This window comes from Amblyraja radiata, chromosome 31 (assembly GCF_010909765.2).
Source record: "Amblyraja radiata isolate CabotCenter1 chromosome 31, sAmbRad1.1.pri, whole genome shotgun sequence".
Classification (NCBI taxonomy): Eukaryota; Metazoa; Chordata; class Chondrichthyes; order Rajiformes; family Rajidae; genus Amblyraja; species Amblyraja radiata.
The window spans coordinates 7,343,534-7,415,622 of NC_045986.1; the positions used below are offsets into that span (position 1 = coordinate 7,343,534).

The following is a 72,089-nucleotide window of genomic DNA, read 5'->3' on the forward strand; positions in this document are numbered from 1 at the left end:
ATCTGCCCCCTTGTTTTTGCCGCCAAAGTGGATAACCTCACATTTATATATATTATACTGCAGCTGCCACGCATCTGCCCACTCACTCAAACTGTCCAGGTCACCCTGCAACCTCCTAACATCCTCTTCACAGTTCACACTGCCACCCAGCTTTGTATCATCCGCAAACTTGCTAGTGTTGCTCCTAATTCCCTCGTCCAAATCATTAATTTATATGGTAAACAGTTGCGGCCCCAACACTGAGCATTGCGGCACTCCACTCGCCACTGCCTGCCAGTCTGAAAAGGGCCCGTTCACTCCTACTCTTTGCTTCCGGTCTCCCAACCAATGTTCTATCCATGTCAAAACCGTACCTCTAATTTTAGTCACCGGTCTCCCGTGCGTGACCTTATCAAAGACTTTCTGAAAGTCTAGATACACTACATGCACTGGCACCCCTTCATCCATTTTACTTGTCACATCCTCAAAAAATTCCAGAAGATTCGTCAAGCATGATTTCCCTTTCATAAATCCATGTTGACTTGGACTATTCCTTTTACTGCTATCCAAATGCCCCATTATTACCTCTTTAATAATTGACTCCAGCATCTTTCCCACCACCGAAGTCTGGCTAACTCGTCTGTAATTCCCCGTTTTCACTCTCGCTCCTTTCTTGAGATTAGCTATACTCCAATCCACAGGAACTGATCCTGAATCTATTGAAATTGGAAAATGATCACCAATGCGTCCACTATTTCTAGAGCCACCTCCCTGAAGCCCATGGGATTTATCATCCTTCAGTCCCATTAGCCTACCCAATACTATTTCTCGCCTAATGAAAATGTCTTTCAGTTCCTCTACCCCCTTAGATCCTCAGTCCTCCAGTACATCCAGGAGATTGTTTGTCTTCCTTAGTGAAGACAGATCCGAAGTACCTATTCAACTCTTCTGCCATTTCCTTGTTGCCGATAATAATTTCACCCGTGTCTGCCTTCAAGGGACCCACATTTGAATTTGCTACTCTTTTTCCCTTAACTTATCCATAGAAGCTGTTACTGTCCTTCTTTATATTCCTGGCCAGAAGCGCACAGTTTCCTTTATCGCCCTCCAACGCTGAGTGCTTTCTTCACTAACAACTGTATTTACGTTTGAGTGTTTATTATGAAGTTCGCATAGGGTTACTGTTGGTAGAAAAATAGTGCAATCATTGCATAGCGTGGGTTTAGATAATTCATTATAGAATTGAAAGGAAAATGAGGATAATTGCTACACAGAAAGAGGCATTGGAAGGGAACTGGACTCCAGTGAGGGAGGACGAGGTAGCACTGAGATGTATACTTGAAGAGCCGTCACCCGCAGGACCACGGACTAGTCAACTAATACGGGGAGAAGGCACGAACGGTGTCCTGATTGTGGATGTTCAGGCATACTCACAGAGAATGGCAGTGCTGGCTCGAAGGGCCGAATGGCATACTTCTGTTCCTATTGTCTAAAGTCTATTGTCTATTGACACGATATATGTGCGCATGTGTATAGATAGGGGCTGACGAGGGATAGTCAACATAGCTTTGTACGTGGGAGAATGCGTCGCCGTAATGTTATTGAGTGTTTGAAGAAGTAACCAAGAAAGTTGTCGAGGGCTCGGACGTAGACAACATTTGGAAGACACTTGGTCAAGTACGTGGATAGGAATTATTGGAAGGGATATGGACCAAACGCTGGCACATGAGACTAGCTTGGATGGGGAAACTTGATCGACATGTACGTTTTGGACTGAGGAGCCTGCTTGGGCAAAAATGGCACAAGGTTATCCGGCCAGGCTGCTTTTTCAGGGAATGTGTATAGGTGACGATTTGGGTCGCGACCCTTCAGACTGACTTCCTTGCTGTATGACTCTAAGTCTATGTCTTGAGATGCCTTCGCTTTTGATACGTTCACGACTTTCAAGAAGGCTCTTGCATCAAAAATAATGATTTTATTCTGAGTCCGTTTAATCGAGAACGCAATGGTACTTATACACACAGCCTAAAACGCAAATAACGTAATCTAAAGGCCAAGGCTGGGAGATACTCATCGGCTTTCGACATTTAAGACGACAGTAGACTCAAAATGCAAGATGAGGTAACTCAACGGGTCAAGCAGCATCTGTGGAGAGAAGGAATGGGTGACGTTTCGGGTCGAGACACTTCTTCAGACTGATGTGAGGGGTGGGGGGGGACAAAGATAGAATGTAGGCGGAGACAGTAGAGGAATTGGGAAGGGGGAGGGGATGGAGAGAGAAAGCAAAGGCTATACATAAATTATAGAAGTCAACGTTTATACCGCTGGGGTGTAAACTGCCGAGGTGCTGTTCCTCCAATTTGCGCTAGGCCTCACTCTGACATTGGAGGAGGCCCAGGACAGAAAAGTCAGATTGGGAAGGAGGGGGAGTTGAGATGCTGAGCAACCAGGAGATCAGATAGGTTACGACGGACTGAGCGGAGGTGTTCAGCGAAACGATCGCCGAGCCTGCACTTGGTCTCGCCGATGTAGAGAAGTTGACACCTTGAACAGCGGATACAGTAGATGAGGTTAGAGGAAGTGCAAGTTAACCTCTGCCGCATCTGGAACGACTGTTTAGGTCATTGGATGGAGTCGAGTGGGGAGGTAAAGGAACAGGCATTACATTTACTGCGGTTGGAGGGGAAAGTAACCGAGGAGGGGTAGGGTTGGGACGAATTGACCAGGGAGCTTCGGAGGGAAATATCTGCGGAAAGCAGAAAGGGTGGAGATGGGAATGTGTGGCCAGTTGTGGGATCCCGTTGGAGGCGGCTAAAATGTCGGATGATTATATGTTTTGTGTGTCTTGGAGATTGGGGGGGGTGGGGGGATTGGACCGGGGGGATAGGATGGTGTCGAAGAATGTAGAAATCAATTAGATGTGACATGAACAAGCAGAAACGATAAGGTTAGAGGCTTTAGAGGGCAGAGATCCGGAAGTGATGAAATCGGTAATGGTGCTTGAGATTAAGGCATGTTGCTCGTCTGTGGGGTCATGGTCCAAGGATAAGCAGGAGCAGGTTGATGTCCCGCCGGCAGTTGGGAAGGAAAATTTCTAAAGAAGGTAGATGGCCATCAGTCGGCGTCCAAGGGGAGGGGGTCCGTTGGAGACGGAAGCAGTGATCATCATTGAGAGATGAGGGTTCCCTCCCATAGAAAAAGACCCGGAGGCGGAGGCGACGGAATAAGAGCTCTACATCATTGCGGACCCGGAACTCGTTGAGGTGGGGGCGGAGGGAAACTGTTTCGACTTTAAGACGATGATGTTCTATTTCTATAGAACACAAGACACAACAAGAAATAACTTAATAACGCTAATTTTTAACATTTAAATTGTTGTTATATTTTTAAGGGTCATTCACATTTTAAACTTTAATATTTTTTTCCACTAGCCATGCCAGCGTGTTCTTCATCACAATGGGAACCTTATAGGCAGGAATGTCTCCGCTGTCGGAGAGCCACTAATATTGCATGGGGGGAGGTTGAGGGGAGATGGACTGAATGCGTGGGGGGGGGGGGGGGGGGGGGTGAAGGGGGGAGGTGAAGGGAGGAAGGGCGACTGAATGAACTGCCACCACACCAGCCGTAAGTGACTGGACTGCCAGCCTATAAGCTGTAAGTAGCTGAAGTGCCAGCCCACGGGCCATGACTTTGTGAACTGCCAGCCCACGAGCCATGACTTTGTGAACTGCCAGCCCACTAGGCATGACTCACTGAACTGCAAGTCCAAAAATCCCGACAGATATAAAGATCTAAAATATCGGTAATTATCGCGTTTACTCGCTGCATTTGATCAAAACTAATGCATTATTGATGTTTTGATGAAATACAGTGAGCATACGCGATAAAATCCCGATATTTTCGATCTTTATATCTGCACGGCCAACAACTTCCGCTGTTATTTTCCCTTCAGCTCTCTCTTGTCATTACCTTCGTTTTTCTTTAACTTCTGGACTCTAAAGTAAGATAGCTGTGCCTCGCGGTCACCCCGACTGGCACAGTTATTGACAGCTCAAAACGGGCCGTTTTCGCGGTTTTTAACAGGTTTGAATGTACGCGTTTCTCGCATCAATAACATGTACTGGAAGTGACGTTTGTACCCCAGTTAAATTTTGCGGTCACGTGGGTGAGGATCTATGATCCAGTGACCTTTCGTGAAATCACCCTATACAGTGGCATTCGTACAGTTACACGGTGAGCAACACATGTCTGAAATTAACTGGATTCAGAGGGAATGGAGAGCTCAGAGCCTGCGAGCCCTCTAGTGGACCGGCAATTGAATAGCAGGATTGCTGAACTCAACCGGTTCCTCATTAGTCTTTTTTCTTTCCCGCGGGTCCCACAAGAGGCCATGATTCGATTTCCCATCGCGGCCCGTATATTGGAGCACCGAATTTTAAGCGAAGTTCATAACAGTTTTTTTTCTAAAGAGTTGATAACTATTCAGTCTGCAGTGAGTGCAGGATGAGAGAGAGACCCGGGAGTCTCTCCGACTCTTTGAAGAGTGCACTGCTTCAGGTGTGCCCGTGTGCAGTCTGCCCCTCAATGATGGATTCCTCCGTAATCTCTCCTGACGTTATTTTACATTACTTTGGCTTAGTTTAGAGATGCAACACCGATCATTTATCTCTCTCTTCAGCGGTGCACCCTGAAAAACCCATAGAAACATAGAAACATAGAAAATAGGTGCAGGAAGAGGCCATTCGGCCCTTCGAGCCAGCACCGCCATCCATTGTGATCATGGCTGATCTGTCCCTATCAATAAACCGTGCCTGCCTTCTCCCCATATCCCTTGACTCCAATAGACCCTAGAGCTCTACCTAACTCTCTCTTAAATCCATCCAGTGACTTGGCCTCCACTACCCTCTGTGGCAGGGAACTCCATAAATTCACAACTCTCTGGGTGAAAAAGGTTTTTCTCACCCCAGTCTTAAATAGTATGATAGTATGAGTTATGGTTGTGGCCGCACCTCATCTGTTCCCGGCTGCTCGCCGTCTCTGCTCACTGCCACTTGCGTTTGTTCTGTCTCTGTCTCTGTTCGTGTCGCTGTGTGTGCATAGTGCACAGTCATTTATTTCCTACGACCGTCGGACACTGCTGGACATTGGTGGAAGAAGCCGGGCGCTACTGGACATTGGTGCCTCGGTGGCGTGCTCTCGAGGCCCCGGGGCGAGGACTTTCCATCGTGACGTGCATCGGAGATTTCCTGAGGGAGCCGTGAATACGTGCTGCAGCTGTCCCCGCAGGCGCAGGCGAACCAGGAGACGGGGAAAACGGGGGAAATTGGCAGGTGTCTCGGTGAGGACGAGAAGGCTCGCCCGCTCTCACTCCTGCTCGATCTCGGCATGCACATCTCCTGCACCATGGCTTAGCGCTTCCTGGTCCCGCTGCGAGGCCGTCGTGCCTCCGGTTGGTTTACCCAGAACCTTCGCCTCCACTCTGGCTGCCGGCTACTCCCGGTGCTGGGCTGTCATTCCTCCGGCTGGCTCCCCGGGGCACCTCACATCCACTCTTCCCAGACATGTCGCGTCAGCTGGCCGTCCCTGACCGAGTTTGCCCGGCGTTCCAGCTGCACTGTACCCGAGAGAGGAGGAACAGGGGGCGCTGGAGTCTGTGTGGACAATCTGCGGTCGGTGGACAACACACCTCTACCAACTCTACCAACTGTTGCAAATCATGTTTTTAATACAAGTATGGCATTATTGAACATTAGACCACTAGTAGGCAAGTCATTTTTAATCAATGATTTTATTATTAAGCACAATCTTGACTTTATCTTTTTAACAGAAACTTGGTTAAGTGTAAAGAATAGTGACACAGTTTTGATTGAATCAGCACCTCCCGGTTTTATTTTTATAAATGAAGCCAGAATACACAGAAAAGGAGGTGGAGTCGCCGTTTTATATAAAGAGACTTTATAAAGCAAGAAAATGTCCTGTGGAAATTTCAACTCCTTCGGATATGTCGCTGCTCAGCTGAGTTCTCCCCAGCGAACAATACGTTTAACTATTTACAGGCCACCAAAATATGATGCACAGTTTTTTGATGAGATTGCCAAATTACTGTCCATTGTATGCATTGATTTCGATTGTGTCTTAGTGGGTGATTTTAATATTCACATAGATAATGCAGAGGATGGAGGTACAAAAGAGCTCCTGAACATTTTGGACAACTTTGGACTTAATCAGCACCGAACAGAGCCAACTCACAATAGGGGGCATATATTGGATCTGATTATTTCCAAGGGTCTCAACATTTTTGATGTTATGGTGACTGATGTTGCTCTTTCCGATCACCACTGTGTATTTTTTTAAACGACCATCTCTGCTAGCAGTATCAGAAAAGAACCAGAGGTGATCGAAAGGCGCTGTATCAATGAAAACACCGGCGCATTGTTTACTCAGGCCTATACACCACCACCAACTCTGCTCTCGGCCTCTGTGGATGGTTTTATCTCCAATGTTATGACTCTTATGGATGCTATTGCACCACTAAAGACCAAAGTTTTATCTGGAAGAAAAAAGTCACCATGGAGAAATGCCACAGCAGACAGATCCCAAAGAACAAAGCGTAGACAGGCCGAACGTAGGTGGCGAAAAACCAAACTACAGGTCCACTACGACATTTACAAAGACAACCTCCGTATCTGTAATCAGGAATTGAAAGGGGCAAGGCAGTCCTTTTTCTCAGAGGTTATCAACAAAAATAATAATTCCCGCACCCTGTTTGCCGTTGTCGATAGACTGACAAACCCCTCAGTTTTGGTACTTCTAGATCTCAGTGCTGCTTTTGATACGGTGGACCACAACATACTGCTTGACAGACTGGAGAAGTGGGTGGGACTCTCTGGTTCTGTGCTGGACTGGTTCAAATCTTACTTGAAAGATCGGGATTATTTTGTTTCCCTTGGTAATTTTATATCAGAACGTACAAAACTCACATGCGGGGTTCCTCAGGCTCCATTCTTGGACCCATTTTGTTCAACATTATATGCTCCCCCTAGCTCAGATCATAGAGCATTTTAACATATCCTACCACACTTGTGCGGATGACACACAACTATATATCGCAGTGTCACCACATGACCATAGTCCCCTACACTGACTGAGCCAGTGTGTCAAACATATCAATGAGTGGATGAACCAGAACTTCCTCCAGCTCAATGCAAATAAGACAGAAATTATTGTCTTTGGTCCCAGAAAAACAAGGCTAGCGGTGAGTGCTCAACTCGACTCAATTGCACTGAAAACCACAGACAAAGCCAGAAACCTTGGTGTAGTTATGGACTCGGATTTGAATTTTAACAGCCATATAAAGACCATTACCAGATCTGCCTATTACCATCTAAAAAATATTGCAAGAATCAAGGGATTTCTGTCCAATGAAGACACTGAAAAACTTGTTCATGCATATATTTTTAGTAGGTTAGATTATTGTAATGGCATCTTTACAGGTCTCAATAAAAAATCAATTAAACAACTGCAGCTTATCCAAAATGCCGCTGCCAGAGTCTTGACCAACACCAAGAAAATGGACCACATTACACCTGTCCTTAAATCTTTGTACTGGCTCCCTGTGTGTAAGAGGATAGATTTTAAAATTCTGTAACTGACCTACAAGGCACTGAATGGTCTAGGTCCAAAATACATCTCTGACCTACTTGTTGTATATGAGGCGCCAAGACTCCCCAGGTCTTCAGGGACAGGTTTACTCTGTGTTCCCAGGGTCAGAACTAAAAAGGCTGAAGCAGCATTCGGTTTTTATGCTCCACACCTGTGGAACAAGCTCCCTGAACACCTGAGGTGTGCACAGACTGTAAGCGCATTTAAATCAGGCCTAAAAACACTGTTGTTTACTATAGCTTTTCCATAACCCGACAAGCAGGTGATCTTAACCGTCTAATTTTAACTCTTTTATGTGCTTTTTAAAATCGTTTTATTGTTTCATTTACGTTGTTTTATTATTCATACATTTGTCATATTGCTTACTTTGCAATTTTTAATTATTGACTATTTTATTTTTTCTTTCCTGTAAAGCACCTTGAATTGCTGTTTGCACGAATGGTGCTATACAAATAAACCTGCCTTGCCTTGCCTTGCCTAAATAACCTCCCCTTTATTCTGTGGCCCCTGGTTCTGGACTCGGCTGACATTGGGAACATTTTTCCTGCATCTAGCTTGTCCAGTCCCTTTATCTATATTACTAAAACTCTGTTCTTGACCAGTTGTGGCTTTCTGTGCTGCGGTTTCCGAGAGTACGCCGCCACCTACGGCCGTCATATTTGGTCACCTCGCTCAGAGCCCCCCTCCGCCGCATGTGTGCCGAGGATTTTTCCCGTCGATGAAAATTGACAGAGATATTAATGTTTTTACAACATTCCCCATTCTCTCTGCTGCCCCTGCTGGAGGGAGGGGGAGGGACTATAAAACCAGGAAGTGGTGTTCCTCAATCAGTCTCTGCAAGTGGTGTGCCTCAATCAGTCTCTGCAAGTGGTGTGCCTCAATCAGAGCGTTGAATGACACTGACAAATGTCTACAGCACTGTGAGCACCCTTAATTTGTTTTGAAAATGAAAATATGGTTAGAGGTAAAAAAGCACTGCCTGCAAATGGTTGTTTGGGTTGAAGTAAAAAGGCACTCTCTCTCCCCCCCTCCCTCACCTCTCCCCCCCTCCCTCTCCTCTCCCCCTCCCTCTCCTCTCCCCCCTCCCTCTCCTCTCCCCCTCCCTCTCCTCTCCTCTCCCCCTCCCTCCCCTCTCCCCCTCTCCCTCTCCTCTACCCCCCTCCCTCTCCTCTCCCCCCCTCTCCTCTCCCCCCTCTCCTCTCAACCCCTCTCCTCTCCCCCTCTCCTCTTCCCCCCCCTCTCCTCTCCCCCCCCCCTCTCCTCTCCCCCCTCTCCTCTACCCCCTCCCCTCCTTTCCCCCGTCTCCTCTCCCCCCCTCTCCTCTCCCCCCCCTCTCCTCTCCCCCCCTCTCCTCTCCCCCCTCTCCTCCCCCCCCTCTCTCCCCCCCCCCTCCCTCTCTCCCCTCTCTCCCCCCCTCTCCCCCCCCCCCTCTCTCTCTCTCCCCTCTCTCTCCTCACCCCCCCCCTCCTCTCCCCCGTCCCCTCTCCCCCCTTTCCTCTCCCCCTCTCCCCTCTCCCCCTCTCCTCTCCCCACCTCTCATCTCCTCCCCCTCTCCTCCTCCCCCCCTCTCCTGCAATCCCCCCTCCTCCCCTCCAATCCCCCCTCTCCTCCAATCCACCCCTCTCCTCCCCCCTCTCCTGCCCCCCCTCCTCTCCCCCCCCCACTCTCTCCTCCCCCCCCCTCTCTCTATCTCCCCCCTCCTCCCCTCCATTAGCGTGAGTGCGGGAGGGGGGGGGGTAGTTAGTGTGTCATGCTGCATGCCGCCTCCCCCCCCCCCACAACCGCACGTTGGGGGAACAGACCCAACGGGTCTGCACTTGGACTAGTAATTTTATATATTTCTATAAGAAACCCCTTCATCCTTCTAAACTCCAATGAATACAAGCCTCATCTTTTCAATCTTTCCTCATATGACAGTCCCGCCATCCCAGGGATCAATCTCGTGAACCTACACTGTGCTGCCTCAATCACAAGGATGTCTTTCCTCAAATTAGGAGTCCAATACTGTACACAATACTCCAGATGTTGTCTCACCAGAGCCCTTTACAACTGCAGAAGAACCTATTTACTCCTATACTGAAATCCTCTTGTTATGAAGGCCAACATTCCATTAGCTTTCTTCACTGCCTGCTGTACCTGTAAGCCAACTTTCAGTGATCGGTGTACAAGGACGCCCAGGTCCTGCTGCACTTCCCCCTTACCTAACCTAACCCCATTGAGATAATAATCTGCCCCCTTGTTTTTGCCGCCAAAGTGGATAACCTCACATTTACCTATATTATACTGCATCTGCCATGCATCTGCCCATTCACTCAACCTGTCCAGGTCACCGTGCAACCTCCTAACATCCTCTTCACAGTTCACACTGCCACCCAGCTTTGTGCCATCCGTAAACTTGCTAGTGTTGCTCCTAATTCCCTCTTCCAAATCATTAATTTATATGGTAAACGGCTGCGACCCCAACACCGGCACTCCACTCGCCACTGCCTGCCAGGCTGAAAGGGACCCGTTCACTCCTACTCTTTGCTTCCGGTCTCCCAGCCAATTTTCTATCCATGTCAACACCCTACCTCCAATTTTACTTCGGAGTCACGTAAGTGACTACGTGAAGAACCCCGCCAGGACGCATGCGTGTATTATCACTTTCACGCTTGCGAAACGACAGGCGGGGTGGAGCGCTCCCCCGCAGCGGTAGGTTTGAAACCGCGACCTGCAGGTAAGTGATTTACTCTGCGGTAGTGTATGTCCCCGCGCTGTTTTTACACAGGGGGGTAGGGGCAGCTGGACAAAATAGTGTCCACAAGTGCTGCGAGTGAAGCTGGCTGGGGAGGACCGCGAAGTTGCGGGAGCCAGCAGCAGCTGAAGGCACAAGCCACGTAAGTGGGATCAGCTGTGCCGACTTTTGGTCACGCGCCGGCCAGAACACCAAGGCCGGTCGGGAGACTATTCAGAATGGGACCGTCGACTATGACAAGTCGAAACGGCAGGACGCGGGTGGAACGACGTTCCCCCGTAGCGACAGTTTAAACCTGGACCTGCAGGTAAGTGAAACTGCGGTCTTTATTCTCCCCATACTGTTTCACAGGTGGGGAACCATGGAGAGCTGTGCAAACAACGGCAGGCGGCACAGGAATCACCCGTAAGGGAACATCTGTGCCCGACTTCGCCCCCGCACCGGCCAGATTAAACACTGCGTCTGGGCGGGAAGGCAAGAAGAAAACCAAAAGAGTCGAGGACTGATGAGTCCGACTTTGGGCGGCCAGCGACCGTGAGCGCTGGAGCCGGTTGGAGCGGCTTATGGAGCCGAGCTCCAACATGACAGGCTCCGAGAGATGGAGTCTAGTCACTGTGGGCACTTTGTAAAACCCACAGCACCACCTCTTGTAGGGCTGCACAGTGCATCTCCCTCGTCAGAGGGGAGTACTGGGGGGTTAATTCTGGGCTGACCCTGAAGAGGGGTTTTGACGAACAAAACTACAAGTGTGCAGGGGGTGCAGGAAGGCAAAATCTACTGGTCATGGTGTCCAAATACATACAGCCAGACCACGATGGACACCACTGCAAAAATACTTGGGACCAGGAAACTGCACATCCTTGAATGTTCCAGCCGTGGAAATACCATCTGGAAACATGTCGGAGCAGGACTTAGGAAAGCCCTGGGGTTCATAAAGGCGACAACATTAAGGACCTCCTACAGCCAAAGAGAGCACCCTCATGCACCCACCAGCAGAACTAGAGAAGCTGGTGAAAACTCAAAGGCCGGGCATACAGGACAGCGGTCTTTTAGACCATAGCCCAGACCGGCCTTTCTGGAAGATGCGCAAACCCCAACCCAAAAACAAACCCAGACACCGGCGCCTCAACCTCCACGAAGACCACACAGAAGAAGCAAACTTCCACTGGTAACAATGGAGGTAGGTGGGTCTGGTCCCTTACAAATTATAGGAAGAGTGGATAATACACACATTGGTGGGAGATTACACTCTTTTGGATACATGGTGTATATTAACTACAGACACTTATATCCTAAGCAGTATCCAGGGATATACCATTGAATTGTGCAAAAGGGGTAATGGGTAAACCCAACACGATTAGCTGGAATACATTGTACTGTATATTCAGTACCAAATGGGAACTGGTAACTGCTAAAGGACTGATTTCCAAAGGCTACTCCATGGCTAGCATCGACCTAAAATATGCTTACTATTCAGTGCCTACACGGACTGATCACAAACGTTATTTTAAAAAATTCAACTGGATGGGACAGCTCTGGCAGTATAGAGCTCTACCAAATACATAATCATTTGATCATACTAATTGTGGGCATAACTTTGGAGTTGGCCTAACTAGCTGTAACAGCCACCATACAATTGGGTGAAAACTGGGGTTATCATCCATCCAGTTAAATCTAAACTAACGCCTACCAACATAATGGATTATTTGGGGTTCACTATTGACAGCTCACATGTCGGTGACTTTACCAAAGGACAAGGCTACAGTCTCAACTGAGGCCTGCAACAACCCCACTGACATCAGTGAACCGTCTATCAGATTGGTAGCAAGTATAATTGGCATATAGTGTCTGCCTTTCCAGCCACACAATTTGGACCTTTGTATTACCAAAAATCTACAAAGGGCAAAATACAAACACTCAAAGTTAATACTGGTCATTTCGACAGACCAATAAGCCACCAATCAAAGCTTATGGAATTAAAATGGTAGAGGGATAACATTCGGCATTGTTCCAACCCTATCGTTATCAGCAAACTGATGCCAGTGCGCTTGGTTGGGGTACTACCAATTTCCATCTCCATCTGTGGAGGTAGATGAAAGGCACAGGAGCCATCATTATCGCAGACACTGGGCATAAACTACCTGGAACTATGGGGTGCGTTCTATGGCCTAAATTCATACTGCTTTGGGATAAATCACCAGCGTTTTAGACTACAGAGTGACAATCTGACTAATACAATTTGGTAATGGTGTATCCAGAGAAATATTGGAATATCAGCTACTTACCTACCAGGTAACCCAAAATTCAGTGACAGACATCAGGTCACACAAATTCAATAAAATAAGACTTAATCACCAGTTACCAAACTGTGTTTCTTGGGAACCAGACCTGGGACAGCAGGGACAGATGCTTTACACTGCATTGAGGGGGCAATTGTTTATCTATGCATTCTCTCCTTTTCTGCATCATCAGTCGGGTATTACGAAAAATACAAGACTCAGCGTCTGTTCATTGGTAGTGCCGATTGGCCTACTTAACCATGGTTCCCTGTGATACTCAACATGGGGTTTAACCATGCATCACCATCCTGAAACAACCAGATTATTGGTTCATCCCGTAACAGGGGAACCCATCCATGTCAAAAACAACAAACCTATCAATTTGTAGAGTCTAAAGAAACCTCTACTGCAACTGGGACTGGCGGACCGAACATTGAACAATATCTCAGCGGGCCACAGCCAGTCCACCAAAAACTATATTTGGTATACATCAGGAAATGGGAGATATATTGTCGCAGAAACAACATCACCTACAGTTTGATGAACATAACGTCTGTTCTCGAATTCCTGGCAGGCATCCATTATGATGAGGGGCTCAGTTATAGTGCCATTAACTGCGCCAGAAGTGCCCTATCAACATATCTATGGCGAGGATCAGAGCGTCATTCTGTTGAGACTCACCCCTGGTAACCAAACTTACGAGGGGAATTTTTAATATCTATCCCCCAAGAACCAGGTACTCTCTAAATGGGATATGAGTATTGCCCTAACGTTGCTAAGGATTTGGTCTCCAGCAACAGCTCTGTCCCTGCAAAGACTGACACACAAAACAGTCATGCTGATGGCTTTGGTCGCGGCACTAAGGGTACAGTCGTACATAAGTTAAGGCTGGACTATGACTTCTTCAACAGGAATATAACGTTTCATATTACGAATTAGTCAAACAGAACAGACAGGGTCCATCAGGCCTCAAAATAGAATTTAGGGATTACCCTACAGACATCGTCTCTGTATAATAAGACAATTATTGTTCTATACGGAGGACACCAAAAACATCTGAGGCTATGAGATGGCACTACTAATCAGCCACAAACAAACGCACAAAAAAGTGTCGGTTCAAACTATTTCCAGATGGCTGAAACAGGTTTTAACAACAGCTGGGGTGGATACTAACATATTCTAATCTTATTCTTTTAGGGCTGCAACTACATCGGCAGCTATGGAGTTGGATGTACCAATGAACCAAATCCTCGAGACAGCAGGATGGATCAGGGGGAAGTGTTCCAAATATTCTACCACAAACCAGTGGAGAGCCAATTTTAAGTTCTGTAATATAATTTCACCCCATAAATAGGGGCTATAATTTGTTGTTAACAATTTATCATAGATTTCAATGTTGGATTCATGTCTAAACATGTTAACACAATTCCTCCCACAGTCAATTAAGGCAGATGTGATGCATGGACTCGTTTCCACGGCATGAAATCACAGAGCTTTGAAATCTTCACGTAGTCACTCACGTGACTCCGAAGTAAAATAGTAAGATTAAACGAGAACTTACCAGTTCGAAGTTTGATCGTTATTTTATGAGGAGTACGTTGAGGGAATACGTGCCCTCCGCTCCCACCCTTGATCATATACTCAACTGGTATTTTCTTCTCTAATCTTACTATGTTCAGTCATTACAGTTATCTGTGATTTCACACCGCTGCTTTGAAGAATGACAGGCATGCGTCCTGGCGGGGTTCTTCACGTATTCCCTCAACGTACTCCTCATAAAATAACGGTCAAACTTCGAACTGGTAAGTTCTCGTTTAATCTTATTATTTTAGTCACCAGTCTCCCGTGCGGGACCTTATCAAAGGCTTTCTGAAAGTCTAGATACACTACATCCACTAGCACCCCTTCATCCATTTTGCTTGTCACGTCCTCAAAAAGTTCCAGAAGATTAGTCAAGCATGATTTCCCTTTCATAAATCCATGTTGACTTGGACTAATCCTTTTACTGCTATCCAAATGCCCCATTATTACCTATTTAATAATTGACTCCAGCATCTTTCCCACCACCGAAGTCAGGCTAACCCGTCTATAATTCCCCGTTTTCTCTCTCGCCAGCCCAAGAATCCATTCGGCCCACAAAGTCCATAGGAGCCCTCTGGAAACCTGTCCCTTCGGCCCGCCACACTCCAGAAAGCACCCCTCCCAATGGCCAGCAATATTGGTATTGGTGGAGAGGTAGAATATTGCGTTGGGGGACCAGCCCTCCCGTGTGAAGTTAGGTCCCACTTAGTCTAGTTAAATATACATTTCGACAGGTACATGAATAAGAAATGTTCAGGGGTATGTGCCAAATGACTATGATATAGTTGGGATCACGGAGACATGGCTCCAGGGTGACCAAGTCTGGGATCTGAACATCCAGGGATATTCAATATTCAGGAGGGATAGACAGAAAGGAAAAGGAGGTGGGGTAGCGTTGCTTGTTAGAGAGGAGATTAACGTATTAGAAATGAGCTTGGAGGATGTGGAATCAATATGGGCAGAGCTGCGAAACACTAAATGGCAGAAAACGCTAGTGGGAGTTGTGTACAGGCCACCTAAGAGTAGTAGTGGATTTGGGGATGGCATCAAACAGGAAATTAGAAATGCGCGTAACAAAGGTAAAACAGTTATAATGGGTGACTTCAATCTACATATAGATTGGGTGAATCAAATTGGCAGGGGTGCTGAGGAAGAGAATTCCTTGGAATGCATGCAGGATAGTTTTCTAAACCAACATGCAGAGGAACCAACGAGAGAGCAAGCTATTCCAGACTGGGTATTGGGGATTGAGGAAGGGGTAGTTAGCAGTCTTGTTGTGCGTGGCCCCTTGGGCAAGAGTGACCATAATATGGTTGAGTTCTTCATTGGGATAGAGAGTGACATAATTAATTCAGAAGCAAGGGTCCTGAACTTAAAGAAAGGTAACTTTGAGGGTATGAGACGTGAATTGGCCATGATAGACTGGCAATTGATTCTTAAAGGGTTGTAGGTGGATATGCAATGGAAGGCATTTAAAGGCTGCATGGATGAACTACAACAATTGTTCATCCCAGTTTGGCAAATTATTAAATCAGGGAACGTAGTGCATCCGTGGAAAAAAAGGGAAATCAGGGATAGTATCAAAACAAAAGATGATGAAGCATACAAATTAGCCAAAAAAAGCAGCCTACGAGAGGATTGGGATAAATTCAGTCCAGCAGAGGAGGACAAAGGGATTAATTAGGAAAGGGAAAATAGCGTATGAATGAAAACTGGCAGGGAACTTAAAAACTGACTGCAAATGTTTTCATAGATATGTGAAGAGAAAAAATTAGTTTAAACAAATGTAGGTCCCTTGCAGTCTGAAACAGGTGAATTGATCATGGGGAACAAGGACATGGCAGACCAATTGAATAACTACTTTGTTTCTGTCTTCACTAAGGAAATCTTAATTAATCTGCCGGAAATAGCAGGGGACCGGGGATCAAATGAGATGGAGGAACTGAGTGAAATCCAGGTTAGCCGGGAAGTGGTGTTCGGTAAATTGAATGGATTAAAGGCCGATAAATCCCCAGCACCAGATAGGCTGCATCTTAAGGAAGTAGCCCCATAAATAGTGGATGCATTAGTGATAATTTTTCAAAACTCTTTATATTCTGGAATAGTTCCTGAGGATTGGAGGGTAGCTAATATAACCCCACTTTTTAAAAAGGGAGGGAGCGAGAAAACGGGGAATTACAGAACAGTTAGTCTAACATCGGTAGTGGGGAAACTGCTAGAGTCTGTTATCAAAGATGGGATAGCAGCACATTTGGAAAGTGGTGAAATCATTGGACAAAGTCAGCATGGATTTATGAAAGGTAAATCATGTCTGACGAATCTTAAGGAATTGTCGATGATGTAACTAGTAGAGTGGATAAGGGAGAACCAGTGAATGTGTTACATCTGGACTTTCGCAAGGCTTTCGACAACGTCCCTCATAAGAGATTAGTATACAAACTTAAAGCACACAGTATTGGGCGTTCAGTATTGATGTGGATCGAGAACTGGCTGGCAGACAGGAAGCAAAGAGTAGGAGTTAACTGGTCCTTTTCAGAATGGCAGGCAGTGACTAGTGTAATACCGCAAGGCTCAGTGCTGGGACCCAGGCTATTTACAATATATATTAATGATTTGGATGAGGGAATTGAATGCAACATCTCCAAGTTTGCGGTTGACACGAAGCTGGGGGGCAATGTTAACTGTGAAGAGGATGCCAGGAGGCTGCAAGATGACTTGGATAGGCTGGGTGCGTGGGCAAATGCATGGCAGATGCAGTATAATGTTGATAAATGTGAGGTTATCCACTTTGGTGGCAAAACAGGAAAGTAGGTTATTACCTGAATGGTGGCCGATTAGGAAAAGGGGAGATACAACGCGACCTGGGTGTCATGGTACACCAGTCATTGAAAGTAGACCACACCTGGAGTATTGCGTAAGGGTCTCCTAATCTGAGGAAGGGCAGAGAAGATTCACCAGACTGATTCCTGGGATGTCAGGACTTTCATATGAAGAAAGGCTGGATAGATTCGGCTTGTACTCGCTAGAATTTAGAAGATTGACGGGGAATCTTATAGAAACTTCCAAAATTCTTAAGGGGTTGGACAGGCTATATGGGGGAAGATTGTTCCCGATGTTGGGGAAGTCCAGAACAAGTGGTCACAGTTTAACGATAAAGGGGAAATATTTTAGGACTGAGATGAGAAAAACATTTTTTACATAGAGTGTGGTGAATCTCTGCAATTCTCTGCCACAGAATGCAGTTGACGCCAGTTCATTGGCTATATTTAAGAGGGAGTTAGATGTGGCTCTTGTGGCTAAAGGGATCAGGGGGTATGGAGAGAAAGCAGGTACAGGATACTGAGTTGGATGATCAGCCATGATCATATTGAATGGCGGTGCAGGCTGGAAGGGCCGAATGGCCTACTCATGCATCTATTTTCTATGTTTATATGTTTCTATGTTTCTATATCGGGTGGATGCACCGAGGATGTTCCCAATGATCGGGGAGGCTAGAACTAGGGGACATAGTTGCAGAGTGCGGGGGAGCTCTTTTAAAACTGAGATGAGGAAGAACTTCTTCACCCAGAGGGTGGTTAGTTTGTGGAATTCACTGCCCCAGGGAGCAGTGGAAGCAGAAACGTTAAATATATTTAAGTCTAAAATAGATGGTTTTTTAGCTGCCAAGGGGATAAGGGGCTACGGGGAGAGGGCAGGGATATGGACCTAGGTATGGTTAGTATAGTAAGACCTGAGTGATCTCCTGGACAAGTGTCGATCGCCTGGATTGGGGTCGGAGAGGAATTTCCCGGATTTTTTTCCCGAATTGGACCTGGGTTTTTATCCGGTTTTTTGCCTCCCCCAGGAGATCACGCGGTTCTTGGGGTGGAGATGGGTGATAGCGGTATAAAGGGGAGGGTAGTGTCTTGTGTTCTGTGTCTTGTGTCTACTGTTTGTGGGTAAGTGTGTCTGTTTAGTGTTCAGCCATGAGCGAATGGCGGTGCGGGCTCGACGGACCTGGTGGTCTACTCTCGCACCTACTTTCTATGTTTCTATGTTTATATGCGGGACTGCCGTAGATTGGTTATCTTGGTCGGCTTGGATGAATTAGGCCGAAAGGCCTGTTTCCGTGCTATATGACTCTATAACTCAATAAATAGTATAATATCAAAATCAAGTGCAAGAGGTCCAGGAAATAAAGTGCACAATATAGTTCTCTGCATAGTTGCGCATCATTTCGAGCACAAATGACCCATGTCCGCAATTTGACCTCTCTATTCGCCAAAAATCTGACACCAATTCAGGAGATGACAACGGTTCATTAACTACAACATCGTAATTGTAAATTAAATAACCAGTAATATAACAATTTATCAGCAAAAAAGATGGTCACCGTTCAATAGACAATAGACAATCACGTCCAAATCAATATGTAAGATGTATTGGAAATGCTGCAGTAAACAGAAGATAGCCACAACATTCTGGAGTCACTCTACAGGTTAGACAAAATCTCTGGAGAAAAGGAATAGATTATGTTTCTGGTCGGGAACCTTCTTACATAGAAACATAGAAAATAGGTGCAGGAGTAGGCCGCTCGGCCCTTCAAGCATACACCGCCATTCAATATGATCATGGCTTCAAGCCTACACCACCATTGGCAAAGAAACCGTTTCAGCAACAGGTTGTTGTGCTGGTACAGGCGGGCCAATGCCGATTGACGTGGATGGAAGTACACTTGTACAGTCAGGTAATGCGGAGATGGAGCTGGCTCATTCACAGGCATGATATGTTGCCTATTAAGTCGGTAGGTGCCGCCATCAGCATTGACAAAATATGAGCGTGGCTCAGAGGCAGTTCCAGAAATCACACCGATACGGTCATGACCTTTGACGGTTTGCAAACGAACCACCTGCCCCTCGGTTAATGGTGGCAGCGGTCTGCTTGTTTTGTCATACCACTGTTTTTGAATGTCACGCTTTTGTTGCAGCCTGATCTTCAATTGCAGGCATGGGTTGGGATCCCACTTCTGACACATGTTGGATGGCCATAACTCACACAGAGTGATTAGGATCCAATGACTTTTATTAGCAATTCGACATTGGTAACTTCATCTTAACATACAGCTCAAGACTGGGAGAGAAAGGGGGAAAGGCTTTCTATTAAACATGTGGGCGGAGCCACAGTATGATTCATAACATGAGTGACACTGATCTACCAGGGTGGCATTCGATGTTGGAGAGGGCGGGAGAGGAAGCAACCCCATCACGATTAAACAACGTTGAGATGCGTGCTTGAGATGCGTGCTTGGCCGCTGGGCCAAGGGACAAGTGCTGGAATGTGAATCCTCAGCAAGACTGATAGACAATTTCAGTAACAATGTCAAAGGCCACACGGTACGTTTAACGTACACCATAGTTAAGCAGTATCAATTACAACGGATGGGAATGAGCTGCCTTTTAAGAAGCTCTGCTCAACGCAATTCACAAACGGGTTTCTCATCATGTCAGAGTTTGTGCGGATTCTGACAATGAAACGTTTCCTTTCGTCATTTGATGGTTTGCCATGGATAACATAATTGAGTGGGGCAGGTCCGTGCCGTTATTCCTCCGAACACTCACGATGAGTAGGTATACAATGGCATTCGTACAGTTACACGGCGAGCAACACGTGTCTGAAATTAACTGGATTCAGAGGGAATGGAGAGCTCAGAGCCTGCGAGCCCTCTAGTGGACCGTCAATTGAATAACAGGTTTGCTGAACTCAACCGGTTCCTCATTAGTTTTTTTTCTTTCCCACAAGAGGCCATGATTCGATTTGCCAGCGCGGCGCGTATATTCGAGCACCGAATTTTAAGCGTTCGTAACTGTTTTTCTTCTATAGAGTTGATAACTATTCAGTCTGCAGTGAGTGCAGTATGAGAGAGAGACCCGGGAGTCTCTCTGACTCTTTGAAGAGTGGACTGCTTCAGGTGTGCCCGTGTGCAGTCTGCCCCTCAATGATGGATCCCTCCGTAATCTATCCTCACGTTCTTTTACATTACTTTGGCTTAGATTAGAGATGCAATTTGGGAATAGATCCTATGGCCCATAGAGTCAACACCGACCATTTATCACCCTCTTCAGCGGTGCACCCTGAATAACCCATAGAAACATCGACACATAGAAAATAGGTGCAGGAGGAGGCCATTCGGCCCTTCCCGCCAGCACCGCCATTCATTTTGATCATGGCTGATCGTCCCCTATCAATAACCCGTGCCTGCCTTCTCCCCATATCCCTTGGCTCAACTTGCCCCTAGAGCTCTACCTAACTCTCCCTTAAATCCATCCAGTGATTTGGCATCCACTGCCCTCTGTGGCAGGGAACTCCATAAATTCACAACTCTCTGGGTGAAAAAGTTTTTGCTCACCTCAGTCTTAAATGACCTCCCCTTTATTCTAAAACTGTGGCCCCTGGTTCTGGACTCGCCCAACATTGGGAACATTTTGCCTGCATCTAGCGTGTCCAGCCCTTTTATAATTTTATATATTTCCTTAAGATCCCCCTCGTCCTTTAAACTCCAGTGAATACAAGCCAAGTCTTTTTGATCTTTCCTCATATGACAGTCCCGCCATCCCAGGGATCAAGCTCGTGAACCTACGCTGCACTACGTCAATCACAAGGATGCCCTTCCTCAAATTAGGAGACCAAAACGGTACACAATACTCCAGATGTGGTCTCACCAGAGCCTTATACAACTGCAGAAGAACCTCTTTGCTCCTATACTGAAATCCTCTTGTTATGAAGGCCAACATTCCATTAGCTTTCTTCACTGCCTGCTGTACTTGTAAGCCAACTTTCAGTGTCCGGTGTACAAGGATGCCCAGGACCCACTGCACTCCCCCTTACCTAACCAAACCCCATTGAGATAATTAACTGCCCTCTTGTTTTTGCCACCAAAGTGGATAACCTCACATTTATCTATATAATACTGCATCTGCCACGCATCTGCCCACTCACTCAACCTGTCCAGGTCACCCTGCAACCTCCTAACATCCTCTTCACAGTTCACACTGCCACCCAGCTTTGTGCTATCCGCAAACTTGCTAGTGTTGCTGCTAATTCCCTCTTCCAAATCATTAATTTATATGGTAAACAGTTGCGGGTCCAACACCGAGCCTTGCGGCACTCCACTTCCCACTGCCTACCATTCTGAAAAGGACCCGTTCAATCCTACTCTTTGCTTCCGGTCTGTCAACCAATTTTCTATCCATGTCAACACCCTACCTCCATTACCATGTGCTCTAATTTTAGTTGCCAGTCTCCCGTGCGGGATCTTATCACAGGCTTTATGAAAGTCTAGATACACTACATCCACTGGCACCCCTCATCCATTTTACTTGTCATATCCTCAAAAAAATCCAGAGGATTAGTCAAGCATGATTTACCTTTCATAAATCCATGTTGAGTTGGACTAATCCTTTTACTGCTATCTAAATGCCCCATTATTATATCTTTAATAATTGACTCCAGCATCTTTCCCACCACCGAAGTCAGGCTAACTGGTCTGTAGTTCCCCATTTTCTCTCTCGCTCCTTTCTTGAAAAGTGGGATAATATTAGCTATCCTCCAATCCACAGGAACTGATCCTGAATCTATTGAACATTGGAAAATGATCACCAATGCGTCCACTATTTCTAGAGCCACCTCCATGAGGACCCTGGGATGCAGGCCATCAGGCCCAGGGGATTTATCATCCTTTTGTCCCATTAGCCTATCCATTACTATTTCTCGCCTAATGAAAATCTCATTCAGTTCCTCTACCCCCTGAGAACCTCTGTCCTCCAGCACATCTGGGAGATTGTTTTTTTCTTCCTTTGTGAAGACAGATCCGAGGTACCTATTCAACTCTTCTGCCATTTCCTTGTTGCCCATAATAATTTCACCCGTGTCTGTCTTCAAGGGACCCACATTTGACTTTGCTACTCTTTTTCCCTTAAAATATCTATAGAAGCTTTTACTGTCCTTCTTTATATTCCTAGCCAACTTCCCCTCGTACTTCATCTTTTCAGCCAGTATTGCCAGTTTTGTTTCCTTCTGTTCTGCCTGTAACCCCGTCTGGTTTCAGACAGAACATACAAACGCCTCACAAAAGTACATGAAGTCAGGATGTAAACCAAGCCTCTGGGCTGCGAGGCTGCAGAAATACCACACTGTGTCGCCCTTTTGCAATATAACCATATAACCATATAACCATATACAATTACAGCACGGAAACAGGCCATCTCGGCCCTACAAGTCCGTGCCGAACAACTTTTTTCCCTTAGTCCCACCTGCCTGCACTCATACCATAACCCTCCATTTCCTTCTCATCCATATGCCTATCCAATTTATTTTTAAATGATACCAACGAACCTGCCTCCACCACTTCCACTGTAAACTCATTCCACACCGCTACCACTCCCTGAGTAAAGAAGTTCCCCCTCATGTTACCCCTAAACTTCTGTCCCTTAATTCTGAAGTCATGAAGCCGGTAGGCGGCGCGATCCTCGTCAGCAGCGGCCTCTGCAGTCCGTCTGCGTTTTTATTATTTTATGTCTATGTTTTTATGTAGTTTTTGTTATTTTTTGTTGGGGTATGTGTGTGGGGGGGGTGGGGGTGGTGTGGGAGGAGAGGGTAACTTTTAAATCTCTCCCTGCACGGGAGACCCGACCTTTTCTTTGTCGGGTCTCCGTTGTCGTTGGGGCTGCAACGAGGAGCGGCCTCCAACAGGAAGACCGGGGAGCTGTGGTGCCGACTACTCACCTCACCGTCGCGGAGCTGGCCGAGTCCAGAGCGGGTGGAGCTGTGGTGGACGCTGCTGCGGCCCGACCCCCGGAGATTCGGTGGCTGCAACTGCGGGTTTGGCGGACAGTGACACCGGGAGCCCGCGGGTCCCTGGAGGGAGACCGCTTTTCCGGGCTCCCGCAACGGCGACTTCTCCCGCCCGAGTTGCGGGGTTGAAGAGCTCCTGGAGCGGGGCCTTACACCATCGCCCCGCGCGGCTTGGAATGGTCGCGGGACTACGAGCGCGCGCCGGGGGCTCAAACACCAAGACCCGGTGTGCGACCTTGCATCACCCGGCGTGGCTTTAATGGCCACGGGACAATTCGCCATCGCCCGCCGGGGGCTTTGACTTTGACTCTGACATCGGGTGGGGGGGGGGGGGGGGGGGGGGAGAGTGCAGTGGAAAGAAAAGTTTTTTTGGCCTTCCATCACAGCAATGTGATGGATGTTTATGAACATTATGTTGTGTCTTGGGTCTATTTGTTTGTAATGTATGGCTGCAGAAACGGCATTTCGTTTGGACCTCAAGGGGTCCAAATGACAATAAATTGATTTGTATTGTATTGTATTGTATTGTATGTCCTCTTGTTTGAATCTTCCCTATTCTCAAAGGGAAAAGCTGATCCACATCAACTATGTCTATCCCTCTCATCATTTTAAAGACCTCTATCAAGTCCCCCCTTAACCTTCTGCGCTCCAGAGAATAAAGACCAAACTTATTCAACCTTTCTCTGTAACTTAGTTGTTGAAACCCAGGCAACATTCTAGTAAATCTCCTCTGTACTCTCTCTATTTTGTTGACATCCTTCCTATAATTGGGCGAATAAAATTGTACACCATACTCCAGATTTGGTCTCACCATTGCCTTGTACAATTTTAACATTACATCCCAGCTTCTATACTCAATGCTCTGATTTATAAAGGCAAGCATACCAAAAGCTTTCTTTACCACCCTATCTATATGAGATTCCACCTTCAAGGAACTATGCACGGTTATTCCCAGATCCCCCTGTTCAACTGTATTCTTCAATTCCCTACCATTTACCATGTACGTCCTATTTTGATTTGTCCTGCCAAGGTGTAGCACCTCACATTTATCAGCATTAAACTCCATCTGCCATCTTTCAGCCAATTCTTCCAAATGGCCTAAATCACTCTGTAGACTTTGGAAATCCTCTTCATTATCCACAACACCCCCTATCTTGGTATCATCTGCATACTTACTAATCCAATTTACCACACCTTCATCCAGATCATTGATGTACATGACAAACAATAAAGGACCCAACACCGACCCCTGAGGCACCCCACTAGTCACCAGCCTCCAACCCGACAAACAACCATCCACCATTACCCTCTGGCTTCTCCCATTCAGCCACTGTTGATTCCATCTTGCTTCTCCTGCATTAATACCCAACAGTTGAACCTTCTTAACCAACCTTCCATGAGGAACCTTGTCAAAGGCCTTACTAAAGTCCATATAGACAACATCCACTGCTTTACCCTCGTCAATTTCCCTAGTAACCTCTTCAGAAAATTCAAGAAGATTAGTCAAACATGACCTTCCAGGCACAAATCTATTCTGACTGTTCCTAATCAGACCCTGTTTATCCAGATGCTTATATATATTATCTCTAGGTATCTTTTCCATTAATTTGCCCACCACTGAACTCAAACTAACAGGCCTATAATTGCTAGGTTTACTCTTAGAACCCTTTTAAAACAATGGGACAACATGCGCAGTACGCCAATCCTCGGGGACTATTCCCGTTCCTAATGACATTTGAAATATTTCTGTCATAGCCCCGGCTATTTCTACACTAACTGCCCTCAATGTCCTAGGGAATATCCTGTCAGGACCTGGAGACTTATCCACTTTTATATTTTTCAAAAGTGTCAGTACTTCTTTTACTTTGAAACTCATAGTATCCATAGCTACTCTACTAGTTTCCCTTACCTCACATAATTCAATATCCTTCTCCTTGGTGAATACCAAAGAAAAGAAATTGTTCAATATCTCCCCCATCTCTTTTGGCTCTGCAGATAGCTGTCCACTCTGTCTCTCCAATGGACCAATTTTATCCCTCGTTATCCTTTTGCTATTAATATAGCTGTAGAAACCCTTTGGATTTACTTTTACCTTACTTGCCAAAGCAACCTCATGTGACTGTCTCACATCAATATACGGAATATATCTCAATGGGAAGAGGACAGTTTCCTTAACCGCCCTCCTACGCTGAGTGCTTTCTTCACTAACAACTTTATTTACATTTGAGTGTTTATTATGAAGTTCGCATAGGGGTTACTGTTGGTAGAAAAAGAGTGCAATCATTGCATAGCGTGGGTTTAGATCATTCATTATAGAATTGAAAGGAAAATGAGGATCATTGCAATACAGAAAGAGGCATTGGAAGGGAACTGGACGCCAGTGACGGAGGAAGAGGTAGCACTGAGATGTATACTTGAACAGCCGTCACCCACAGGACCACGGAGTAGTCAACTAATACGCACGAACGGTGTACTGATTGTGGATGTGCAGGCATACTCACAGAGAATGGCAGTGTGGCTCGATGGGCCGAATGGCATACTTCTGTTCCTATTGTCTAAAGTCTATTGTCTATTGACACGATATATGTGCGCATGTGTATAGATAGGGGCTAACGAGGGATAGTCAACATAGCTTTGTACGTTGGAGAACGTGTCGCCGTAATTTTATTGAGTGTTTGAAGAAGTAACCAAGAAATTTGTCGAGGGCTCGGACGTAGACAACATTTGGAAGACACTTGGACAAGTACGTGGATAGGAAATATTTGAAGGGATATGGACCAAATGCTGGTATCTGAGACTTGCTTGGATGGGTAAACTTGATCGACATGTACGTTTTGGACTGAAGAGCCTGCTTGGGCAAAAATGGCACAATGTTTTGGAGTCGGTTATCCGGCCAGACGGCTTTTTCAGGGAATGGGTATAGGTGACGATTTGGGTCGCAACCCTTCAGACTGACTTCCTTGCTGTATGACTCTATGTCTATGTCTTGAGATGCCTTCGCTTTTGATATGTTCACGACTTTCAAGAAGGGTCTTGCATCAAAAATTATGATTTTATTCTGTTACACACAGCCTAAAACGCAAATAACGTCATCTGAAGGCAAAGGCTGGGAGATACTCATCGGCTTTCGACATTTAAGACGACGGTAGACTGAAAATGCAAGATGAGGTAACTCAACGGGTCAAGCAGCATCTGTGGAGAGAAGGAATGAGTGACGTTTCGGGTCGAGACACTTCTTCAGACAGATGTGAGGGGTGGGGCGGGACAAAGATAGAATGTAGGCGGACACAGTAGGGGAATTGGGAAGGGGGAGGCGATGGAGAGAGAATCCAAAGGCTATACTGAAGTTAGAGAAGTCAACTTTCATACCGCTGGGTGTAAACTACCGAGGCGCTGTTCCTCCAATTTGCACTGGGCCTCACTCTGACAATGGAGGAGGCCCGGGACAGAAAAGTCAGTTTGGGAAGGAGGGGGAGTTGAGATGCTGAGCAACCAGGAGATCAGATAGGTTACGACGGACTGAGCGGAGGTGTTCAGCGAAACGATCGTAGAGCCTGCACTTGGTCTCGCCGATGTAGATAAGTCGACACCTTGAACAGCGGATACAGTAGATAAGGATGGAGGAAGTGCAAGTTAACCTCTGCCGCACATGGAACGACTGTTTAGGTCCTTGGATGGAGTCGAGTGGGGAGGTAAAGGAACAGGCATTACATTTCCTGCGGTTGGAAGGGACAGTAACCGAGGAGGGGTGGGGTTGGGACGGATTGACCAGGGAGCTTCAGAGGGAAACATCTGCGGAAAGCAGAAAGGGTGGAGATGGGAAGGTGTGGCCAGTTGTGGGATCCCGTTGGAGGTGGCTAAAATGTCGGATGATTATATGTTTTGTGTGTCTTGGAGATTGGGGGGGGGGGGGGGGGGGGGGGGGGGGGGGGGGGGGGGTTGCGCCGGGGGGATAGGATGGTGTCGAAGAATGTAGAAATCAATTAGATGACATGAACAAGCAGAAACGATAAGCTTAGAGGCTTTAGAGCGCAGAGATCCGGAAGCGATGAAATCGGTAATGGTGCTTGAGATTAAGGCATGTTGCTAGTCTGTGGGGTCATGGTCCAAGGATAAGTAGGAGCAGGTTGATGTCCCGCCGGCAGTTGGAAAGGAAAAGTTCTAAAAAAGGTAGATGGCCATCAGGGTGCGTCCAAGAGGAGGGGGTCCGTTGGAGACGGAAGGGATCATCAATGAGAGATGAGGGTTCACTCCCATAGAAAAAGACCCGGAAGCGGAGGCGACGGAAGAATACATCATTGCCGACCCGGAACTCGTTGAGATGGGGGCGGAGGGAAACTGTTCCGACTTTAAGACGATCATGTTCTATTTCTTAACAAATGTTAATAGGAATATCCATGGATATTTTAACACTGTTCCCAGCTCCTCTCTGAATTTAGTCTGAGTAGCTGCATAATCGCACGTATTAGTGCAGGAACTCAGATAAATGAGCATGTATCCGGCTTCTGTGGCGATGTAGCCAGGCTCGGAGCAATCGTCGGTATAATGCGCGGTTCCTACCAGTCTTGTGGTCAGAAAGCTCACGGCCACCGTCAGCCACAAGAGGATAAAACTGCCCGAAACACTGAAGAGTAGTATGATGGACTTCCTCCGGCCTTCCATCTCCGGATCATTCGGCGCCTGACTTCCGTGCGCCCGCAGTCTGCTACGCACTTTACTGGCCATTATAATACGCCTGACCGTCAAACAGTAAAAAAAAGATACCAGAGAAAAGGGCACAATTACGGTTAATATGCTCTGCAGAAATGAGAACGCGGCGCCCAGGGGTGATGTAATGAACCACGCCCTGGGTTGACAGCCCCAGTGAATACCATTAATTATACGAACATGTTTGTATTCAAATAGATGCGGGACGCTCTGTAAATGCAGAAGCAATGACACTGTTATTATGCCAGCTACAGCGGTCCTCACTGTACAATACACCGCCTTAAACTTGTGACAACATATCGCAACAAACCGGTCGACCGTGAATAAGACTGTGTACCAGACAGCGATATGCAAACTGGTTGACATGAAATATAGAACAATCTTACAGGCGGATGTGTGGGACAGGAAGGACGCAGGGAATTGGTACATCACGATATGGTACCCAATTACACAGAAGATCATCACCAGGAGATGAGCCGTTGCCATTGCGACCATATAGAAGGAGATACATTTGGAAAGCCCGCATTTCCCTCTAAGTAGGACGATCACCGTGAGCAGGTTCGCTGTTGAAAGAGACAAGGGGTGAGTAACGGAATGAATGCAAGGATGATGTAGACGCATGCTCCAGCGCAACCACTTCATTTATAACATGGATAGATAACGGATCTGGTCGAAATCATTTTTCCGCCCTTTCTTGAGTTGGAAGAAGTGTCCCAACCGGAAATATAACCTATCCATGTTCACCAGAAATGTTACCTAACCCACTGATCTTCTCCATCAGCATCCGCAGATACATTTTTTTGTAAATGCTACCCCCCATCATCGATTGTTACTTGAAAGTTTCTTGTCCTCGGCGCTTCATTAGAATAGTCTGGATACTGTAGCATCGGGGACGAAGATGACAATGGAGAAGAGAAACACAAATATGGAGAGTATAAAACAGAGAATGAAAGAGCGAGAGCATATAATAGAAGGAGAAATTGAGGTTGGGAAACGAGTGACATAGGGATATATATAGATAGAGGATTTGTTTAAAGCAAGTTAGATAAACGCAAAAGGACGAGGGATGATCACGGAGGTGCAAAAGATCTTGAGTGGTATAGCTCGGATAGATGCACAGAGCCTCATGCTCCGAGTAGGCGAATCGAGGACTAGATGAGTTAGGTTTAAGGTGACAGGAAAAATTATCTAAAGTGTAACTTTTTCATAGAAAGGATGGTAGGCGTATGGAAAAAGAGGAGGTGGGGGTATGGAAAAAGAGAGATAGATAAGAGGCAGAGGCAGAGACAGAGACAGGTATAGGTAGAGTGAAATCCACAGCAATTCACGAAGGCAACTGGAAATCAAGCGGAAACTCGACCTTTTCTCAAGAATATTTAACGGTATTAGTATAATAATCACAGGGTGCTACCGGTAGGATCTGATGCTTACGAGCAAAATAAAACGCAAACTAAATTTCAAAAGTTGAAGATGGCAACAGTCCGCAAAGTCACCAAGTTTAAATGGGCAGCGACTACCATCCGCGGCAGTGTGTGAAGCGCCAGTGTGTGAAGCTTCGTCCAGCGCGGTCTGTTGGCTTGGAAGCAGAGGTCTCCGGTAAGAAGGCGGCCGTTCCTGGCACCCCAAGCCGCTGAGGGTTCTCCCGACGCCGGAGTACCATCACCCGGCGAGAACGGCCGGGAACATCGGGCCCCGTAACGGCGACCGTGGAGGCCTCAATTGGCCCGACTCTGGGTGGACAAGAGGATGGGGACTGGACTTTCTGACTTTGTGATGTTTTTATGTTTTAATGTTAAACTTCTTGAATGCTATGTTGTATTTTTATTAGTGTGCTGCGAGGACATCAGAATTTCCCCTGAATAAGGGGATTAATAAAGTAAATCTAAATCTAAATCTAAAAGTGATAGCTTCTATGGACAATTTGCTGCAATCTTTGAGCAGCTGGGTATCAGGGTATCAGCATTAATTCGCTCAGAGCTGAGTGTCCACAATCTATGCCTAGCCGAGATGGCCTGTTTCCATGCTGTAATTGTTATATGGTTATATATGGTTATATGGTATGAACATTTACTTCTCCAATTTCAGGTAGCCCTTGCTTTCCCCTTCCTTCCCCTCCCCTTCCAAGCTCTCCCACAGCCCAGTGTCTCAGCTGTCTTCTTCTCGCCCACACCCCAGACATCAGTCCGAAGAAGGGTCTCGACCCTAAACGTCGCGTATTCTTTCGCTCCATAGATGCTGCCTCACCCGCTGAGTTTCTCCAGCTTTTTTGTCTACCTTTACATAAACGTTATTGTCTGTCTTTACACCACAAATAAGTCGGTAGCTATTGTTCAAGCATTACCGGCGATGGGAACACTAACCTGACGATAATCCTATAGTTTCGTTTTGTTTAGAGACACAGCACGGAAACAGGCCCTTCGGCGCACCGGGTCCGCGCCCACCAGCGATCCCCGCATATTAACAATATCCTACACCCACTATGGACACCAAGCTAATAAACCGACAAACCTGTACGCCAGTGTGGGAGTGTCTCTTTTTTTAATCAACAGCAAAGAGCCATCAAGAGGCAGTGAGCAGCAGAACACAAGAGACACAACAATAAATAACTCAATAAAGCTCATCTTTAACATTTAAATTGTTGTTATAGTTTTAAGAGTCGTTCACATTTTAAACTTTAATAAATGTTTTCCACTTGCCATGCCTACGTGTTCTTCATCACAATGGGAACCTAATAGGCAGGAATGTCTGCGCTGTCGGAAAGCCACTAATATTGCATGGGGGGAGGTTGAGGGGAGATTGACTGAATGCGTGGGGGGGTGGGGGTGGCAAAGGGGGGGGGTGAAGGGAGGAAGGGTGACTGAGTGAACTGCCACCACACCAGCCGTGCGTGACTGAAGTGACAGCCCGCCAGCCATGACTTTGTGAACTGCCAGCCCACTAGGCATGGCCCACTGAACTGCAAGTCCAAAAATCCATTCAGTCCACAATGTCCATACTAGCCATGTGAAATACATTCCCTTCAGCGCACAACGCCCATACTAGCACTCCAGAGATTGACGCAAGGGTAGACTTTCTTCCTTCATTGCTGTGATCTGTAAGCAAAAGATGAAAATGTCTAAAATTGATTGTCCACCCTCTCCTCCCTCTTCTTCAGAGCAGATGAGGCCCTATCCAACGCGTCTCTCTCACTCCGGAGTAGTCTAGAAAGGAGAAGACGAGTCGCGCTCATAGACGAGACGCGAGAACGCCAGGGTAGTATATAGTATAGCGCGATGGATAGCTAAGATGCGATAGATGAGGCTCTCTCTATATCTTCTCTCTCTCCCTATCTCTCTTCTAGATCTCTCTCTCTCTCTCTCTCTCTCTCTCTCTCTCTCTCTCTCTCTCTCTCTCTCATAGAGTCTGTCACCTGTTTCCGGCAGAATTTCTGGCAGTTTCTGAGCTGCCAGCCCACCAGGCCTGAGTAACTGAGGTGCCAGCCTGCTAGCCCTGAGTCTGAGCTGCCAGGCCTCAGCGACTGAACTGCCAGCCCAAGAATCCATTCGGCCCACAAAGCCCATATGAGCCCTCTTGAAACCTGTCCCTTCGGCCCACCACACCCATGCTAGCGCCGCAGAAAGCCCCCTCCCATTGGCCAACAATATTGGAATTGGTGGAGAGGTGGAATATTGCGTTGGGGGACCAGCCCTCCTGTGTGAAGCTGGGACCCAACGGGTCCCACTTAGTCTAGTTAATGATACATTTGGACAGGTACATGAATAATAAATGTTCATGGGTATGAGCCAAATGACTATGATATAGTTGGGATCACGGAGACATGGCTCCAGGGTGACCAAGGCTGGGAGCTGAACATCCAGGGATATTCAATATTCAGGAGGGATAGACAGAAAGGAAAAGGAGGTGGGATAGCGTTGCTGGTTAGAGAGGAGCAGAATACGCAATAGAAAGGAAGGACATTAGCTTTGGAGGATGTGGAATCAATATGGGTAGAGCTGCGAAACACTAAGGGACAGAAATGCTAGTGGGAGTTGTGTACAGGCCACCTAACAGTAGTAGTGGAGTTGGGGATGGCATCAAACAGCAAATTAGAAATGCGTGTAACAAAGGTAAAATAGTTATAATCGGTGACTTCAATCTACATATAGTTGGGTGAATCAAATTGGCAGGGGTGCTGACGAAGAGGATTTCTTGGAATGTATGCGGGATAGTTTTTTAAACCAACATGTAGAGGAACGAACGAGAGAGCAAGCTATTCTAGACTGGGTATTGAGTAATGAGGAAGGGGTAGTTAGCAGTCTTGTTGAGCGTGGCGCCTTGGGCGAGAGTGACCATAATATGGTTGAGTTCTTCATTAGGATGGAGAGTGACATAATTAATTCAGAAACAAGGGTTCTGAACTTAAGGAAAGGTAAAATGAGTCATGAATTGGCCAAGATAGACTGGCAATTGATTCTTAAAGGGTTGACGGTGGATATGCAATGGAAGGCATTTAAAGGCTGCATGGATGAACTACAACAATTGTTCATCCCAGTTTGGCAAATTAATAAATCAGGAAAGGTAGGGCATCCGTCGAGAACAAGGGAAATCAGGAATAGTATCAAAACAAAAGATGAAGCATACAAATTAGCCAGAAAAAGCAGCCTACCAGAGGATTGGGAGAAGTCAGAGTCCGGCAGAGGAGGACAATGGGCTTAATTAGGAAACGGAAATAGATTATGAAAGAAAACTGGCAGGGAACATAAAAATTGACTGCAAAAGTGTTTATAGATATGTGAAGAGAAAAAGGTTAGTTAAAACAAATGTAGGTCCCTTGCAGTCAGAAAGAGGTGAATTGATCATGGGGAACAAGGACATGGCAGACCAATTGAATAACTACTTTGGTTCTGTCTTCACTAAGGTAGACTTAATTAATCTGCCGGAAATAGAAGGGGACCGGGGGTCAAATGAGTGAAATCCAGATTAGCCGGGAAGTGGTGTTAGGTAAATTGAATGGATTGAAAGCCGATAAATCCCCAGGGCCAGATAGGCTGCATCCCAGAATACTTTAGGAAGTAGCCCCAGAAATAGTGGATGAATAAGTGATGGTACCAAGGAGAAGGATATTGAATTATGTGAGGTAAGGGAAACAAGTAGACTAGCTATGGATACTATGAGATTCAAAGAAAACGAAGTACTGACACTTTTGAAAAATATAAAAGTGGATAAATCTCCAGGTCCTGACAGGATATTCCCTAGGACATTGAGGGAAGTTAGTGTAGCAATAGCAGGGGCTATGACAGAAATATTTCAAATGTCATTAGAAACGGGAATAGTGCCCGAGGATTGGCGTTGTTGTTCCATTGTTTAAAAAGGGTTCTAAGAGTAAACCTAGCAATTATAGACCAATTGGTTTGACTTCGGTGGTGGGCAAATTAATGGAAAAGATATTTAGAGATAATATATATATATATAAGCACCTGGATAAACAAGGTCTGATTAGGAACAGTTAGCATGGATTTGAGCCTGGAAGGACATGTTTGACTAATCTTCTTGAATTTTTTGAAGAGGGTACTAGGGAAATTGATGAGGGTAAAGCGGTGGATGTTGTCTATATGGACATCAGTAAGGCCTTTGACATTGTTCAACATGGAAGGTTTGTTATGAAGGTTCAATGGTTGGGTATTAATGGTGGAGTAGCAAGATGGACTCAACAGTGGCTGAATGGGAGATGCCAGAGAGTAATGGTGGATGGCTGTTTGTAAGGTTGGAGGCAGGTGGCTAGTGGGGTGCCTCAGGGATCTGTGTTGGGTCCACTGTTGTTTGTCATGTACATCAATGATCTGGATGAAGGTGTGGTAAATTGGATTAATAAGTATGCAGATGATACTAAGATAGGTGGTGTTGTGGATAATGAAGTCGATTTCCAAAGTCTACATAGATATTTTGGCCATTTGGAAGAATGGGCTGAAAGATGGCAGATGGAGTTTAATGCTGATAAGTGTGAGGTGCTACATCTTGGCAGGACAAATCAACATTGTAAATGGTAGCGAATTGAGGAATGCAGTTGAACAGAGGGATGTATGAATAACTGTGCGTGGTTCCCTGAAGGTGGAATCTCATGTAGTTAGGGTGGTAAAGAAAGCTTTTGGTGTGCTAGCCTTTATAAATCAGAGCTTTGAGTATAGAAGTTGGGATGTAATGTTAAAATTGTACAAGGCATTGGTGAGACCAATTCTGGAGTAAAGTGTACAATTTTGGTCGCCCAATTATAGGAAGGATGTCAACAAAATAGAGAGAGTACAGAGGAGATTTACTAGAATGTTGCCTGGGTTTCAGCAACTAAGTTACAGAGAAAGGTTGAATAAGTTAGGTCTTTATTCTTTGGAGGGCAGAAGGTTAAGGGGGGACTTGATAGAGGTCTTTAAAATGATGCGAGGGATAGACAGAGTTGACGTGGATAAGCTTTTCCCATTGAGAGTAGGGAAGTTTCAAACAAGAGGACATGACTTCAGAATTAAGGGACAGAAGTTTAGGGGTAACATAAGGGGGAACTTCTTTACTCAGAGAGCGGTGGGAAAAGCTTTTCCCACTGAGAGTAGGGAAGATTCAAACAAGGGGACATGACTTGAGAATTAAGGGACTGAAGTTTAGGGGTAACATGAGGGGGAACTTCTTTACTCAGAGAGTGGTAGCTGTGTGGAATGAGCTTCCAGTTAAGGTGGTGGAGGCAGGTTCGTTTTTATCATTTAAAAATAAATTGGATAGTTATATGGATGGGAAAGGAATGGAGGGTTATGGTCTGAGCGCAGGTATATGGGACTAGGGGAGATTATGTGTTCGGCACGGACTAGAGGGGTCGAGATGGCCTGTTTCCGTGCTGTAATTGTTATATGGTTATTATATGGTTATATGGTAGCTGTGTGGAATGAGCTTCCAGTGGAAGTGATGGAGGCAGGTTCGATTTTATAATTTAAAAATAAATTGGATGGGTATATGGATGGGAAAGGAATGGAGGGTTATGGTCTCAGTGCAGGTAGATGGGACTAGGGGAAAATAAGTATTCGACACGGACATGTAGGGCCGAGATGGCCTGTTTCCGTGTTGCAATTGTTATTGTTATCTGCTGTAATGGTTATATGGTTATATTCTTGCAGAGAAGGTTCACCAGACTGATTACTGGGATGTCAGGACTTTCATATGAAGAAAGACTGGATAGACTCGGCTTGTACTCGCTAGAATTTAGAAGATTGAGGGGGAATCTTATAGAAACATACAACATTCTTAAGGGGTTGGACAGTCTAGATGCCGGAAGATTGTTCCCGGTGTAGGGGAATTCCAGAACAAGGGGTCACAATTTAACGATAAATGGGAATTTTTTTTGGACTGAGATGAGAAAAACATGTTTTACACAGAGTATGGTGAATCTCTGCAATTCCCTGCCACAGAATGTAGTTGAGGCCAGTTCATTTGCTATATTTAAGAGGCAGTTAGATGTGGCCCTTGTGGCTAAAGGGATCAGGGGGTATGGAGAGAAAGCAGGTACAGGATACTGAGTTGGATGATCAGCCATGATCATATTGAATGGCGGTGCTGGCTCGAAGGGCCGAATGGCCTTCTCCTGCACCTATTTTCTATGTTTCTATGTTTCTAAATGCGGGCAAGTGGGACTGCCGTGGATTGGTTATTTTGGTCGGCTTGGATGAATTAGGCCGAAGGGCCTGTTTCCGTTCTGTACGACTCTATAATTCAATAAATAGTATAACATCAAAACCAAGTGCAAGAGGTCCAGTAAATAAAGTGCACAATATAGTTATCTGCATAGTTGCGCATCATTTCCACACACAAATAGCACATGTCCGCAATTTGACCTCTCTATTCACAAAAAGTCTGATACCAAGTCAGGAAATGACAGCGGTTCATTAACTACAACATCGTAATTGTAAATTAAACAACCAGTAATATTACAATTTGTCGGCAAAAAAGATGGTCACCATTCAATGGACAATAGACAATGACGTCCAAATTAATATGTAAGAATGTACTGGAAATGCTGCTGTAAACAGAAGATAGACACAAAATGCTGGAGTAACTCTACAGGTTAGACAAAATCCCTGGAGAAAAGGAATAGATTATGTTTCTGGTCGGGACACTTCTTAGATAGAAACATAGAAACATATAAAATAGGTGCAGGAATAGGCCACTCGGCCCTTCGAGCCTACACCGCCATTCAATACGATCATGGCTTCGAGCCTACGCCGCCATTGGCAAAGTAACGGTTTCAGCAACAGGTTGTTGTGCTGGTACAGGCAGGCCGATGCCGCTGGACGTGGATGGAAGTACACCTGTACGGTCAGGTAATACGGAGGTGGAGCCGGCTCATTCACAGGCAGGATATGTTGCCTATTACGTCTGTAGGTGCCGCCATCAGCATTGACGAAATATGAGCGTGGCTCAGAGCAGTTCCAGAAATCACACCGATACGGTCATGACCTTTGACGGTTTACAAACGAAACACCTGCCCCTCGGTTAATGGTGGCAGCGGTCTGCATGTTTTGTCATACCACTGTTTTTAAATGTCACGAATATCACTCCTGCACCTACTTCATAAAGAAATGTGTGGAGGACTGCATCCCTACAAAAACCTTCCGAGTGTTTCCCAATCAGAAACCTTGGATGAACTTTGAGATCCGCACTCTCCTGAAGTCCAGACACAGGGCATTCACCTCCAATGATACAGTGGCCTACATGAAGACCAGATACGACCTTGGTAAGGCCATCAAAAAGGCCAAATGGGACTTCTGCTCCAAACTGGAGGACGAGACAGATTTTCGGCATCTGTGGCAGGGCCTGAATGCAATCACCTCCTACAAGGCAAAACCGGGAGGCAGCTCGAATGTCGGTGTAACATCACTCCCTGACGAGCTCAATGCGTTTTACGCACGCTTTGACAGGGAGAATACTGATGTGCCTTCCCGATCCCCCATTCATATAACATATAACATATAACAATTACAGCACGGAAACAGGCCATCTCGACCCCTCTAGTCCGTGCCGAACACATAGTCTCCCCTAGTCCCATATACCTGCGCTCAGACCATAACCCTCCATTCCTTTCCCATCCATATAACTATCCAATTTATTTTTAAATGATAAAAACGAACCTGCCTCCACCACCTTCACTGGAAGCTCATTCCACACAGCTACCACTCTCTGCGTAAAGAAGTTCCCCCTCATGTTACCCCTAAACTTCAGTCCCTTAATTCTCAAGTCATGTCCCCTTGTTTGAATCTTCCCTACTCTCAGTGGGAAAAGCTTTTCCACGTCAACTCTGTCTATCCCTCTCATCATTTTAAAAACCTCTATCAAGTCCCCCCTTAACCTTCTGCGCTCCAAAGAATAAAGCCCTAACTTGTTCAACCTTTCTCTGTAACTTAGTTGCTGAAACCCAGGCAACATTCTAGTAAATCTCCTCTGTACTCTCTCTATTTTGTTGACATCCTTCCTAAAATTAGGCGACCAAAATTGTACACCATACTCCAGAATTGGCCTCACCAATGCCTTGTACAATTTTAACATTACATCCCAACTTCTATACTCAATGCTCTGATTTATAAAGGCCAGCACACCAAAAGCTTTCTTTACCACCCTATCTACATGAGATTCCACTTTCATGGAACTGTGCACAGTTATTCCCAGATCCCTCTGTTCACCTACATTCTTCAATTCCCTACCATTTACCATGTACGTCCTATTTTGATTTGTCCTGCCAAGATGTAGCACCTCACACTTATCAGCATTAAACTCCATCTGCCATCTTTCAGCCCACTCTTCCAACTGGCATAAATCTCTCTGTAGACTTTGAAACTCTTCTTCATTACCCGCAACCCCACCTATCTTAGTATCATCTGCATACTTACTAATCCAATTTACCACACCATCGTCCAGATCATTGATGTACATGACAAACAACAGTGGACCCAACACAGATCCCTGTGGCACCCCACTCGTCACTGGCCTCCAACCTGACAAACAACCATCCACCATTACTCTCTGGCATCTCCCATTCAGCCACTGTTGAATCCATCTTGCTACTCCACCATTAATACCCAACCATTGAACCTTCTTAACTAACCTTCCATGAGGAACCTTGTCAAAGGCCTTACTGAAGTCCATATACACAACATCCACTGCTTTACCCTCATCAATTTCCCGAGTAACATCTTCAAAAAATTCAAGAAGATTAGTTAAACATGACCTTCCAGGCACAAATCCATGTTGACTGTTCCTAATCAGACCCTGTTTATCCAGATGCTTATATATATTATCTCTAAGTATTCTTTCCATTAATTTGCCCACCACTGACGTCAAACTAATAGGTCTATAATTGCTAGGTTTACTCTTAGACCCCTTTTTAAACAATGGAACATTCGCTGTGATGGCATTTCAGTCTCAGTCACAGAGGCCGATGTCAGGAAATCCTTCAGAGGGGTGAACCCCCGAAAAGCACCTGGTCCTGATTGTAGATCAGTGCATGCTCCTTTAACATAGTGACCTCACCACTACTAACCACTCCCCATTGTCTCCTGTATAATTGTAGCTTCCCCGCCTCTAGCTCGCTCTCTAGTCCCAGCGATGACCACGGACAGCTAGAGCACAATGTGTGTAGTGACTAAATAAAGATACTTGGTAAGAGACTTTGTGTGTCGGAACAAGACCTTTTACATGGTGTCAGCGCGGTAGACTTGCGTCTCCTGTTTATCGGTTTTGTTTTATTATTTGTTTCTCCCAGTTGTTTCCCCACCATTGCATTTTACTATGGGTAACTCGTGCCGTCGTCCTGACAAGCTCGTTTTTGACGCGGACATCGTGCACCGCTGGACTGTCTTCCAGCGCGACTATGAACATTACATCGCTATCGCTCATCCTGGTGCCACTCCTGTGGTACAAGCTCACCTACTCCTCAACCTGGCTGGTCCGGAGGCTATGGAACATTATGCGGCGTTCGAATTCGTCCCTCCTGAAGACCGCCACGACCCGGTATGTCTCATGACCAAATTTACTGCCCTATGTGACATTCCCACTAATAACATCATTGAGCGCTTCAAGTTTTTCTCAAGACGTCAAGTTCCCGGTGAGCACATTGACGCTTACATTGCCTCCTTGCGACATATGGCTCGGCGGTGCCGCCTTGAAGCAATTACAACGGACGAATTGATCAGGGACGTCCTGGTCTACGGTCTCCTAGACTCAAAGCTGCGCGAAGATCTCCTAATGAAACCCGACCTCACGCTAAAGGATGCCATGCATTCGCTCGTATGGCCTCTGCTGTCGGCTCCGTTTCCCACCCACCGTCCCAGGACATCAACTTCACCGGTACCGTTGGCCGCCGGCGGATCAATAGCCCGCCTCGCCCGTTCACCCCCTCCACTCCTGCTAAGGTCACCCCTCGTCGTTGCCCAAATTGTAATTTCTCCTCGCACCAGAACAACGTTTGCCCGGCGCTGGGTAAAACTTGCAACTCCTGCGGGAAACTTAACCATTTTTCTTCAGCCTGTCGTTCTCGTGGGAAACCGGTCCCTGCTCCTAGAAGGAGTCTAAACATTCTTGCGGACACTGATAGCGCGCCTGGTTCCCAGTACCAGCCCGAACTCCCTGATTCAGATACGATTTCCTCCCATGGTGATCCGACTGTGTTTTCGCTCTTGAGTGCACCTGCCCCGATAACGGATCCCTCCATACATGTTACTGTGAATGGACACTCCTTCTCGGCCAAGGTCGATACTGGTGCGTTTGCAAACATTATGTCTGTTCGCCTCTTCAAACAGATAAGCTCGGGTGAGAGAGTGCTTCCCGATAGCTCCCGCCTTCATGCCTATGGGGGAGGTGTTCTGGTCGCAGTGGGGAAGGCCACTGTTATCTGCACTGTTCTCAAGACCTCTCGGCCCCTCACTTTTCTCCTGCTGGACTCTGATAACGTCACCCTGCTGGGCGCCCGTGCATGCCAGGACTTGGGTTTGGTCTCTTTTCACCGCGACGTCCACCTGGTGCAGGCCCCCATGGACCCCCTGATAGAGTATCCCGACCGTTTCGATGACATTCTGGGCAAACTGCCCTGTGCCTATAAAATCGTTGTTGACCCGGGGGTCGACCCGGTGGTTAGACCGGCCCACCGTGTGTCTTTTGCCATGAAGGGCCGCGTGGAGTCCACACTTCGTGATATGGTTTCCACTGGCATTCTCAAGGAGGTGAGCGCACCCACCCTGTGGGTCTCCACCATGGTCGTCGCTGCCAAGAAAGACGCCAGCGAGATCAGGATCTGCATCAACCCGAAGGACCTGAACCTTGCTATCCAACGCCCGCACTACCCCATGCGGACGGTGGAGGACGTCGCTGCACAGGTTGGTCCTGCCACTGTCTTCTCGGTCTTAGATGCCAAGAGCTCCTTTTGGCAGATCCCTCTGGATGAACGTTCGTCTTTTTTAATCACCTTCAGCACACCTTTCGGCAGGTTTCGTTTTCTTCGCATGCCCTTCGGGATCAACTCAGCAAGCGAGGTTTTCCAGCGGACCATGGAACAGCTGTTTGCCGGGTTGCCATGTGCTATTATTGTTGATGACATTTTGGTATACGGGAAGGACGTCGCTGAGCACGACCTGCACCTCCGCCAAGTCCTGGACCGGGCTCGTGAGATCAATCTCAAGCTCAACCCGAAGAAGTGTCGGTTCCGCGTTCAGGAGGTCACGTACGTGGGCCACGTTTTCACGGCCAGGGGACTAAAGCCAGACCCCCAGAAGACTGCTGCGGTCACCGAAATGCCTGCTCCCACCGACGTGCCCGGCCTGCAGCGCTTTCTGGGCATGGTCAACTACCTGGGTAAGTTCATACCCGACCTCAGCGAACTGAGTGCCCCTCTGAGGGAGCTAATCAAAAAGGACAATGCCTGGGTCTGGCTACCGCATCACCAGTCGGCATTCGTAGCCCTGAAGTCCAGGCTCGCTCGCACCCCGACTTTAACGTATTTTGACCTGAACAGGCCAATCGTCCTCACCTGCGATACATCTCGGTTCGGACTCGGTGCTGCCTGCCTGCAGCTCCAGGACGATCGGCAGCTGCCTGTTTCCTATGCCTCTCGCACCATGACCCCTGCTGAGCAGCGCTACGCTCAGATCGAGAAGGAGCTCCTTGCCGTGGTTTTCGCATGCTCCAAATTCAAAGACTACATTCTGGGCAACACTTTCACCATTGAAACGGACCACCAGCCGCTGGTTTCTATCTTGAACAAGCCTATCCATGCGGCCTCCTCGCGGTATACCCGGTCGTGTTCTAAAAACCTGAGCGGACCAACTGGCGGGAGTTTTTACGGACATTTTCAACCTCTCACATCTGAGTTCTGAGGTCCCCACCTGCTTTAAAAGGGCATCAATTATACCGGTGCCCAAGAAGAGTAAGGTGACGTGCCTCAATGACTATCGACCAGGCACTAACGCCGGTGGTGATGAAGTGCTTTGAGAGGTTGATCATGGAGAAAATCAACTCCTACCTCGACAAAAATCTGGACCCACTGCAGTTCGCGTACCGCCACAACAGATCAACGGTGGATGCGATCTCGCTGGCCCTCCACTCCGCACTGGACCACTTGGACAACAAAAACTCATATGTCAGGCTGTTATTCATTGATTACAGCTCGGCATTTAACACAATGATCCCCTCCAAACTGGTTACCAAACTCGCAGAACTGGGTCTCTGCGCATCCCTCTGCAACTGGATCCTCGACTTCCTCATCCACAGACCACAGTCTGTTCGTATTGGTGGAAATGTGTCAGCCTCGATAACAATCAGCACGGGAGCACCTCAAGGCTGCGTGCTCAGACCCCTGCAGTACCCACTCTATACCCATGACTGCGTAGTGAACCACAGTGCGAACTCCATCATCAAGTTCGCTGACGACACCACTAGTGTGGGGCGTATCACTGATGGGGATGAGTCAGAATACAGAAGAGAGATCGAGCAACTGTCCATATGGTGCCAGCGCAATAACCTGGCCCTCAACACCAGCAAAACCAAGGAACTGAGTGTGGACTTTGGAAGGAGTAGGAGGGGGACCCACAGCCCCATTTATATCAGTGGGTCGATGGTTGAAAAGGTCAAGAACTTCAAATTCCTGGGCGTGCACATCTCTGAAGATCTTTCCTGGTCCGAGAACACTAACGCAATTATCAAAAAAGCTCATCAGCGCCTCTAATTCCTGAGAAGATTACGGAGAGTCCGATTGACAAGGAAGACTCTCTCTAACTTCTACAGGTGCACAGTCGAGAGCATACTGACCGGTTGCATCGTGGCTTGGTTCGGCAATTTGAGCGCCCTGGAGAGGAAAAGACTACAAAAAGTAGTAAACACTGCCCAGTCCATCATCGGCTCTGACCTTCCTTCCATCGATGGGATTTATCGTAGTCGCTGCCTCAAAAAGGCTGGCAGTATCATCAAAGACCCACACCATCCTGGCCACACACTCATCTCCCTGCTACCTTCAGGTAGAAGGTACATGAGCCTGAAGACTGCAACAACCAGGTTCAGGAATAGCTACTTCCCCACAGCCATCAGGCTATTAAACCTGGCTCGGTCAAAACTCTGATTATTAATAACCACTTTCTGTTATTTGCACTTTACCAGTTTATTTATTCATGTGTGTATATATTTATATCATGGTATATGGCCACATTTATCTGTTTTGTAGTAAATGCCTACTATTTTCTGTGTGCTTAAGCAAAGCAAGAATTTCATTGTCCTATACAGGGACACATGACAATAAACTCACTTGAACTTGAACTTGAACTTGTTGCAGCCTGATCTTCAATTGCAGGCATGGGTTGGGATCCCACTTCTGACACATGTTGGATGGACAACTGACACACAATGATTAGGATCCAAAGAGTTTTATTAGCAATTCAGCATAGTTACTTCATCTTAACACACAGCTGAAGACTGGGAGAGAAAGGGGAAAAGGCTTTCTATTAAACTGTGGGCGGAGCCACAGTATGACTTATAGCATGGGTGACACTGATGTACAAGGGTGGCATTCGATGTTGGAGAGGGCGGCAGAGGAAGCAACCCCATCACGTTTAAACAACGTTGAAACGCCCTCACCCGCTGGGCCAAGGGCCCAGTGCTGGAATATGAATCCTCAGCAAGACTGATAGACCATTTCAGTCAAAATGTCAAAGACCACATGATACGTTTAACGTACACCATAGTTAAGCAGTATAAATTACAACAGATGGGAATGAGCTGCCTTTTAAGAAGTTCTGCTCAACGCAATTCGCAAACGGGGTTCTCAACATGTCAGAGTTTGTGCGGATTCTGACAATGAAACGTTTCCTTTAGTCATTTGATGGTTTGCCATGGATGACATAATTGAGTGGGGTTAATGTGAATACATCTCAGGGTCTGAACTGCTCTATGTCCACCATTTCTTTTTTCAATTCCCGTTCCATCCAGCGAGATCGCCGCCGAATCCTGAGATCCTTCCAGTCGCACGCTATCAGGCAGGTCCGTTGCCGTTATTCCTCCGAACACTCACGATGAGTAGGTATACAATGGCATTCGTACAGTTACAAGGCGAGCAACACATGTCTGAAATTGACTGGATTTAGAGGGAATGGAGAGCTCAGAGACTGCGAGCCCTCTAGTGGACCGGCAATTGAATAACAGGATTGCTAAACTCAACCGGTTCCTCATTAGTTTTTTTATTTCCCACAAGAGGCCATGATTCGATTTGCCATCGCGGTGCGTATATTGGAGCAGTATGAGAGACGTCTCTCTGACTCTTTGAAGTGTGGACTGCTTCAGGTGTGCCGTCTGCCCCTCAATGATGGAACCCTCCGTAACCTCCCCTCACGTTCTTTTACATTACTTTGGCTTAGTTTAGAGATGCAATTTGGGAATAGATCCTATGGCCCATAAAGACATGTATCACCCTTTTCAGCGGTGCACCCTGAATAACCCATAGAAACATAGAAAATAGGTGCAGGTGGAGGGAATTCGGCCCTTCGCGCCAGCACCGGCATTCATTGTGATCATGGCTGATCGTCCCCTATCAATAATCCATCCAGTGATTTGGCATCCACTGCCCTCTGTGGCTGGGAACTCCAGAAATTCACAACTCTCTGGGTGAAAACGTTTTTTCTCACCTCAGTCTTAAATGACCTCCCCTTTATTCTAAGACTTTGGCCCATGGTTCTGGACTCGTCCAACATTGGGAACATTTTTCCTGCATCTAGCTTGTCCAGTCCTTTTATAATTTTATATATTTCTATAAGATATCCCCTCATCCTTCTAAACTCCAATGAATACAAGCCTATTCTTTTCAATTTTTCCTCATATGACAGTCCGGCACCCCAGGGATCAATCTCGAGAACTTACGCTGCACTGCCTCAATCACAAGAATGTCCTTCCTCAAATTCGGAGACCAAAACTGTACACAATACACAATAGAGTGGGTCGTTGCGGTTTAGAATTGTACACCATACTCCAGATTTGGTCTCACCAATGCCTTGTACAATTTTAACATTACATCCCAGCTTCTATACTCAATGCTCTGATTTATAAAGGCTAGCACACCAAACGCTTTCTTTACCACCCTATCTATATGAGATTCCACCTTCAAGGAACTATGCACGGTTATTCCCAGATCCCTCTGTTCAACTGTATTCTTCAATTCCCTACCATTTACCATGTACGTCCTATTTTGATTTGTCCTGCCAAGGTTTAGCACCTCACATTTATCAGCATTAAACTCCATCTGCCATCTTTCAGCCCATTCTTCCAAATGGCCTAAATCACTCTGTAGACTTTGGAAATCCTCTTCATTATCCACAACTATCTTGGTATCATCTGAATACTTACTAATCCAATTTACCACACCTTCATCCAGATCATTGATGTACATGACACACAACAAAGGACCCAACACAGATCCCTGAGGCACCCCACTAGTCACCTGCCTCCAACCCGATAAACAACCATCCACCATTACCCTCTGGCTTCTCCCATTCAGCCACTGTTGAATCCATCTTGCTACTCCTGCATTTATACCCACCAGTTGAACCTTCTTAACCAACCTTCCGTGAGGAACCATGTCAAATGCCTTACTAAAGTCCATATAGACAACATCCACTGCGTTACCCTCTTCAATTTCCCTAGTAACCTCTTCAAAAAATTCAAGAAGATTAGTCAAACATGACCTCCCAGGCACAAATCCATGCTGACTGTTCCTAATCAGACCCTGTTTATCCAGATGCTTATATATATTATCTCTAAGTATCTTTTCCATTAATTTGCCCACCACTGAAGTCAAACTAACAGGTCTATAATTGCTAGGTTTACTCTTAGAACCCTATTTAAACAATGCAACAACATGCGCTGTACGCCAATCCTCGGGGACTATTCCCGTTTCTAATGACATTTGAAATATTTCTGTCATAGCCCCGGCTATTTCTACACTAACTTCCCTCAATGTCCTAGGAAATATCCTGTCAGGACCTGGAGACTTATCCACTTTTATATTTTTCAAAAGTGTCAGTACTTCTTTTACTTTGAAACTCATAGTTGTGAGTATAAAAACAGCGCGGGGCTTGCTTCTACTGAGGCCCGGGGAGCCGTTGGTGCGAGGAGGAGTTGCCTGGAGCTGTGAGTATAAAAACAGCGCGGGGCTTGCTTCTACAGAGGCCCGGAGAGCCGTTGGTGCGAGGAGGAGTTGCCTGGAGCTGTGAGTATAAAATAGCGCGGGGCTTGCTTCTACAGAGGCCCGGGGAGCCGTTGGTGCGAGGAGGAGTTGCCTGGAGCTGTGAGTATAAAAACAGCGCGGGGCCTGCTTCTACAGAGGCCCGAGGAGCCGTTGGTGCGAGGAGGAGTTGCCTGGAGTGTGATTTACCCAAATCTGCAACGTGCCATCTCACTTCCAGAGAAGGATTCTGGTGGAAGCCTCTGATTGGTGGAAGAGGACCAGAGGAGCAGCTGATTGGCTTGTATCCCGGGTAAGGCTTGATTGTATTCGAATAAGGGGGAGAATGAGGGCCAGGGCAGTTTACTGTTCTGGATGTCAGGTGTGAGAGGTCATGGAGTCTGAGTGCTCTCCAGACGTCCACATCTGCGCCAGGTGCGTCGAGATGGGGCTCCTAAGGGACCGTGTTAGGAACCTGGAGCAGCAACCTGCTCAGGGAGAGCGAGGAGGTCATGGAAAGGAGTTACAGGGAGGTGGTCACTCCAAGACCACGGGAGACAGAAAACTGGGTCACAGTTAGGAAGGGCAATAGGTAGAGGCAGGGACTGGTGAGTACCCCGGTGGCTGTACACCTTGAAAATAAGTACTCATGTTTGAGTAAGGGTACCTGGGGGCAGCGACAGCGGCCGGTCCTCTGGCAGAAAGACCGGTCCTGTTGCTCAGAAGGGTAAGGAAAAGAAGAGGAGGGCAATTGTAATAGGGGACTCTATAGTCAGGGGGTCGGATAGGCGATTCTGTGGACGTAGACAGGAGACCCGGATGGTAGTTTGTGTCCCTGGTGCCAGGGTCAGGGATGTTTCTGAACGTGTCCAAGAAATCCTGAAATGGGAGGGAGAGGAGCCTGAGGTTGTGGTACATATTGGTACCAATGACATAGGTAAAAAAAGAGAACATGTCCTGTAAGAAGAATTTAGTGAGTTAGGTAGAGAGTTAAGGAGAAGGACTGCAAAGGTAACAATATCAGGATCACTCCCTGTGCCATGGTTATGGTCTGAACGCAGGTATATGGGACTAGGGGAGAATACGTGTTCGGCACGTACTAGAAGGGTCGAGATGGCTTGTTTCCGTGCTGTAATTGTTATATGGTTATATGGTTATTACTCAATACCCAGTCTAGAATAGCCTGCTCCCTCGTTGGTTCCTATACATGTTGGTTTAGAAAACTATCCCGCATACATTGCAAGAAATCCTCTTCCTCAGCACCCCTGCCAATTTGATTCACTCAATCTATAAGTAGATTGAAGTCACCCATTATGACAGTTTTACCTTTGTTGCACGCATTTCTAATTTCCTGTTTGATGCCATCCCCAACTCCACTACTACTGTTAGGTGGACTGTACACAACTCCCACTAGTGCCTGAGATCGTGGTACATATAGGTACCAATGACATAGGTAAAAAAAGAGAAGAGGTCCTGAAGGGTGGATTTATGCAGTTGGGAGGAGAGTTAAGGAAAAGGACCAACAAAATAGCAATCTCAGGATTACTGCCTGTGCCACGCGACAGTGAGAGTAGGAATGGAGCGAGGTGGAGGATAAATGCGTGGCTGAAGGACTGATGCAGTGGGCAGGGATTCAAGTTTCTGGATCATTGGGACCTCTTTTGTGGAAGGAGGATGGGTCTGTACAGAAAGGACGGGTTGCACTTGAACCCGAGGGGGACAATATCCTGGCGGGGAGATTTGCAAAGGCTACTGGGGAGACTTTAAACTAGAATGGTTGGAGGGGCAGGGGTGTGAGGGACTCAAATAGAGAAAGCTAGTAGACAGAGTGTGAGGCAGGAGGCAGAGAAGGGAAGCACTCGGACCCAAAATCTAGGGGAGAAAGAAGAAAATAAAATAAACAGAGAATAAGAGGCGGTGGGTTTCTAAAATGTGCATATTTTAATGCTAGGAGCATTGTAAGAAAGATGGATGATACCTGGAAGTATGATGTTGTAGCGATCAGTGAAACATGGTTGCAGGAGAGCTGTGATTGGGAACTAAATATTCCAGGATTTCGTTGCTTCAGGTGTGATAGAATTGGAGGGGCAAGAGATGGAGGTGATGCATTGCTTGTCAGGGAAGATATTACAGCAGTGCTTTGGCAGGATAGATTAGAGGGCTCGTCTAGGGAGGCTATTTGGGTGGAACTGAGAAATGGGAAAGGGGTAGCAACACTTATAGGGGTGTATTATAGACCGCCAAATGGGGAGCGAGAATTGGAACAGCAAATATGTAAGGAGATTGCAGATATTAGTAGTAAGCACAAGGTAGTGGTTGTGGGAGATTTCAAATTTCCACACATGGACTGGGAAACACATTCTGTAAATGGGCTGGATGGGTTGGAGTTTGTAAAATGTGTGCAGGATAGTTTTTTGCAGCAATACATAGAAGTACCTACTAGAGAAGGGGCGGTGCTGGACCTCCTGTTAGGAAATGAGACGGGTCAGGTGGCAGAAGTATGCGTTGGGGAACAGTTCGGGACCAGTGATCACAATACCATTAGTTTCAATATAATTATGGAGAGGGTCAGGACTGGACCTAGGGTTGAGATTTTTGATTGGAGAAAGGCTAACTTTGAGGAGATACGAAAGGATTTAAAAGGAGTAAATTGGGACAGTTTGTTTTATGGGAAAGATGTGGAAGAGAAATGGAGGACATTTAAAGGTGACATTTTAAGAGTACGGAATAGTAAGATTAAACGAGAACTTACCAGTTTGAAGTTTGATCCTTATTTATTGAGGAGGAACGTTGAGGGACTACGTGAAGAACCCCGCTATGACGCATGAGTGTCATTCTTCAAAGCAGCGGTGTGGAATCACAGATAACTGTAATGACTAAACATAGTAAGATTAGACAACAGATACCAGTTCAGACTATGATCAAGGATGGGAGCGGAGGGCACGTAGTCCCTCAACGTTCCTCCTCATAAAATAAGGATCAAACTTCAAACTGGTAAGTTCTCGTTTAATCTTACTATTTTACTTCGGAGTCACGTGAGTGACTACGTGAAGATTTTAAAGCTCTGTGATTTCATGCCGTGGAACGAGTCCATGCATCACATCTGCCTTGATTTTTGGGGAGAGTAGAGTTAACATCATTAGACATCAATACGATATTGAAGTCCAACAGTAAAATTATGAACACCAATTATTGCCCCTATTTATGGGTCTATTATATTACAGAACTTAAATTTGTTTCTGTAAATGTTTCAGGTTCAATGACTGGTTTGTTATAAAGTCGTTGGAAAATTCCTCCGTTGGCCATCCTGCTGTCTTGAGGATTTGGTCCATTGGTACGTCCAACTTCATAGCTGCCAATGTAGCTGCAGCCCTGGTGGAGTGAGATTTGAAATGCTAGTTTCCACTCCAGCCTATTGAGGACTTGTTTTAGCCATCAAGAGATGGTCTGGACTGTCACTGTTTTAAATGGCTGTTAGTAGCTGATTAGAGTGACATTCCTTCCCTCTGATGATCTTAGTACACTTCATGTATGATAGTAAGTGTGTTATAATACAGAGACGACCATCTGTAGGGTAGGCCCTGAATTCTGTTTTTTTTTTTTTTTATTTATTTTTTTTTAGGCGTGTTAACCCCTGTCTGTTCTGTATGCCTATTACACTGATGTAAACCTTAAATTCCAGATGAATTAATCATGTTGTCCAACCTTATTTTCTGTGGTGACTGGACCCTTGTGGCGTGACCAGGACCATGAGCATGACTGTTTTCATAGTCAGTTTCCGTAGGAACAGAGCTGTAGCTGGAGACCAGTTTCTTAACATGGTCAGTACAATGCTCACATCCCATATTTGGGAGTACCTGGTTCTTGGGGACTAATTTTAAAAATGCCCCTCATGAGTTTGTTTACCAGGGTTTGTCCGAACAGAATGCCGCTCTGTACCTTCGACAGGTATATTGACAGAGCACCTCTGGCGCAGTTGATGGCGCTATGACTGAGCCTCTCGTTGTAATGGAGGCTTGACAGGAATTCCAGAACAGACGGGATGTTCATAGATCTGCGGGTGATGATTATTGTTGTGACAGTACGTCCCATTACTAGATGATACCAAGTACTGATGTTTAGGTGGACTGTCTGTGACCCGCTGAAATAATTCCGCATTCAGTCCGTCAGTCCCAGGTGTAGAAGAGGTGCTTTCAACTCTAAATAAATAGGTTAATATATAATAGTGATATGGGTAACTCCCCTTGTTGCGGGAAGACCCAGTAAGTTAGGTCTATGATGGATGGTGATGTATGGTTGTGACCCATGTTGATATCACCAGTACCCCTGGTTGCGTAGGGCAATCAGGTATATCAAGATTCGAGACGTGGAGTCTATAGTTTCTTCCTAAATACCCGACTGATGAGGCAAAGGGAGGGGTGCATAAATGATCCCCCAATCAGCGAAGATACATCTGAACCACTGCCCCATGTTCTGGCTCCCAAGAACATAATTTGATAACTGGTAAGAGCATGGATGTGCATAGGTCGTTATCTGGTGTTCCATACCGGCTTCCAGCAATACATATTTTATCCAACATCCATACAGAGTTTTTAGACTTAGCGTGACCTGTTGTCTGCCACTAAATTCAGTTTCCGTGGTAGTTGGAAGCTGATATCCAATCTCTATCTGGATACGCTATTAATCCAGATTAATAGAGACAGTAACTCTAAGACTATTGCCTGCATCACAGTGAGGAGGTACCCGGTGAACTTACCGCGGTGGATGCCAGCCTGTGTCCATTGTGTGCTGCTATTATTACATGTATGGCTGCAGGCAACAACATCTCGTTCAGACCGAAAGGTCTGATTGACAAGAAGGATTCAATTCAATTCAATTCACAAATAGTGTTGGCCAGATAGTCACATGGTGTCGATATGTTTCTACCCATATGGTTGACATATGCTACCCCGGTGGTGTTGTCAATTTGTAGATTAACATACTGGTGATATAACCCAAAACAATTTGACTTAAAGCCATGACTAGCTCTCACTTCCCCAGGTATATATGCCCAACGTTAGTAGTGATGCCTCCTGAACATTCCATCTCCCCCACAGCTGGAGATGGAATTAGTAGCATCCCAATCCAAGGCCCATCAGTATGTGGTTCCATAGACGGGTAACTGTGTTTGGTTGTTTCATAAGTATGTCAGAATGACCCCCACATAATTTCTTGAGTGACGCGTGTTGCGCTCTGTACTATGATTATGTAAAGGTCCGATATCATGTGGCTGTCACACAGCCCCTAATGCCAATTATTCTACTACCAGTCTGATGGCTGGTTTAGTTCTCTGGAAGCCTCCATAAAGGCTGTACCCTTTCTTACGGCAAAGTTACTGCCATGATAGTGTGTTATCGGTGGACCGCAGACGATCTGTTGTGTTAAATACATCTGTGGGCACCTTCAATGAGTCCTATATAGCAAGCGTATTTTAATACCATGCTTTCCATGTAGTACCCTAGGATCAATCCCTTAGTTGCACCAAAGGTTCCCATCTGTAATGAATATAAAGTACGAAGTATTCAAATTAATCAATCTAAGATGAAGTGGCAACCACCTCTAAATTATGATAAGGATATTTAGGACACGAATTCATGTGCTTCGTGTGGATGTCCTCCGTAACTCCTATAATATATGGGTACTGTAGTTCAGTATGCGCTTTAGTTGTTTCTTTCCCTGTAAGCATGAACATTCAGTTCGGTACATGCTGAACTGGAGGATAATGGAATGAAGAATTCTAAGGTATACCCCTGTACTTCTGAATTTTAAGTGTCGGTAGAATAATTCTATGCATACAGATAGATCTGTTATTCCCCACCAACCTCCCTGGTTCCTATTAGTAGGCTAGTTACTATTTTGGCATCCTCCGTGGTCGTTGAGGTGCCGGCGTCTGATGAGGGTAGCACATTTCTCAGGAAGTAGTTTTTAAGACGTTCCTTAATGTGTCCCAGAGTTCCCTCTATGTGAAGATCTTTCCCTGTTAAGATAAGATGCCTCCAAATTTTAATATTGGAGGTTGGGAGGTTCCAGGTTACCATCTGTTAGGACTTAGAACATTCTTTCGTTTCAATTCCCTGCCCTACCATGTTTTGGTTGATACTGGGAACATTCAGGTTTTGCAGTTCCCTGATGGTAAGTGTTTTCCCATAGGTTTTCCGCACCCTAAGTGTACTAGGGGTATGTTCTGCTCCTCTGTTCAAGTGCAGCCCAAACTTGACCCCCTGATGAGGGAGAACACTGTGCAGCCCTATAAGAGGTACTGCTGTAGGACTTACTAGCTGCCCCTCTGTGACGTCTCCATCTCATGGAGCTGCCACTTACCTGCTCCAACAGCCGCTCCAGCTGGTTCCGATGCTCTCGGGCACCCAACCGGCTCCAATGCACATGATCACTGGCCATCGCGGCTGCTCCTGAAGCCGTAATGGGGCTTTTTCACGGGGCGAGTTGACGCAAGATGTCACCAGAGTGAAGAGGTCGTGGTCCAGTACGAGTCTCGCACGATATAACGGGGGTAGATAAAGAGTTCCCATGGTACTCGGCATGTCTGTTATTTGTGCGAGTGACTTGTCCGTTTCCCGAGCTTTCACGTTAAATCTTGAATGAACATCGTGAACTACACGTGACACAAATGATGTAACTTTTTTTTTCACACACTATATATATCCTCCCTTGGTTGAATTGGCTCATTTGGAGACATATTTTACTGTGTATGTGGGAGACACAGATGGACTGAGCACAGTACCTCGGTCTTACTGTGTGTGGGAGAGGGGGAGAAAGAGACGTACACTCACAGAGGCAGAGTCTCTCAGCCTGTGTAAGAGGGAGGGAGAGAGAGAGAGAGAGAGAGGCACACACAAGGTGGATGTGAAATCTCACCTGCCTGTTTCAGTGACAGACACCCGCCGCCAGTAAATGAAGACACCCCCATCTGTCTCCCCCTCCTCTCCCTCGACTCCCCCACCTTTCCCTCCCAACTCCAGTCCCGTCCCGACCCCCTGGGAAACTGAATAGAGCAACAATATAGATATAGAAACTGAAACAATATAGAAACTGAATAGCGCAAAATGGCAAAAACATCTCTGACACGCTTTACCCCCTTTCTTTGAGATTTTCTGGGAGCCATCTCTGCAAGTGTTCCTGTTAAAAAGAGTATCCAACAATGACAATTAGGTGGGACGTCCTCGAAGGACACATGTTCCCTTGTCGATATTGAGACCACCTTTTTACTTACCTTCTGTCCCCTCTGTCCAGCTTCCGGGTTTACCGTTCGCAGGAGTTCCCACGCGCTATATCTCTAAATTCTGAAGTTAGGTAATGTCTAAAGGAACTGCAGACGCTGGTTAATGCTGGTTAATACGCACAGAAGGACACAACATGTTGGTGTAACTCAGCAGGTAAGTCAGATCTGGGAAGAAAAACATAAAAAGCTGGAGTAAGTCAGCGGGTCGGGCAGCATCTCTGGAGAAAAAGAATAGGTGACGATTCGAATCGGAGCCCTTCTTCAGACAGCCTAATCGGAATTGAGTCTGAAGATGTGTCTCGTCCCGAAACATCAGCTATTTTTCTCCAGAGATGCTGCTTGACTCGCTGAGTTACTCCAGCTTTTTGTGTCTGTCTTCGGTTTAAACCAGCATGTGCAGTTCACTCCTTACACGGGTCTCTGTACAACATTGATTGGTAGCGTTCCGGACCCCTGGACCCGAGGACTCCGACCTGTATCTCTCAAGGAAGTACATGTGAAAAATTTCTCACGAACCATAAAAATGCGTAACCTTTCAGGAAAGTCCCTTTTAAAGTCCCTTTTAAAGATCATAGTTATTTTCTTGAATCTCATTAACATAACTCATGAATAAGTTGATGTCCATATGCGGATGCAAATCTTTATTTTTATTTATTTTTTAAATTCAATCCCACAGAAGATAATTTTTACTCACCTTCTGTCCCCTCTGTCCAGCTTCCGGGTTCCCCGTTCGCAGGAGTTCCCACGGTACCCGCAAGAGTTATTACGGATATCGCACTGGCCACTACGTTCATATAATGTTGCAATACTCAACCACAAGTGTACAAGTCAATCTTGGAGAAATTCAAACTTTCTTGAATTTTCTCCCGAGTGACCAAGTTACACGATGACCTGCCGTTAGCGCCACGGTGGTCCACGGTGGTCCACGAATGCCGTACTGTTATCGCACGAGGTTCCCACGATGTTAAACTCCGGTTAACTCTTGCGTCAAGTCGCCCCGTGAAAAGGCCGCTTAACTCCTGAGGCTGCTCCTGCTGCAGTTCCTGCAGCCACTCCATCCGGCTCCAATGCTCACGGGCAATGGCCGTCACGGCTGCTCCTGAAGCTGCTCCTGTTCCAGCTCCTGCAGCCAGCCCAGGATTGACTCTCGGTGTTCTGCAGACTCTCCCCAGACAGTTTTCATCAGCCTTCTGTAGAAAAAAAAAAAGGTAAGTAAAAGAACGACGTTCCCTCACCTTACTGTTGCAGGTTCAACCCTTGCCGTTTGGGAGGAACGGCCTTCCTCCAGCAATGACGAGTTCGAATGCATGTAGCGTAATTCACGCATGCGTCCTAGCGGGGTTCTTCACGTAGTCACTCACGTGACTCCGAAGTAAAATCTTTATGTCCCTGTTCGGTTGAAAGGAAATAGTAAAAATTAGAAAGAGCCATGGGTTTCAAGGGAAATTGGACACGGTTCGGAAAAAGAGAGAGATCTACAATAATTATAGGCAGCATGGAGTACATGAGGTGCTTGAGGAGTTTAAAGAATGTAAAAAGAATCTTAAGAAAGAAATTAGAAAATCTAAATGAGTGCCGAAGTATACTGCACGTTACAGACTTGCATTTGGATTCTAATGAAACCGTTACATTTAGTTTGGGTTGTCGACTAATTAGAAACCATTTTACGATAGATTTCTTTAAATAGGTGCATTTGCCGAAATCAAGAAAGGAAGTGTGCATGCACGCAAAGCAAAAGGTGGTAAACAGGAAATACAACATCTGAACTAATATTACGGTATTTTCAAGCATCTGGTCGTCAAAGTATATTCATAGAAGCTTCAATCGAGGGTGGCATGGTGGCGCAGTGATCGAGGTTCTGCCTCACAGAAGCAGGTTCGATCCCGACTCCGTGTGTTGTCTGTTCGGAGTATGCAAATTCTTCCCGTGACCGCGTGGGTTTTCTCCGAGATCTTCGGTTTTCAGTTACACTCCAAAGACTTACAGGTTTTTAGGTTAATTAGTTTGGGTTTATATCATCGCTATATGTGTAGATTGCACACTGTGTATGTAGGATAATGTTAATATGTGGGGATCGCTGGTCGCAGTGGACTCGGTGGGCCGAAGGGCCTGTGTCCCCGATGTATCTCCAATCTAAACTAGACTACATTTCCCAGACAGAATTGAAGCTGATATATGCTAGTTATCTGAACATAATTTTCTGGGTTCGTCAACGGTGGGCAGATTAAAAATTTATTCGAATTGAGACATCAGGGACAGCAGATTAAAATCTCTACTGCAGACAGCAGTCTGCAGTAGAGATGAAAACAACAGCTGTAGGAACACAACGGAGCATTTGAAGAGGAAATTAAACGGCGAAAGTCAAAGAACGAGAGGCGTGAGATAGACAATATAACGAGGGGAGGAATAGAGCAAAGGTTGGCTATTGACCTGAAGACAGGTTGTGTATGGCGGAATGGTGGGTGGACAGGTGAAGACAACAACAGGTTGTGGAAGGTGATAAGTGTGGGAAGATTGGAACAATAGAGGGAGATGAGGGAGGTGAGTTGTACACGGAGTGGTTTGCGAACATGCTGAGCAAGGGGAATAGGTTTCGTAAATTTCGTGAATTCAAAGTTCATGTCGTCGGTCTGTTCAATGTTTGCAGCTGACGTCAAGTGCCAGTGGACGAATCCAAGAATAGACAACTGGATCTGGTTATTGACAGGGGAAGTGAATCCGCTTCCCACGATCAGAACGAAATTACCATGACGGAAAGCGCACAAGTGTTCACAACCATAGTTTGAACCTTTAGAAAACGTTAGCAACGCGCCGTGGTACTGTCGTGTGAAATTCACCTTCTATGTCTTACCAAGTTGGGCTGCATTCTTGTGGCTCGAAACAATTTTAACCCTATTTCTGCCATTTGTGCTTATTGGTGTGTTCAACATGCTGACAATCAGGTATATTACCCTGGCAAACAGTGTCAGAAGACAATTAAGAGAGAGCAAGATCGACAAGAAGCAATGCGACCAAGGATTGCAAACCGAAAGAAATCAATTATTTTACTGCTGGCAATATCCTGCAGTTTAATTTTGTTATGGGCGCTCAGTTTTGCATGTTCCATCACTCTGTATTTTACAGATAATCAATTAATGAAGTTAGGGGACAATGGCGCATTCGGCATTGCAGAAATCATTGGTAATAAGCTAAGATTTTTGAGTACTTGAACAAACACCTTCATTTACGGTGCCTCGCAAAGAATCTTCAGAGATGAATTGAAAAATATGATGAAACGTCCTCTGTCTGCTTTCGCCAATATATATAAATAAATGATATGGGTACTAATAGGTCTCTGTTGCTGATCAGATAAGCACACACAAAACAAACTTAATACGCGATTATGAAGACACAGCCTGCCTCCAGAAAGCAATCCAAGAAATATTTGACCAAGGCCATAGATAATGCGTTACGATTCACCTGATCTCAAGTAAAATAGTTGGAACATATACGTTTCTAGGAAGTAACTGCGATAATCTCAACACTATCAATAATGGCTGGGCCTTGTCAGAGAGTGAGTGAGGTGGGGGGGGGGGGGTGAGAGAGAGGGAGAGAAAGAAAGAGAATGAGGGAGACAGAGAGGGAGAGAGGGAGAGCGAGGGAGAGAGAGAGAGAGAGACTTTCCCATTTGTCAGGGAGAGAGAGAGAAAGGGAAAGAGAGAGAGAGAGAGAGAGAGAGAGAGAGAGAGAGAAAGAGGGAGAGGGAGAGAGAGAGAGAGAGAGAGAGAGAGAGAGAGAGAAAGAGAGATCGGAAGAGACGAGAGAGAGAGAGAGAAAGAGAGAGCAGAGAAGAGAGAGAGAAGAGAGAGAGAGAGAGAGAGAGAGAGAGAGAGAGAGAGAGAGCGATGAGAGAGGAGAGAGAGAGAGAGAGAGAGAGAGATAGAGAGAGAGAGAGAGAGAGAGAGAGAGACGAGAGGAGAGAGAGAGAGATGGGGAGAGAGAGAGAGAGAGAGGGGGGGAGAGAGAGAGAGATGGAGATAGGGGAAGGGGGGGATATTCAATAGATCATACTACAAACGGCAGACAAAAGATCATTAGCCGTGGCGGGTTTATTGGAAGCGATCACATGTGCCCCCGACTACTTCCTACTCCGTGCGGACCACCAATTCATATTGCAGTCCAGAACTTCAAAAAGACAGGGTGGTGCAAATTTCAGCTGGTCACTGTGTGTTTGGGGATGCAATGGATGCAGCGGAGGTCCTGAATCAGGGATAACAGGGTAAATGAACGATTGTTTTCCAGTAACAAGGTTGCTGTGGAATGAAGTTTGCATGGTGGGCACAGACGGATTGGAATGTTGGGCGGATCCTCACCGCCTTCCCGGCCGCCCATATGTCGAGGTCGGGAACCTCGTTCGACTCGACGGTCTCATTTCGACCCAGGTCGTCCAAACTGCCGGCTCAAATAGCTTCCCTGGCTTGACACTCCTTGATGTGATTTCTCCCCCAGTTGCCTCTAAATCTGTACTCTTTATAGCAACACCGCTGAATCCTGCGGCCATTCCTCATATACTAACAACTCCGCGTCCTTTACTTCCCACAGCTGCACCGCCCTAGATACTGCGCCAGGCCTAATACTACCTGCACGTGCACCCCCCCCTCCAGATGCCCTCCTCAGTGCCTATATCCAGACCCTAAGCGCTGATCCAGACCCTAAGAGCTGCCGGGTTTTCGCCATCCTTCTGACATCCTCATCTCCAATGCCGAACATTAGCATTAGCTTTGTACCACCACGGCCATATCTCAACGTGTTCTGATGTTGAGTTGAAATTCTATCGCCTCAAACAGTCTATATTTCATTTATCCCCTGTCTCCGTTACAAGGAATAGGTTGTCTAATGCCGTCTCACGGTTAAGTAGGCTATAATTTCTCCCACCCTGCTTCTTTCAAGGGCGCCATCTGAGACACCTTCTTTATTCAGTACGCGTGTTTTCCCTCTGCTGTCATGCATGGACCCCACACATGTCAGCTCTATACTGCAGTTCAGTTCTCGCTCCCCATTCCCGAGATGGAATAATGTTAGGGTTCCCTTGTTCCTTACCCTTTACCTAACCAGCTTCCGCACCAAATACATTATACTTCGACATTCCCGCAACCCTCTAAGTGATCATAGAAGATGTAACGTCCATTCCTACACCGCTCACTCGCCTCCATGCAGGGACGTCGGTAGCCTTCAATGCTCACCATGTAGGTTCCCATGATTCCATGCGAGTAAAGGTAGACTGTTACTCTTTCTCCGATCACATGCGCATTGCCTGCCACAGTCGGCTGGACATCCCGCGTGCTCCCCCTTTTAACTTTAACTCCCGTATCCTTGCCAGAGCGAAGCAGCACGCGACCTGGAGGAAAAGCACCACGTATTTCTCTTGGGTTGCTTACAACCCAAACGTATGAACAGGTCTCCACTTTGAAGTGAAACGTCAAACTCACATTCGCGTGTCACCTCCTCCATCCGATACATAACCATTTCCCCGTTATCTACCCTCCCAGTCACCCTCCCGTTTCCCCCTCTTTCGTACACGCATGTCCCATGCACGAGATCACATTTTACGTTTATATCTCCTTTTCCCCCCCAACCTTTCAATGTCAATATTTCTGCCCGGCTTTCCATTTCACTCCTCAACTCCCATTATGTCGCACCTTCGTCTTCTTTTCACCTCTTGTATTTGTTACTTACACCACTCATCTTTCTAACATCCCACGCCCATCAACTATATCGTCTTATCACTTGCCAGGTTTGTGTTGCGCCAAGCCTTTAATTTCTAGCATCGACTCCTTCCAATTTCAATAAACGTGCAGAAGTGTCATGAGCCGTTTGTGCATTCCACCCAAAAGCTTAGCCGCGGAGTTCCTCCAGCAATTGAGTGTTGCTGAAAATTCCTGCATCTGTTCTCTCTTGTGTCTTTACCACCCTATCGACCAGTGACACTGCGTTCTGTGAAATATGTGTTTGTACGTTTCCTCTCTCTGTCTATAGCGCACAACAAGGTAAAGTCACTGACGTGTAAGTCTTGCCTTATTTTAACTAACCAAACTAAGACTCCTCACATTAGTATCAGTTATCTGGGCGGCGTTTTTGTGGTTAAACCATATAGCCATATAACAATTACAGCACGGAAACAGGCCATCTCGGCCCTACAAGTCCGCGCCGAACAATTATTTTCCCTTTTGGAGACCATCTGAGCACCATTTCTACAATTTGTGTTGATTATACTGTTCACTGCCTAAATAATAAGTCACATTTTACGGGCAAACGAGTCAGAAGCAACATCCAGGGAAGGAAAGTGAAAAATTGACAACCAAAAGAAATAAATCATTTCATTGAGAGTAGGGAAGTTTCAAACAAGAGGACATGACTTCAGAATTAAGGGACAGAAGTTTAGGGGTAACATGAGGGGGAACTTCTTTACTCAGAGAGTTGTAGATGTGTGGAATGAGCTTCCAGTGGAGGCAGGTTCGATTTTATCATTTAAAAATAAATTGGATAGTTATATGGATGGGGAAGGAATGGAGGGTTATGGTCTGAGTGCAGGTAGATGGGACTAGGGGGAAATAAGTGTTCGGCACGGACTTGTAGGGCTGTGATGGCCTGTTTCCGTGCTGTAATTGTTATATGGTTATATGAACTGATGAAATCTGATTACATCGACACGTTCACCATAGCGGAAGAAACTATATTTCGGTTGCGATTTTAAGGATTTGCACAAACACTTTAATTTATGGTACTTCTCAAATTTCAGAGATGAAATGAAGAAAATGATCAAACGACATCTTGTTTTTCTTTCTAGACTATTCCTCAGAGCGCTCCGCAGAGCTTTGCAACAATCCCCTCCGTCCCCAACATGTGTTGATTTGAATTTACTCAGATTAGTTACATTCTAAATGGCCTGATCGATCTTTGCCATGGCAATTGCAAATGTGATATAGATAAATATGACATAAATGGTGGGGGTTATTCAATACGGAAATTGAACATTCGGCCAGTAGCCCCCTCGCCGCCCAAGGTGACTACCTACGAAAGCCCTATTCGTCTGCAGATATCACATATCAATTCAAGTTGTTTCAATCCACGATCGTTCCTAAATTGGATTTAAACATTGGAACTGTTTCAACGACGGAAGACACAAACAATCTCCCGAAAATACTAGGTGACCGAGGATCTAGGGGGAGGGAGGAACTGAAGAGGATCCGCATTAGTCAGAAAATTGTGTCAGGTAAACTGTTGGGACCTGGAAATCGTGGATGCATTGGTGATCATTTCCCAGTGTTCTCTCTCCACTTTTTAAGAAAGGAGGGAGAGAGAAAACGGCGAATTATAAACCAGTTAGCCTTGCAACGGTAATGGGGACATTGCTGGGTTCGATTATTAAAGATGGTATAGGAGCGCATTTGGAAAGCAGTGAAGGGATCGGTGAAATTCAGCATGGATTTATGAAGGTGATATCATACTTGACTAATCTTTTGGAAAGTTTTGAGGATGTAACAAGTGGAATGGATAAGGGAAATCCAGTGAATGTGGTGTATCTGGACTTTCAAAAAGCCATTGACAAGGTCCCACACTAGAGATTAGTGTGCACAATTAGAGCACATGGCATTGTTGGTCGAGTACTGACATGGATAGAGAACTACTTGGCAGAAAGAAAGCAAAGAGCAGGAATTAAAGTGTCATTTTCAGAATGCCAGGCAGTGGCTAGTGAGGTGCCGGAAAGTCGATGCAGGGATCCCAGTAATTTACAATAAATATTAACGATTTAGACGAGGGAGTTAAATGTAACGTCTCTAAGTTTGCGGACACAAAGCTGGTTGGCTGTGTGAGCTGAGAGGAGGATGTTATGAGGCTGCAGGGTGCCTTGGATAGGTTGGTTGAGTGGGTAGACACATGATAGATGCAGTATAATGTCGATACATGTGAGGTTGTCCACTTTCGTGACAAAAACAGGAAGGCAGATTATTATCTGACTGATAGACACAACATGCTGGAGTAACTCAGTGGGACAGGCAGCATCTCTGGAGAGAAGGAATGGGTGACGTTTCGGGTTGAGGCCCTTCTTCAGACTGAATGGTATCTGACTAGGGGAAGGGAAGTTGCAACGAGACCTGGGTGTGCTTGTGTTCCGTCACTGAAAGTAAGCATGCAGGTACCATTCTTAACTCATAATTAAGAGAAGATTTGAGTTCAGGAGCAAGGAGGTCCTACCGCAGTTTTACAGGGCCCTGGGGAGACCGCACCTGGAGTATTGTGTGCTATTTTCGTCTCCTCATTAGAGGAAGGACATTATTGCTCTTGAGTAAATGTAGCGTAGGTTCAACAGGACAACCAGGGGATGGCGGGATTGACATATGATGAAAAAATAGAAACATAGAAACATAGAAAATAGGTGCAGGAGTAGGCCATTCGGCCCTTCGAGCCTGCACCGCCATTCAATATGATCATGGCTGATCATCCAACCCAGTATCCTGTACCTGCCTTCGCTGCATAACCCCTGATCCCTTTAGCCACAAGGGCCACATCGAACTCCCTCTTTAAGATAGCCAATGAACTGGCCTCAACTACCTTCTACGGTAGAGAATTCCAGAGATTCACCACTCTCTGTGTGAAATCTTTTTTTTCATCTCGGTCCTAAAAGATTTCCCACTTATCCTTAAACTGTGAACCCTTGTTCCGGACTTCTCCAACATCGGGAACAATCTTCCTGCATCTAGCCTGTCCAAATTTTGTAAGTTTCTATAAGACCCCCCCTCAATCTTTTAAATTCTAGCGAGTACAAGCCGAGTCTACCCAGTCTTTCTTCATATGAAAGTCCTGCCATCCCAGGAATTAGTCTGGTGAACCTTCTCTGTACTCCCTCTATGGCAAGAATGTATTTCCTCTGTCTTTCCTAGCTGGGGTCCCAGCACTGAGCCTTGCGGTAACCCACTAGTCACTGCCTGCCATTCTGAAAAGGACCCGTTTACTCCTACTCTTTGCTTCCAGTCTGCCACCCAGTTCTCTAGCCACATCAATACCGAACCCCCAATACCGTGTGCTTTAAGTTTGCATACTAATCTCTTATGTGAGACCTTGTCGAAAGCCTTCTGAAAGTCCAGATATAACATCCACTTATCCACTCTACTAGTTACATCCTCGACAAATTGTATAAGATTCGTCAGACATGATTCACCTTTCATAAATCCATGCTGACTTTGTCCAATGATTTCACCACTTTCCAAATGTGCTGCGATCCCATCTTTATTAACTGACTCTAGCAGTTTCCCCTCTACCGATGTTAGACTAACTGGTCTGTAATTCCCCGTCTTCTCTCTCCCTCCCTTTTAAAAAAGTTGGGTTACATTAGCTACACTCCAATTCTCAAGAACTACTACAGAATCTAAAGAGTTAAAAAAATTATCACTAATGCAACCACTATTTCTGGGGCTACTTCCTTAAGTACTCTGGGGTGCAGCCTATATGGCCCTGGGGATTTATCGGCCTTTAACCCATTCACTTTACCTAACTCCACTTCCCGGCTAACCTGGATTTCACTCAGTTCATCCATCTCATTTGACCCGCGGTCCCCTGCTATTTCCGGCAGATTATTTATGTCTTCCTTAGTGAAGACAGAACCAAAGTAGTTATTCAATTGGTCTGCCATGTCCTTGTTCCCCATGGTCAATTCACCTGTTGCTGACTGCAAGGGACCTACATTTGTTTTAACTAATCTTTTTCGCCTCACATATCTATTAAAACGTTTGCAGTCAGTTTTTATGTTCCCTGTCAGTTTACTTTCATAATCTATTTTCCCTTTCCTAATTGAGCCCTTTGTCCTCCTTTGCTGCACTCTGAATTTCTCCCAGTCCTCTGGCAGGCTGTTTTTTCTGGCTAATTTGTACGCTTCATCTTTGTTTTGATACTATCCCTGATTTCCCTTGTTGTCCACGGATGCACTACCTTCCCTGATTTATTATTTTGCCAAACTGGGATGAACAATTGCTGTAGTTCATCCATGCATTCTTTAAATGCCTTATTTCCTGATGGATGCCATCCCCCACTACTAATGTTTAGTGGCCTGTACAAAACTCCCACTAGCGGTTTTTGCTAATGTCCTTCCTTTCCATTGCGTTAATTTCCTCTCTAACCAGGAACGCTACCCCACCTCCTTTTCCTTTCTGTCTAACCCTCCTGAATATTGAATATCCATGGATGTTCAGCTCCCAGCCTTGGTCACCCTGGAGCCATATCTCCGTGATCCCAACGATATCTTAATCATTAATAGCTATCTGCACATTCAACTCATCCGCCTTATTACGAATGCTTCTTGAATGGGTTGACTGGGCTTGTATTCGCTGGAATTTATAAGGATGATAGGCGATCATATAGAAACATATAACATTCTTCGAGGATTGGACAGGGTAGATGCAGGGGAAATGTTCCCGATGTTGGGGGAGTAAAGAACCAGGGGTCACAGTTTAAGAATAAGGGATAGGCCATTATGGACTGCGATGATGAAAACATATTTGACCCCGAGAGTTGTGAATCTGTGGAATTCTCTGCCACAGAAGACAATGGAGGCAAATTCACTGGATGTTTTCAAGAGAGAGAGAGCTAGATTTAGCTCTTATGGCTAAGGGAATCAAGGGATATGGGGGGAAAGCCGGAACGGGGTACTGATTTTGGATGATCCCATGATCATATTGAATGGCGATGCTGGTTCGAAGGGGCGAATGGCCTATTCCTGCACCTTTTTTCTATGTTTTTATGTTTCTATGTAACCGCATCTAGACGGTATTATGAAATTGTGTTGTGTTTCGTTTGACGAAAGAGCATACGAATCATAAACACGTGCATTTCTCCTATACATTTTGTTCAAAGAAATGCGGCCTTAATATTTGAAAGCAAAATACAATTACATTTGCTGAGGAATGCATGCTAAATTATTGGCGACACATTGTATTGAAATAGGCGTTAACACTGGCAGCTGACAAACCGCTCCCCCTCCCAGAGATCACGTGAATAAATCGATCCAATCGTACTGCCGTCCTCATTAAACCTAATAGTTTTCTCTCATATATAAATAGCAGGTAAATTTGAAGGCAGAAGATCTACATATCTGGTCAATACCAACGGAAAAGTCACTTCTAGTTGATCATGGCATTCGCATCAAAGTTACTCATCGAAAACATTTACAACCTTATACTTGTAACAATTGGCGTACCTGGTAAGCCACTTTTACACATTTACAATTGTGTTATGGATATGATTGTATTTGCGTTTATAAATTATTCTATTCGTTGAGATGGATAACTGAAGGGGAAAGTAATAAACATATTTTTTTCCCCGGAGTAGACGGATGATCGTTTGCAAGACGATGTAAAAACATTTTGCTAACGTCAACAAGTGTAATTATTTGTCTTATAGTTGGAAGACTGGCCATATTCCAGTGCCGTGTGGACCCTCAGACCGCCGGCGGTGTGCCCGTGTAGCTTATCCGATTCCCAACAAGCCGGATGGATGATTGTAAACCGCGGTATAGCTCATAATCCGATTGTTATAATTCCGCGGACAAACAAGCCTTATGTCACTTCGTGAACACAAATATTCAAAAGCGGTTTTTGTTGCAATCATTTCTATACATTTTACATCTTTATTAAGTTGATATTTTTAAGGCAGAGATAGATATATTCTTGATCAGTATAGGTGTCAGATGTGATGGGAAGAAGGCAGGAAAATGGGGTTAGGGGGGAGAATAGATCAACCATGATTGAATGGCGGTGATAGGCCGAATGGCCTCATTCTACTCCCATTTCATATGACCTTATGACCTTCTGTATCTGGAACAGATGAGCGCCTTGCTGCCATTCGTGACTGCGAACCGATTACATGAATATTTATTGACAACAAGAGAGTTTGATCATTGTCTACGTCGGCTGACTCCATGCTGAAAGGTGGGAACCGATTTGGCCGTTGCAAACCTGTATATATTTGCAGATCTGTCCGCTCACAGATGCATATCGTGGAAATTTGAATACATACTAAGATTTGTTTCTAATCTCGCCAAAGGGAGCCACTACCAAGTCAAGTTAAGTCAAGTTTATTCGTCAAATACACATACGAGATGTGCAGTGAACTGAAAAGTGGCAATGCTCGCGGAATTTCTGCAAAAAAACAAACAAACAAACAAACAAACTACAAACAGAATGTTACAAAATCACATATTCTTTTAGATATTGCATATTGTGGGAGGAAGGAAAAAGGAAAAAAACTGCAATTTAAAAAAAGAAACAGTAGATTGGTACAGTAAAGTTAGTCCCTGGTGAGATCGGAGTTTACAGTCCTAGTGGCCTCTGGGAAGAAACTCCTTCTCAACCTCTCCGTTCTCACAGCATGGCAACGGAGGCGTTTGCCTGGCCGTAGCAGCTGGAACAGTCCGTTGCCGGGGTGGAAGGGGTCTCCCATGATTTTATTGGCTCTGGAGTTGCACCTCCTGATGTATAATTCCTGCAGGGGGCGAGTGAAGTTCCCATCGTGCGTTCGGCCGAACGCACTACTCTGCAGATCATTCTTGTCCTGGTCAGGGCAGTTCCCAAACCAAATAGTGATATTTCCGGACAAGATGTTTTCCACAGCCGCTGAGTAGAAGCACATGAGGATCCTCGGAGACACTCTGAATTTCCTCTATTGCCTGAGGTGGTAAAGGCGCTGTCTTGCCTTACTCACGAGTGCTGCAGCGTGTGATGTTCATGTCATATTCTCAGAGATTTGGACTACAAGGTATTTAAAACAGCTCACCCTATCCACAGTATCTCCATTTATCCTCAATGGTGTGTACGTCCTCGGATGATGTGCTCTCCTAAAGTCCACGATCAGCTCCTTAGTTTTTTTGATGTTCTGGAGGAGGCTGTTGTCCTGACACCAGAGTGCCAGATCAGCCACCTCCTCCCGGTAGGCCTTCTCGTCGTTGTCTGAGATCAGGTCCACCACCACAGTGTCATCAGCAAACTTGATTATTCGAGTTGGAGCTGAACCTAGCCATACAGTCATGTGTGTACAGGGAGTACAGTAGGGGGCTGAGGGCGCAACCCTGGGGGGGGGGGGGGGGGGGGTCCTGTGCTCACGGTGAGGGACCTCGATGTATTTCACCCCATTTTGATTACCTGAAGCCTGGTGGAGAGAAAGTCCAGGACCCATGTGTTGAGCCCTGATTCCAGCAGCTCCACGGCCAATCTGGTGGGGACTATCGTGTTGAAGGCTGACCTGAAGTCTATGAACAGCATCCTCACGTAGCCCCCCTTTTGGCTGTCAAGATGAGAGTGAGCGGTGTGCAGAACCTGGGAGACCGCATCGTCCGTGGATCTGTTCGGACGGTATGCGAATTGTAACAAGTCCATGTTGCGAGGGAGGAAGGCGCAGATGTGTTTCTTCACCAGCTTCTCAACACATTTCATGACTACCGAGGTGAGGACCTCCGGATGGTAGTCATTCAGACAGGCTGGGGAGGCATTTTTAGGTACCGTACAATTATGGATCTTTTGAAGCAGGCAGGGACCACGGACTTGTCCAGGGAGAGGTTGAATATTGTAGCGAGCACCGGAGCAAGCTGCGTAGCACAGGACTTGAGTATCGGGGCCTGCAGCTTTCCTCGTGTTCACCCTTGTCAGAGCCCTCCTCACATCATGCTCGGACAACGAGAACGTGTGCACATTCCTCCTTTCAGCTTCGTTAGCCAGCATGCTGGCGGTGTTGTCGATAGCCGGCAGACCTGGGGTGATGTTGCCCGTCTCGAAACGAGCGTAAAAGGAGTTCAGGTCATCAGCTAGGGAGGTGCCGGCACTTGCGGATGAGGGGGGGGGGGGGTGGTGCTCCGGTAGTTGATTACAGTCCGTAGCCCCTGCCACGGGCGTCTGATGTCCTGCTGCTCCATCTGTGACTCCATCTTGTCCCCATACCTCATTTGTACATTAATAATTTATATATTATACATTAATAATTTACACTGATTCAGGATGGGCTTTAGATCTTGTTGAGCTGAGGGGGCAATGCACGTTGTACCTACCTCTTCAGATATAATGCGACCCGCTGTCCAAGGCAAGGTGGTGACGTAACAGAGAAGCGACAAGCTACGTTCGTGAATTGCTGACGCTGGATGGGATATAAATCGAAAAATGCGCAGGCACACTCTGTGGCGCAAAAAAAGAAGAACGTAGCTTGTTTTCAATAGGAGGATATTAGAAGTGTCCATATTTATAGGTCCATTTGTGTACATATATAAGCGACCAAAGACACATCAATGCTAAGACAAATGAGTGGTAGATCAAATAGAATATCGGCCTTCATAATGCGAGGAAGTACATCCAGGAGAAATTAAATCTCACCGGAATTCACTTGCTTATTTCTGCCTACAGATTTGGTCACCCTACAAATTCGTGGACATACTTGCCTGAATGCACATGCACAAAATTCATTAAACATTTCCAGACACTGCGAGTTTCCCAGATGAGTAGTCATCGCATGCCCGAGATCTGCGTTTTCTTGAGATCAGTAGTACGATAGACATTGAAGTTTATACGGTATTTATAATAGAGACAACGAACATCTGATTCCGGAATGCTTGATTGTTGCTTGGATAACCTTTACCTGAACTGTCGTTGATATGAAAAAGCATTTCAAGCATGGTCTACGCTACTGAGAACGATGTGAGAAGAACATTATTGAGAAAAATGGTTTTCAAACTTTTGCAGAGAGCCTTGAGGTCTGAATCGACAGGCCCATTCAGAATGAGAATCGATCTATTTCTGGATATCGCACGCAGCGAGAGATAAGAGTGGTTATCTGGTTGGTTGCAGGAAAGAAGTGCGGATGAAGATCTGCTATGATTATAATATATATCGCAGCAGGCTCAAGGTGCTAAATATAATAGTCGTAATTACATTTTTAGTTTTGGCCCTCTTACCGTAAACAAAAATACTAGTTCACTCCGGGGGCGCTGTTCTGGCAGCAGCCATGTCAGCAGTGCGTCAGTTTTTTCAATTTTTTTAGTTTTTTTTAGTATGATTTAAAGTGTGTATTTAATGTTTATTTGTGTGTCTTGTGTGGGGGGTGGTGTGGGGTGGGGGGGATAAGGGGGAAACCGCTTCGGTCGCCTCCTATATGGAGGGGCGACTTTTTCCAGGTCGCCTCCCCCGTGGCCTAACATCAAGGATCGGCGCGGCCTTTCCCGGAGACGTGCCCGGGGCTTCAGCGGCGGGCGCAGCGTGGACTCTCGGCGTGGAGCGGGTGAACCCTCGCTGGGGCTCGCTGGAGGGGAGCGCTCCGTTTCGCTGGCCCGGGGCAGCCGGCAGCCTGAAGTCGCAGCCTGAAACCGCGGTCTGCAGAGCTCCAGCTGGTGCGGCGTCTACAGCCCGGGATCCCTCGTGGGGGACCCGGGGGAAGAAGAAGCTATCACTGCCGGCCCGCGGCCAACTTCTACCGCGGGGCCGGCATGGACTTACCATCACCCCTGGAGGGGAGCTTCGACCGCCGGCCCTGCAGTCTACGGTGCTTCTGGCTGCGGCGGGGACTTTAAATCTTGACCGCCGGCCAGCGGCCTACAACAATCTAAAGCCGCGGTCTCCGGTGAGGAGGAGCCGATCCTGGACTGACTCTGGACTCTGGTCCTGTCCACGGGGGGGGGGGGAATGGAGGAGGGCTGGCCAAATTTTTTGTGCCTTCCACCACAGTGATGAATGCTGTGGTGGATGTGTGTGTTACATTTTGTGTGTTCTTTATTATTGTATTATTGTATCGCTGCTGACAACCCAATCCTTGCCGGGTCACTGCTCGTGCGGTCGACCGGTCGGTGCAGATGGTAGCTTTGAATGTTTGTCTCTTCGTTGATTGTGTCCCTTTCTTTTTTTTAAAAAGCTACTGTAATGCGCCCTTTTAAATTGCCCCTCGGGGATGAATAAAGTGCTTGATTGATTGATTGATTGATTGATTGATTGATTGATTGATTGATTGATTGATTGATTGATTGATTGATTGATTGATTGATTGATTGATTGATTGATTGATTGATTGATTGATTGATTGATTGATTGATTGATTGATTGATTGATTGATTGACTTCATATGTGGAGGGGGGTCAAGGAAAGAGCGTTCACGTCGCGGCCCTGTTTCAACCAATCTTTCCACCACCACGCACAAGACGCACAAGAAGCGCAAGACAGACACCATTGTGCAGATGCTGAGAAGTGTGTTCAGCTCTGGCTGAACAACTTCTAATCTTGTGTGTGGACTCGATAAGAAGGAGAAGATATGTGGAGGAGCTTGATGCATTGTAGAACATCTTTATTTGCACAGTCCTTGCCTTATGGCTCTCGAAGAAGTGAAGCACGCTAAGAAACAATCTATTTGTGACTTCTATCGGAAATTCGTTACTGCTGCAATGATTCGAATATGCGTTTCAGGGTGTATCCTTTGATTATACTGAAACCTCAAACATGTAAATAATCGCGTTTCTATTGATAAATAGGAACGACGAACAGTGTTTAAACAGAAAGTTTCCATTAACAGCACCGACTATAAGGCAGCCGAATGGTCACACGTGTTTTTAATTACAAACGACACTTCCCAGCACGAAATCCGTCCATCAACATCCCATAGCGTGATCATGATAAAGCATGACAAAGCAAACGTGACTCTCGTAAAGGCGAGCACACGTTGCACTGCATTAGAGGAACACTATTACTAATTTTCAAACTGAAACCCCAATGAATGATCCACGATACTCCTGAAGAATATTAATTATTACGATTATTTTTAAGCAATCCGGAAAACATTAATTGCATTAAGGAGCGCATGAAAAATCTTCTATTAGTCAGCTTTCTTAAATGCACGGGATAGATTTGAAGAAACGTGATAGATGAACGAACAATGAAAAATGCCTATTGGGATAGAACAATTATTGGCCGACTATTCCTATAACGTATGAATGCATTGTCCTAATGCATTGTCTTTCTGTTTGCAGCTAATGTGGTGACGATCTCCATCTTGTCCTCTGGAAAGTGTGGTCTCTCTCGTTGCATCACCCGATATCTCGTATGGATGGCTGCAGCTAATCTAATGTACTTAATCATCAGCGGAATACTTCATCAGATTAGGGATGCATACTTCCCACGTTCATTTCTCAATTACACTCCCCTCTGTAGCCTTATTATCACTCTGATTTATGTTTCCATTGATTGTTCTGTCTGGATAACCGTGGCCTTTACCTTTGATAGGTGTGTTGCGATTTGTTACCAGTCTTTACGCACAAAATATTGCACGGATGCAAATGCAACGAAGGTTATAACAGTGATAACGTTAATATGCGTTCTGGAAAATATTCCAGTCTACTTTCTGTTTGAACCCTTAGAAAAGGTTGGCAAAGTGCCATGGTTCTGTCATGTGAAATTAAGCTTCTACGTCTTACCTATTTGGGGAGCGTTCTTGTGGTTGGAAACCATCTTAACCCCATTTCTAGCATTTATGTTGATCGTTGTGTTCAACGGTATGACCATCCGGCATATTATACTAGCAAACGGTGTCAGAAAAAAAATGAGGGGAAGCTGGAGCGACAAGAAGCAGACCGATCCAGAGATTGAAAACCGAAGGAAATCAATAATTTTACTGCTGACAATATCTGGCAGTTTCATTATGTTATGGGCGGTCAGTTTTGCCTGTTTCATCTCTCTGCATTTTACAGATAATCAATTACTGAAGTCAGGGGACAAAGGCGCATTCCGCATTGCAGAAAACATCGGCTACAAGCTAAGATTTTTGAGTACTTGCACAAACGCATTCATTTATGGTGCCTCGCAAAAAACTTTCAGAGAAGAATTGAAAAATATGATGAAACGTCCTCTATCTGCTTTCGCCAATATATTTAAATAAATTATATGCGTTTCATCCCTGCGTTAAATAAGTATCTATTGCGTCTCATATGTGCACATACAAAAAAAAATCATAATGCGCGATTATGAAGGCGCGCTTTGCTTCCGAAAAGCAAGGGACCTACTCTTTTGTTTCCAATCCAAGAAATATCTGACCAAGGTCATAGATAATGCGTTACAGCTCAATTGATCTGAAATAAAATTGTTTGAACGGACAAGTTTACAGAAATAACTGTTGTAAGCTCAACACCTATGACGATAATGTCAGTACTTTTTCCATTTGTCAATGTGAACACTGTTTTTGAGTAATAAATAAAAGAATAAACATACAGGCATGCAACATTTCTGAAGATAGAAACACTTTTGTCGTTCCAGGTCGATGAGCTTTCTATCGTTGAATACAAAAGTTGGAAGTTGTTTTCGTTATAATTTAATTATGTGAACAGTGCTGTGCTACAAGGGTCTGTATTAGACTCACTACTGCATCGTGTATACATTAACGATTTTCATAACAATGTCATTGGCATTGTTGGTACGTTTCAGATAACTCCAAAATTGGCATCACAGAGGACAGCGTGCGAAGCTGAGAAGCTGGAACAATGAATAGCGAAAGGAATTTAACTCTGCAAAATGCAAGAAGTTGCACTTTGGTATTTAAAACCAGGGCGATGATTTACGCAGTAAGTGGTAGACCCCTATGGCGTGTTAGAGATCCTCGGGATATAGGATGGCTGGCGCAGGTTCCCCACAAATTGCAACTTAGGTGACAGCTTGGTGCAGAAGGCCACTGCTACGCTTATCTTTAGTGGGAAGGATATTAAGTAGAGAAGGTGGCACATTATGAGAAAGATATATAAGACGTTGACGAAATGACACTGAAGCTAGAAAGGGTACAGAGAAGATTTAACGAGGAAGTTACCGGAACTAGAGTGTCTGAGCTACAGCGAAAGGTTGAGTACGCTGGGACTCTATTCCTTGGAGCGCACAAGGATAAGGAGGGATCTGATTGAGGCATATAAAATAAGACACCGTCTCTTGCCCAGAGTAGGTGAATCGAGGACAAGAGAATATACGTTTAAGGTGAATGGGAAAATGTTTAATCGGAATCTGAGTGGTAACCTTTTCACACTAATGGAGGTGGCGGTGTGGAACAATATGCACGAGAAGGTAATTGAGGCAGGGGCTATCCCAGCGTTTACTATACCGTTAGACAGGTACATGGATAGCACAGGTTTGGAGGCATATGGGCCAAACGCGGGCAGGTGGGACTAATGAAGCTAGGGCATGTTAGCCAGCATGGGAACGTTTGCCCGAACGACATGTTTCCACGATATAGCACTCTATGACTCTATGAGTTAGTGGCGGCGCCTAACGGCAGCGGCTCGACTACAGTCGTCTGTCTTTTTTTATTTTTGTC

At 45.9% G+C, this 72,089-nt stretch overlaps 1 long non-coding RNA gene across 1 annotated transcript; it reads left to right on the forward strand.

Moving 5' to 3' along the window:
• The first annotated feature begins 3,573 nt into the window (after positions 1–3,573).
• On the forward strand, positions 3,574–30,796 carry LOC116990440. The gene is made up of 3 exons (XR_004416548.1): positions 3,574–3,603; positions 28,927–28,935; positions 30,634–30,796. It is a non-coding gene; the product is annotated as an uncharacterized LOC116990440 (long non-coding RNA).
• The last annotated feature ends 41,293 nt before the right edge of the window (positions 30,797–72,089 follow it).